The sequence below is a fragment of the Anastrepha obliqua genome, chromosome 2 (genome assembly GCF_027943255.1).
Source record: "Anastrepha obliqua isolate idAnaObli1 chromosome 2, idAnaObli1_1.0, whole genome shotgun sequence".
Classification (NCBI taxonomy): domain Eukaryota; kingdom Metazoa; phylum Arthropoda; class Insecta; order Diptera; family Tephritidae; genus Anastrepha; species Anastrepha obliqua.
Window position 1 is genome coordinate 29,075,006 of NC_072893.1, and position 56,146 is coordinate 29,131,151.

Genomic DNA, 56,146 nt, shown 5'->3' on the forward strand with positions numbered 1-56,146 from the left:
GCAGATTTGTGATCGCAACCCTAGGGGCCTCAGAGATCAAGAAAAAGTTAGCAGAGGAACACCTCAAGGCGGTGTGCTGTCTCCTCTCCTATGAGTGCTGGCACTAAACTCATTGCTAAAGAGCCTAGAGGAGAGAAGACAACACGTCGTAGCATATGCGGACGATGTTGCAATGGTAGTAAGGGGGAAATTCCCCAATACACTTAGAGAAGTCTTGCAAGATTTACTAAACATGGTTGAAAACTGGGCAAAAGCAAATGGGCTAAGAGTCAACCCCAATAAAACTGAACTCATCCTATTTTCCAGGAAGCATAAAATTCCAAATATAGCTCCTCCGACCCTAGGTGGAACGGCACTGTCATTTAGTGATGAGGCCCGCTACTTAGGTCTAATACTAGACCGAAAGCTAACTTGGAAGGCAAATGTCGAAGATAGAGTAAAAAGGGCGACAATAGCACTATACTCTTGTAAACAGCTAATAGGACTAAGTTGGGGTCTCTCCCCATCCATCGTATACTGGCTTTACACGGCAATTGTCAGACCAATCCTAACATACGGCATATTAGTATGGTGGCCAGCTTTAGACAAATTGTACATCAAAAGAACCATGGCACACGTACAAAGAATGGCCAGTCTTTGCATCTGCGGGGCCCTCAGAACCACACCCACAGATGCACTAAATATTATGCTTAACATTTTACCAATAGAGCAGTACGGTAAGCTAACAGCTGCCAAAGCAACTCTCAGACTAAGAGAAATCGGCCTACTCAGAACGAACCAAAGAGGACACTCCTCAATTTTAGAACAATTCCCCTGCATTCCCAGCACAACGGACTTCTGTAGGACCAAGGGCATCAATTCCGATAAATCCTTTGTCACAGTATTTCCTTCCAAAGAGGAATGGGATAACGGGCTCATTGTTAAGATAAATGACTTAAACATCTACACAGATGGCTCAAAACTGGACGACCAAGTAGGTGGAGGGGTCTACTCCGGCAAACTCGGAGTATGCCAATCATTTCACTTACCTGATCATTGCAGTGTATTTCAGGCGGAAGTCACTGCCATAAAAGAGGGACTTAAAGAAATAAAAACGAGAGTATTATCCGCAAATGAAGTCTTCATTTACTCGGACAGTCAAGCAGCAATAAAAGCGCTGGAATCAAAAACACACTTGTCAAAAACAGTTCTAGAATGTTTTAAACTACTAGATGACGTATCTAAGCGCTACAAGGTGCACCTTATCTGGGTACCAGGCCACAGGAACATCGCAGGAAACTGCAAGGTGGATGAACTTGCAAGAACCGGTACAAAGCTCGATCTCGAACCGGACAAGGCGCTGGTACCCATGCCCATAGCCACTTGTAAATTACTTATAGACAGGGAAACGATCAAAAAGGTAAATACAAGCTGGCAAAACCTCACAACATGCGAACTAAGCAGACAGACATGGCCGAACTGGAACAGCAGTCGATCGAAGATCTTGCTAAGATTCAACAGAGAATCTATATGATAGGTGTTTTAACTGGTCATTGCTTAATAGGCAGCCACGCTAGAAGGTTAGGACTCCCGTATTTCGATTTCTGTAGAAGCTGTCTTAATACAGAAGAAGAGGAAACAGTCAGACACCTTTTATGTGAGTGTGAAAGCCTAGCTATGAGAAGGCTGCGCACTCTCGATACAGCATTTCTAACAGATGTAGCGGACATAGCCCATCTAAAACTAACGAAGCTCTGCTCGTTTATTAAAGCAACCGGATGGTTTGAAGAGGAACACGTAGAGTAAGGATAAGCTCCAGTGGTATCACAATGGACCTGCGGAAGGTCTAAGTGTGTCTCACGACAACCACCCTACCTACCTACCTACCTACCTAGTCCAAAGTAGCACTTGTTGGCAAGAGATATTCTTCGTTGGATTTCAAGTGAGGAGGATGGTTCCATGTATAGAAGTTCACACAAGTGCGGAAATCCCTGATCGCCATTCACTTATGAGTGATTACGACGATTTTTCTACATATGAACCAAGCAGCTCATAACTTTCAGGCTTTGAAATTATTCACCAGATTATAATACAACAAATTCATTCTGTCAATATTTCTGTTTTGTATTATTACTTTTAGTTCCTGAGCTCTTAAAAAATACCCTTTATCATCAATTTCTTATCGCTTATAATATTCATAATAATTTTCTGTGGAAATCGATAGCAATGCACCGATATTTTCCTCTCTAACCGATTCTCTAAGATACCAATGAAGTATTCATTTATTTCCCATTACTAGAAAATTTATTTATGCACGAATGTCAGATGAGAGAAAGAAAAATATGAAAATGGAAAACAGAGGCAAAGTTAAAAAAATTTGTGCACAGATATTATAGAAATAAAGCTATCCAGTGTATATTCCTAAAACAGTAAATGCAAAAGGCATGCAAAGAATAATATGGATTTTTTATTCGCTCCTCTGCCTGAAACAAATTGTAAGATTTGTCAAGTGGGATATACATAAAATATAAACATACAAATGTGCACTTCTATTCACAGTTGAAATGAACACAGAAGAATTACGCTTGTGGCAACGGAATGCAATATTTGAGTGTGAGTGCGACAATTTCATTAACAGACGCATTGAAGCTGGACAAATGCACCAAGTGGCACCACCGCTATACGAACTATATGGAATTGATGCCGCGATACAGCACCATGGCTTGAGGCTGCCCAATATGTATGGTAATAGTGAGCAGAGTAGTAGCGGTGGCAATAACAATCGACATGGGGATGGAGGCAACCATACAGATGCTAATGCTAATATTGCGCCACCACTTCGTCAACGACGCAGACTAATGGCTACAAACGCTGAGGGGGATCGTGACAATATGCTTGACAGACTTAACCAAGAGGCTTTATTTTCAGCTTTTCGAACGAGAGGACTGAGTGCCATCCGAAATCCTTAATGCTGACGAAGGTTGTTGTTTTTTTTTTTGTTGGGCGACGGTTGGAGGTGTAGCAATGCCAGCATCAACGAATGTTAGCATATATAATATTAATCTTTTAGTGTTTAATTTTAATTAAGTGACTTCAATTGAATTCAATATGAAAAAAATGTATGAATTTCTTAGTAACTATCGCGAAATGTGTGAAACTTGACGGAAAATTTTGAATAAAAGCCATAAAAGAAATTGTGTGGTTTCCTAAAGTTTGCCAGCGAACTGAAACAATTTGCTTGAAGTTTGGATAAATAAAAAAAAAATACCAGTCTAACGGTTAGACGCGATAGAAGTGAAACCTTCCGTAAAACAAACTGAGAGAGAATGAGACGAAAGCAGCATTAGGGGCGGGATAATTATAGGTTCATTATAATATTGCTATAAAGTTCATATTTTATTTTCTTCATTTTATTATTATTCATCGTCAATGTTTTCAATTTCAACAAATGATACGAGTGGCTTATGATAGCTAAAATATGATACAAATGCTTTGGTTTCGATGTTGTCAACATATCTTTGAAATACCGCGTCAATTGTTGTTTTTGATCGTGTTGTCGATTCAGTGCGATTGTTACACATTTTTAAATTGAATGTTGTATTGAGAAAGTCAATTAAAGGAATTTACGTTAAAATCGCCACTTAAAATCATTGGAACTTTATCGTAATCTTTTTTTCTGTCGAAATTCACGACACTTTTCTGCATTATTTTTCGGCATAATTGCGGTAAATATTTAAAAAGGAAAATATTTACGAATATAAAAATACGGGCGCAATACAGCTCACGCGGTTGCTATTATGAGCGTCGTAACGCGTATAATACACAGACGTACTAACATACACGCAAACATTCGTAGGACGCTTGGTTTGAATTTTTTATACATATGTATGTATGCTATACTATGGCCTGGCCTATCTACGTACATACATATTTGTGTTCTGAACTTCCAGCAAAACAATGCTTATTAATATACACATATGCATCTACATACAACCGCACACACAGGCCACTCACTTTATTCCTGTAAATGAGTATGTCGTCCAAAGCTAAAATTCTATGCCTAGCGACTACAAGAACAAAATGCATTAATAGGCGCAGGCGTAGCGGCCATCATCCTAGTTGCCATAGCGCTGTACAGTCGCGGCGGCGCCGAACAGTTGCAACTATTGTACTGTGCAACAAAAATTATCATCAAAAAATTGATTTATAAATTCGAGCTCATAGTTCTAAGAGCAAGTACTTGCATTCATAAAACGAGCCGCCCATATGCTAATTTTCTCGACAATTCGAAAATAGTCAATATTGGAATATTTCGCGTAGAATTATTTGCCAATATTCAATTTTTGTCAAGTCGAGTGCCCGCGGCTCCGTAAATATGTTTGCACCCATATATGTATGTAAATATATGTTTCTAAATGCTCGACAACCGCAGCTGCCTGTTCAAGGTTACTGTACATTAGGCCGGGCCGATTTGTGGGAAGGCAAAAAAATCGCCCATTGCTCTGTGAAAATCATATTCTAGGGATCAGAATAAGAAATTTTGCCGAAGGAACCATACCTCTAAAACGATTTCTGATGTCGCCCAATATGGGTCGAACTTTTTAGTTTCTTTTCTATAACTCACATTCATTCATTTACATATGTTCTGACTAAATAAATTTCTTAAGAGAAAAAAATAGATAATATTATAAATAAATAAAAATAAAGAAAAAACATAGCCATTTAGCTGATTTTTTCATGTAAAGGCCAAAAATGGTGATATTTTGAAATTGGGGGACATCAGAATTCGTTTTAGAGGTATGGTTCCTTCGGCAAAGTTTCTTATTTTGATCCCTAGAATACGATTTTCATAGAGCAATGAGCGATTTTTAAATCGACCCGCCCTACTGTACATGCAATGCTGTGCCTATGAATGTGCGCTGTGCCTATGAATGCGCGCTGGATTTCTTGAGAAATTTTACCGTATGTTTTGTGGTGGCGAGGCACATATGTACATACACACAACATATATACATATATCCGCATATATACATACATATATAAATTCACAAATTTAAATTTGCTTATGCCATCCTTCTGTGTGCCTGGTAATGAAGCATTTTCTATACATACATATATATACGTATATCTTTTTTCTTCTTCTTTTTGGTGTCGCTTTTTCGTTTCATCGAGTCTCAAATCATTCCCAACGATTCTAAAGAAGTTTTCACTTCAAAAAAGAGATAATTTTATGTATTGCAACAGGTTCTACTTAACTAGTTTTGTTATTGACCAAAAAGACGGTGCTAGTTGTAACAAATACGTTAGGGTTATGTTACTGTAACCAAATCGCATCTATTTATGTAAGTTGATATCAGTAGAACAGTTGATTTGATTTTTTTATTTGCCTTTGCTTGGGGACTGTCAAAATGAGATATTTATTTACATTTTATTTGTTTACGGTTTCATTTTAAAATTATGACAATTATCTCGGCACATTTTTGTTAAAAATTAATTTTCAATAAACAGAAAAACAAAATATTTAAATATTGTAAGTATCTTTTGAAAGGGGAATAAATTCCTTTTCCTAGCCCGAGTGATTCCGTTGGTCCATCATGTGTAAAACGATGACGGAGGCAGCGCCCATCAGCAACATTGTGCTGTTCCCACGACAGTCGGTTCTACGTTACAGAAACGACCCGGTTTTATATCCAGTCAAGGACTGTCACTTCAGCAGCATTCCCACTATATGTGTTGGGAACTTCTATGCTGCCACTACAGCAACAGTAACTTTGTCAATAGCTCCCCGTCTTTCCATACAAATCCCTCGAATATTTCTGATGTAATGTTCCGGTTCTTCAGTCATTTTCCGAATAATCACGGTATGCACCATTGGTTACGTCATGCATTCAGATATTTGCATCCACTTGCATTTATAAAAAAATGCATTAAAGCAGCATCTCGTTTTTGTTTGATTTTTTCTTTGAAATCATCAACAATGCTCTAAAAATAAATTATTTCTGCCAAAGCTATCTCATCCGCCTTAGAAAAACGCAGCTTAAGGGGGAGGTAGGGTTTAGCGCTAAAAAAAAAAACACTTTTTTTGTGAATTTTTTACAGAAATATGGCTTAAGATACTTTAATAAAATCAGTTACATGTTATTGTACATCTTTTCAATAAGTTTTTAAAAAATATTAATAATAAAATATTGACAAATAAGCCCATGACAGAGTTTTTTTGGAGATATGTTTTTCGAGAGGTGCTCTACGGTGCCAATCGGCATTCGTCGTAGAATCATCTGAAACTAAAAAAATCGAATTTTTCAGTTAAAGTATGACGTAATGCTCCCCCCTACATTAATAACATTTTTTTTTTTCATTTTTGTAGTTTTGGTGGCAAAAAAACGTAAAACGCGCATTTTTGGCGAAAAATTTCACCATATTTGTAAGTGAAAAACAACCTTAAAAACAAAAAATAAAAAAAAAAACAGTGTAGGGGGGAGGTATTTTTGATTTAGAAAACGTGTGCCAAATTTGAAAAGAATCGGTTGAATAGTTTCGGAGTTGTGATTGGCACCGACTTTTAAGAAGTCGTTTCGGGAAAAACGCGTTTGAAAAAATGACTCTGAGAAATTATCGATGCTCCGCATTCGAGGTAGAGTGCCTACAAAGGCTATAACTTTGAGAGTTCTGCTCCGATCCACTTAAAATTTTGACACAACATTCTTGAAATGATTTACTATAAGATGGGTGAAGAAAAAAAATTTCGATTTTGTGACCCTACCCCCCCCTTAAGTATGATAGAACACAAGGTTGCGCCTTCCGAATTTACTGTATCATCAGGCCGCGTAAATAGACAAACAAAAGGAAGGGGAATTATTTGTTTGTGAAAAGGGAAGAGTAGGCGAAAACAATAGAAACTACCAAACACAAGACGTTCCCCCCGACAACAACAACAAAAGTCGGTTGTACATTTCCGGATCTAGCCGGATTTACTATATATCCAGCCAAGGACTGTCACTCTAGCAGCACTCTCCGCACATATTGTGGGAATGTTTTCCCTGCTACAACAACAACAACCAAGCGCAAGAAGTTACGCACATACACACACACACGGTTTTGTTCGGCGTCTTCCGTATAAAGAGGCAAAAAAATGCATTTGGAGACTTTACATTTATTTATGCTTTCACAATTTTTGTTGTGCCTTAAATTTATTACTATTTCTGTTCAGAATTCGTCCAGTCTGGCACCACCTTAAGATGTTCATCAGTTCGTCCAGTCTGGCACCACCTCAATTTATAGCATTATTGGTATTATTTCTTCGAATTCATCTATGCACAGTTAGCTTTAAACAGTTACTGAAAAATGAGACGCTCAATAAATTTATTACTTGTACAGCTTCGGAGTAATCAAGTCTTTATATTTTTTGCTTAAACATTTTGGTGCCTCCTGTGAGGACAAATAATTAAATTGTGAAATAGAACCGTTTAATTAAATTATTGTTCAGCTAATGGCAGAATTAAATTCGCGCGCTTCGGCAATAAAGGCCATTAAACGCATACACGATCGGGTGAGTGGATTCCAGCAGGGTGCATTTGATGAATTTCATCTTCAGCAAGAGTTGAAATCATTGTCAGCACATTATGCACGTTTCGTGACCAACCATGAGCTGCTGGTGGGCAATGCAGCAAACGCCGAGTTGGAGGCCCACGAGAAGTTATGGGAAGAGGTTGAAGGTATTTACAACAATGCATGTACCCACTTGAACCGTGCAATCATGGGTGCAAAACCGAGTCAGTCTGCTGTGATGTCTGTGCGAGAGTGTGAGGTTAAGTTAGAACCGCTTGCAATTCCAACGTTCGATGGAACTATGCAGAATTGGCTGGCGTTTAAGGACGTTTTTGAATTGCTTGTCCACAATACAGACTATCCTGAGGCCTACAAGTTAGGCAAGTTGCGGAGTAAGCGCAAGTGCTGTACCGCTCGTCGGGAGTGTATATTCTGGGGGATACGCTGATTTATGGAAGGCGCTTAAAGAACGTTTTGACAATAGAAGGCAACTGGCTGAGACTCATGTGTCACGCTTACTCAATATCAAGCCGACAACTGAGGACACACCAACTGCGTTACTGTTCATCGTCGACACGGTACATGAATCACTACGAGCTTTACATGTCATGGGTCTACCAGTGGCCGAATGGGATGCTGTGGTCGTACCGATAATAGTTTCGAAACTTCCGATAACTACACAGCGCGAATGGAACATGAGCTGTTCACCCACCGAAATTCCGAGCCTCGATGAGCTGCTTACGTTTTTGGGTCAGCGGGCTCATAGCCTCAGCACAACAGTTGTCACATGGAGCAATGGGGTTGAATTTACGTCCAAGAGTCATCATCGCGCTGGTGGTCCGTCAAGAGCTGTCAGATCACACGTCGTATCTGCAGAGGAGGGTAAATGCACATACTGCCAAGGTGCACATCGTATTATGAAATGCGCACGCTTTCTTGGATGAAATACGAAGACAGAATTACTGCTGCAAAGGCTACAAAGCTTTGTTTTAACTGCCTAAAGCAAGGTCATTCAGCAAGACAATGTCCGTCGGGGAACTGCCGTCACTGTGGTCGTAAGCACAACTCATTACTTTGCCGCGAATCATTATCTAAGAATCCATCAGAGTCAGTGTCAACGTGTCCGGAAGGAGCCGTCACTGCTATTGCATCCAGAAATTCGAATCTCTGACTAGAGCCTGCTGTGGTAGGTTGCCTTGCCAACGCGAGTTCAACAGTGTTATTGGCAACTGCGCGTGTATACGCATGCGGCAACTCTACCAATGGACGTCTGGCGCGGGTGCTCTGTGATCCCGGATCACAGGTCAGTTTTATAACAGATAAATTAACTAACTCTTTGTCTCTTCATAGGAGCAAATGCGAAGTTTCGGTGGAAGGAATCGGAGCTTACTCCTACGCACGTACACGTGGGCGTGTCACACTCACGTTAAAATCGCGCTATTCCAGTTTCAGTTTGGAAATCGTTGCACTTGTCACGCAGTCAATTACTAAGGTCATCCCAACAGTGCATATTGACATGACACGGTGGCAGCATTTGAATGGTCTAGAATTGGCCGATACGCAGTTCGGCATTCCTAGCAATATCGACATTCTTATTGGTGCGGATGTATGGGGAAAAGCAGTCGAAGGGGACATAAGACTCGGTGGCCTCAATGAGCCACACGCCCAGCGAACCCGCTTCGGCTGGGTTGTCTTCGGTCCAGTGCCAGCAGCGCAGCCAGCAACGCCGCCAACTCTTTCCTTCAGCACCCAGCAAGGCGAAGAGGACGCACGCTTGGAGGAGCTCGTAAGAAGCTTTTGGAAGTTAGAGGAAGTGCCTTCACAAGATTGTAACGGCGAAGATGAATGTGAGAAAATCTTTTTGACCACACACTCCCGCACAAGGGAAGGGCGCTACATGGTTCATATACCATTTCATCCTGACGCACCGGCTTTGGGCAACTCATACGCCCATGCTTTACGACAATTTCACCTTCTTGAACGACGACTAGCAGCGAATTGTGAGCTCAAGAAAAAATACATTGCCTTCATGCGCGAATACGCGGACCTCGGCCATATGGAACCCGTTAGTCACATTGGAGATGGGGGGGTCAACTACTACATCCCTCACCATGCGGTTCTGGAAAAGTTCCGCGTTGTGTTCAATGCTTCAGCGCGGACCACGAGCGGCCTCTCACTGAACGACGTCCAGTTGGTGGGAGCCACGATTCAAGAACCACTTGTGAATATCATCTTTCGTTTTTGGTGTTTTCGCGTAGCATTAACAGCAGACATCGAGAAAATGTTCCATCAAATTCTGATAACTCCCGAACATAGGGATTTCCAACGCATTATTTGGAGAGAATCACCAGACACTGACCTAGCAGTATACCGTTTAACTACAGTGACGTATGGGATGGCTTGTAGCCCGTACAACGCAGTTCGCGCACTCAATCAATGCAGTTGTGATAACTACAACGTAGTCGCAGATGGCCATCAGTCGATTGTTGCGTGCGATGCGATTCTGTCATCATTTTATGTAGATGATTTTCTCATCAGTTGTGACACTGAGGATAAAGCCTTCGAACTCGCTGTCAATGTGAGTGCGATTTTGTCGGCCGGACAGTTCCGTTTACGAAAATGGAGTTCTAATAGTGGTGAGGTTGTAAAGCGTTTAATTAGTAACAATTCCTCAATCGTAGAGTTAGCAAGTGAACCATCGACGGCAACTGTGCTTGGTTTAAGTTGGGACCCAACAACAGATGAGATCTTTTTCAAAGCGAATCTAAACCAGAACATCGGATGTCTCACAAAACGTCGGGTTTTAAGTGAGGTCGCCAAACTATTTGATCCTACTGGCATGCTTGCTCCAATTGTTATTGCCGGGAAGATATTTATTCAGAAGTTGTGGTCTGCTGGCTTAGAATGGGATGCACCACTCCCAGATGCACTTCAAAATACGTGGGTCTTATTTTACAGAGAACTTGACGTGATAAACCGTATCCGTGTACCACGATGGTTAGGTTTGGCTGAGGGTAAGACTACTATGCTACTTGGGTTTTGTGATGCAAGTCCACTTTCCTATGCGGCTGTCCTCTATACTAGGACAACAGACGGTGAAGGTCGGTCAACTGTATCATTGCTAACAGCTCGCACCAAAGTGGCGCCACTCAAGGGTGCAACGATTCCTCGCCTAGAACTTTGTGCGGCACATTTACTCGCATCCACACTTGACAGTGTGCGGACTGCTTTACGTCTAACGGACGCTTCTTATCATTTATGGTCCGACTCGCGAATCGTGTTATGTTGGTTACGTAAACCTCCAACTACCCTCAAGCCGTACATTTCCAATCGTGTTCGTCACATTCAAGAGCTGATATCACCAGATCGTTGGCATTATGTACGGTCTGCACAAAATCCGGCAGACTGTGCCAGTAGAGGTATCCGAGCATCAGAACTGGTTGAACATCAGTTGTGGTGGCAAGGGCCAAAATGGCTTATGGACAAACAGCTACCAATTTACTTTGGAATCGAATTAAAAGATGACGAGCTTGACATTGTACGTGGTGAACAGAGAGTGTCATCATTTGTAGCAACGACGGCCCACGCGAGCATTCTTACAACTCGACGTCTAGACGGCCAAATAATTCCATTAAGCGAACGCTTTAGTTCATTGCAAAAGCTTCTTCGTACCGTGGCAATCGTACTTCGGTGGCTACCAGTTCGCCGACATTTGCGAAGACTGATCGTCAATCCTACAGAAATGGACGATGCTCTTAACGTGCTAATCCGAAACGAGCAATATACCTTTGCGACTGATATGTCTCTGATTCGGAAGGGATCGGAAATATCCAGCTCCAGCAAACTAAGGTCATTGAACCCTTACATAGATTGTAACGACATATTGCGAGTCAGAGGTCGTATTGGTCACGCTGACCTTCCAGAAGATCGACGTTTTCCGATAATTTTACCGAAGCATGGGAGTTTGGTACACTTACTCATGCGACACGCACATGAAACCACGCTTCATGGTGGGGCGCAAATCACTCTTCAAACTCTTCGCGCACGGTACTGGATATTGAACGGAAGGCAAGCAGTCCGAAGCTTTGTGCAGACTTGTGTTATTTGCCGACGACATCGAGGCGTAACGTTATCTCAGCAGATGGCATCCTTACCCAGGCATCGCATTACTGCAGCACGGCCATTTATATCTTCAGGCGTCGACTATTGCGGGCCTTTTACAGTGCGCATCGGCACAAAAAGGTCGCGTACAACGATCAAAACATATCTAGCTGTTTTCGTTTGCATGGCGACCAAGGCCGTGCATATTGAAGTTGTTGATGATCTGTCATCACCTGCATTCTTAGCTGCATTTACGCGATTTACAAGTAGACGAGGTCCATGTCGAGATCTCTATAGTGACAACGGTACTACGTTCACAGGTGCTAACCGTTTGCTTAAAGAAGACTTGGCTGCTTGGCAGAACGACAACAACCAACAAAGTTTGGCGAATCTCGGTACTCATTGGCACTTTATCGCTCTCAGCGCTCCTCATCAAGGTGGTCTCTGGGAGGCTGCGGTAAAATCTGCCAAATATCATTTGGTGCGCCTCGTTGGAGCGCAGTCATTATGGTATAGCCAACTTCAGACTTTGGCGACACGTATTGAAGCATGCCTAAATTCTCGTCCGCTAACACCTATATACGATGATCCCAATGATAAGTTAGCTTTGACCCCTGCCGACTTTCTGGTTGGCGCTCCACTGGTTGCAGTCCCTGAAGCTGACATCAGAACAATTCCGTCCAACCGTATTAAGCACTGGCTCTGGCTGCGTCAGATACATCAACAATTTTGGCAACGATGGAGCGAGGAATATTTATCTACCCTTCAAACTCGAAACAAGTGGCAGACGAAATCAAGGGACGTAAAGATCGGAGACATAGTCATCGTAAGACATGAGAACTTACCACCAACATATTGGCGCTTAGGGCGCGTAACTGCGGTTCATCCGGGCAGCAATGGTTTAATACGTAATGTCACGCTTCAGACGGCGAACGGTATGATGACGCGTGCGGTACAGAAATTGTGCCGGCTTCTGGACGCAGAGCATTTTGAGGCCAGCGCCTCAACCGGGCAGGATGTTCAGAATTCGTCCAGTCTGGCCCCACCTTAAGATGTTCATCAGTTCGTCCAGTCTGGCACCACCTCAATTTATAGCATTATTGGTATTATTTCTTCGAATTCATCTATGCACAGTTAGCTTTAAACAGTTATTGAAAAATGAGACGCTCAATAAATTTATTACTTGTACAGCTTCGGAGTAATCAAGTCTTTATATTTTTTGCTTAAACAATTTCATTAGTTTGTTAAAATGATTTTGGGCAATAATTGAAATGAAATGAAATGTTTAATTTAAATCTTCAAATCATAATATAAAAAAGCCATTCACTGAATATTCACAAACAGTAATATCTAATAGTATTTGTTTTATATTATTACGCTTCATGACGTCAGCCAGTTGTTGAAATCGCGAAAAATAAATAGGCGGTTTTTTTAAGACGCCACCTTTAGTTTCTGTTCAATACGATTGGGATTTGAATTACGAATGAGACAGCGAATTACGTCTCGTTGGAACATAGCATTATGTGTTGGGAAAAATATCGATATTTCGATATACATATTTATATTTTGATATATATCGATATGTTTTACCAAATCTAGCGGCTTGAGTTGTTGTTTTCAATTTATAAATTTGTTTCTCTTCCATGTGGTTGGTCTAGTGACGTTTTCGTGTCCACGAAAAATAAAGTTTTATATATTTTCACTAAATTTTTGTATAATAATATTCTAGGAGCCGTAATGTGTTCATTAGAACATGAAGCTGCTGTTGTGGACGAAATGGTTTGCAATTGAACAATGAGAAATATTTGTGTGAACTCTTCACTGTTTTCATTTCGCCCTATAGGAGCAGTTGACAGCCCATTTGCGTACACAAATAGAAAATACCAAACGTGGCGAAGGATTTGAGTTTGAAGATGATGAAGAGTACGCAAAGTTAAAGATGGAGAATACTAAATTAAAGCATCGCCTAGCGATCTTGAACAAGGTGACTTAATCGTTTTTATTAATTCGTAAAATATTTTAATATTTCATCATCCAAGGCGATTGTTGCCGAAGAGAACTCTCAAGGGTCGCCTTCTGCAGTCGTGACTCAATATGCATCAGCTGCACTGCCAACCACTGATAGTGAAATGATTTCGATAACCGAACATATTACAGATTTATTTACAAAAGCCATCGCTGTAGCATTCCCACAACTTGCCGGCACTTCAGCTATAATATCACCAGTGAGTGCAACTACTCCTAAGTTTGGAGATTATCAGTGCAATAGTCCCATGTCACTAGCAAAAACGTTAAAGGCCTCTGGCATAAATAAATCGCCGAGGGACATAGCCAATGAAATAGTTAAACATGCTGCGCAATCTCCGCTTTTGGATAGAACCGAGATTGCGGGAGCTGGTTTCATCAATGTGTTTATCAAGAAGTATAATATTATATTATATGCTTTTCCAATTATATAAAATTAAATTGAGCATTTTTTTAAATGTAGAGATTATGCTGTTAGTGCAATTTCCAACTTGTTGCGGTATGGAGTTAAACCACCAGCCTGCCGAAAGCAACGAATACTCGTGGACTTCTCTTCACCGAATATAGCCAAACAGATGCACGTTGGTCATTTGCGTTCGACTATTATTGGTGAGTCTATTTGCCGTTTGCTGGAGTTTTTAGGACACGACGTTTTGCGCATCAATCACTTGGGTGACTGGGGTACACAGTTTGGCATGTTAATTGCACACTTGGAGGATCGTTTTCCCAATTTCGTAACCGAAAGTCCGCCTATTGGTGATTTACAAGCATTCTACAAAGAATCGAAGAAGAGGTAAACATAATGCGTCTTATTGGTATTCAATCACTATTATTCAATATCATCTATTTGACATATTGCGTTTGTTTTTCATTTCATTTTAAACAGTTTTTTATGAAAGTATAGTTCGCTCTACTACAAAAACCATGTAGTCAAATTTCTGCAAATTAAAAAAAAAAATTCACACGTTTTGATCAATATCTTTAGAAAAATTTCGATTTTCTCTATATAACGAATGCTCGACATTTTTTATATGAAAGAAAACACTCGGCAGCATCAGAAAAAAATTGCAAAAAATCAACTGCACTTTATTGTACTTCTATTTTGCACTATTTGGTATGCTACAAAACTGCGCACCCAAATTTTTTTTATTAATTAAAAAGTTTGAAATTTTTGTGAACTTTTTCGAATTTGTCTACTTTGATTTATATGATACTTGTTTTAGAATGAACTCTTAGAACCAACCAAGGCACATTTATTAAAGGTGGTGGCACTAGACCAACAACAATGTTTTGTACGGTTGATTGTCACGGCAAAGTATTGAAAAAGTAAAAAACAAAAAATTAATTCGCTTTGTTTTATTCTGTGCTGAAAGCCCGAGGGACACAGTGAAAGAAAAAAAAAACAAATCAGCTGCTTTACCAACACCACTTTTAATAGATTCGCCTTGGAACCAACTCTTATTTTACACGGTAGAACGTTCTTTAAAAAAAAGTACAAAAAAAAAAAATCGTGTAAAAAGTTATATGCGACACACTGTAAATTTGGGGATATGTTCCTCAATTTTGAAAAATCGTGCAAGATGAAAAATTCTAAGTAATTGAAAGCCATAAATATAATATAAACAAAAGGAATTCATTTTTATTACAAAAAAGATAAAAATAAGTGTACAGTGAAAATTCAATCCATAAGTACCAGTCATATACAAATTCTAATTGAAATTATGAATAAAAATCAATTTTGCTACAATTCTACTTGATAACAAGCGTGTACGTTTGTTATGGATTGAACCAAAAATGCTATCATCAGTAGATATGTCAGATAGTCCAGCTCAGCTGATGGGCTTTATTCAAGTTATTAACTGCTTCTGTTGGTTTTTTCGTTGCAAAAAAATCTGTTATTAGCGACTGTTTTTTGCTTTCTCGCGTTATCTATGCAAGGTGGTGCAAAATGAATCACCCTATCGGAAAACCTATAATATTTGCAATTGGCGTCGTACGTCAGTCATATTTGACACTTATGAACCTGACACAAGTAATGGAGCGCGTAATAGTCAAAGTTATTTTTTTTATTCATGAAAAAATGATAGAAAAACTAAGTTGGATTATTAATCTTGCGCCACATTGTAAATAATTATGGATTGAAATTTTAATGCACAGAGGGACTTAATTCTAAAATGTACTTATTGCATCGTTTTTGAAAGATCATATGTACAGTCTGTGTCAGAAGAAAAGAACCGGCTTTTTTCTTGTAACTTCAACGTATATTTCGTTCTGTTTTTTGCTGCGTAATAGTCCCACTCAAAGGCTACGACGCCAGTGCTAACTCAGGTTAGTGTCGTTTGAAACTTTCGGGTAAGCGCAACCAAACAGAAATGAGTGAGTAGTACGCGAAGCGTTTTGAGGCGGTATGTTTTTGCACGCATTCGAAAAGACGGCAATACTGCTGTTTCCGTGGCGCCGCAATTTAATGGCGGATTCTTATAGAACTCGACAAAAGAAAACGAAATGAAGGAGTAGAATTTTTTGATATCTCGCTTAGTTTTCGAGATATTAACCGAATATAAACCAAGGACAAAAACAATGATATTAAGCGTATCACAAGAAAAAAATAAAGTAATTAAAATTAAATTAATTAACACAGTATTTTTGCGTAGAACTCCTTTTGGCGTCGGCCTTCGGATGCGCTTCAAAAAAATTACCCTCATCAGTCCAACTCCGGCTACGCACTCCACAGTATTTTTGCGTAGAACTCCTTTCCATGTTAAAACCATTGCAAATGCAAAAATTGCCCAATATACATTATTCTAAATTCCAGCCTTTTTTTTATTCAATATCTCGAAAACTAAGCGAGATATCAAAAAATTTTACTCCTTCATTTCGTTTTCTTTTGTCGAGTTCTATAAGAATCTGCCATACATTGCGGCGCCACGGAAACAGCAGAATCCCCGAAAAGACCGAAATTATGTATCTTACGCCGCTGCTGTAAAAGTGATTAAAAAATCAAAAAAGTTTATTGTGATGTAGAATCAGCGGTATAAAATGTAAAAAAATGTTGATGACTTTTCCGAGTGCGGCTTGAAGCGAGTGACAACAAAAAAGCAGGATAAACTAATCTCCAAATTTTTAAGCGGGACCCTTCTTTGTGACTACGTCAAGCACGATCAGTTCTTGCTAAAAAGGGAATAGATGTGAGTATCAACACCATCGGGCGACGACTGACGGAGGCCACTGCTCTCAGAAAAACACATTGAGAAACAACAAAACAAGAAAATGGCGTCACAGTATTGGACTGGCCTTCCCAGTCCCCAGGCGCCAACCCCATTGAAAATGTGTGGGGAATTATGAAAGCGCATCTTGCCGGAGCCAGTCCACGATTTAAAGCAACTCGTGCGTCAAGTTCGCAAAATCTAGTTCTGTTTTTCGACGAGCGACGCAGAAAAGCTTCAAATCCTGCCGAGAAGATGTCGAGATATACTCCAACGATGGAGACTACACGGCTTATTAAGTAATTGCGACTCGTAGTTTTGTACACAATTTCATGTAAAAAAAATAATTAATTATATATCTTTTATACTTCATGAATAATCGCGGTTCCTTTTTTCTCTCTCACAGACTGTATGTATGTATGTATTTTTACTCAATCTTACACGAAACATTTTAATAAGTTTCTTTTAAGAATTATGTTTTGTTGAGAAAAACATTTTTTGTTTTGAGATTCGTACAAGAACGAAAATTTCGCGTAAAAAATGTATATAGTGAACCGTATTATTTCAAAATTGTGTAAAAAAAGACCGTGTAAAAAGAGAGTTGGGTGTAAAATAAAATATCGTTTATTTATTATTTTGACCAGTAGAAGTAAGGTTTTTAGTTGAACTTTTTTTTGTTAAATATGAAGTAGGTGAATATGCAATTTAACTTTTTGAACAAATGTAAACAGTACAAATTTCTATTTCCATTCACTTATTGTTAAACTAAATTTTACTAATTACCAATTTTTGTTTTTTACCAGATTCGATGAAGACGAAGTATTCAAGAAACGAGCTTATAATTGTGTTGTGCTATTACAAAACGGCGATCCGAATTCAATTAAAGCGTGGACACAAATTTGCGATGTTTCACGTGAAGAGTTCCAAAAAATCTATGACCGCTTAGATATAACACTTAAACCACTCGGTGAGTCTTTCTATCAGTCACGCATGAAAGAAGTTATAAAGTTGTTGGAATCCAAGAACCTACTCGAAGAAGATGATGGCCGCATAATCATGTGGCCAGGTGAACGATCATCAGGCATACCATTGACGATCGTCAAATCGGATGGAGGATTTACGTACGACACCTCGGACATGGCTGCAATCCGTTATCGTTTAGAAGAACAAAAAGCCGAATGGCTGATATACGTCGTAGACTCCGGTCAGAGTACACATTTGCAAAATATTTATCGTGCCGCAGAACGTGCCGGTATTTTCAATCCGAAAATACATCGAGCTGACCATGTTAATTTCGGTGTGGTGCTAGGAGAGGACGGCAAAAAATTCAAGACACGTTCCGGTGAGACAGTAAAGCTTTCCGATCTACTGGATGAGGGATTAAAACGAGCGCTGGATAAATTGCTCGAAAAGGAACGTGATAAAGTGCTTACACCAGAGGAATTGAAAGCAGCTCAGGAATCGGTCGCCTATGGTTGCATAAAGTATGCCGATTTAAGTCACAATCGTACAAGCGAGTATGTGTTCTCCTTCGACAAGATGTTGGAAGATCGCGGCAATACAGCCGTGTATCTACTCTATGCGTTTACGCGAATCTGTTCGATTTCTCGCAATTGTGGCGAGGACTTTTCCGATCTGGCTAAAGTGCTGGATAGTGGTGCTACTATCGAATTGGATCACGAGAAGGAATGGAAATTGGCGAAGACTCTATTGAAGTTCCCCGATGTGCTGATTAAAATTTCCAAGGATCTTCTCTTGCATACACTCTGTGAATTCTGCTATGAAATTTGTACTGTGTTCTCCGAATTCTATGACAGTTGCTATTGTATCGAGAAAAATAAAAGTGGCGAAATTGTTAAGGTCAACCATGGGCGCATCCTGTTGTGCGAAGCTACGGCCGCTGTGCTGAAGCAGTGCTTTTATATTTTGGGATTAAAGCCTGTTTCTAAGATTTAAAATTTGCGTTCATCACACTAGCGTAGCTATTAATCTAGTGATGTATTATTTTTTCACAGAAAATGACGTTTGATAAAATTAAACAATAATAAAGATGGAAGGCTATTGAATACGAATACATTTTTTTATCTTTTTAATTATTCATTTGTCACCTAACTGCATTTACAAAGTTGGTGCCGACTGCTTTTGTAAAATAACATCATTTAACATTAGTTCAAAACTAAACTTATAATTATAAATTTCTGTAAGATATTTAATTAATTAGTAGCCTATCAAAATATTACATGAAAAGTTTTAATTTGTCTTTGAAATTTTGCAGTGTTTTTTCTTCTGTTTTTGGGGGATTTTTATTTGATGCTAGTCACATTGTCATTTTCCCGTAGTTGTTGTGTTGTTGTCACAGCACAGCTGATTCATATTCATTTTTCGTATGGAAGGGTTTGCTGAGTTTAGTTTTTGCAATGGATAATGAAATTTCCTTTGAGGAGCTTGTGAAACGTGCCGACGAGAAAATAAAACTTGGTCATGAGTTAATTGAAGAATTGGAGGAATATGTCCAAATTGGCGGTGTACAAAAAATTCAGCGTAAAATCAGTCAGGAAGTCAAGTTCTTGAAGAAGGTAAAGAAGTGTTGTAAATAGTGGATTATATCAATATTTTTTCAATGCAAGCAAAACTTGATTGAAATGCAATCTAATATTTCCCAAGATTTTTGAGTTTTTAGTATCCAAAATCGATGTCGAGATTAATGAAGTGTTGCCATTGAAGGGACAATCGATAGCCGGATTTGAAACTTAGCCAATTCCGATGGCGCGTTCAAATGGCGAGCGTACGTTGTGTGCTTGCTGTAGGTGGAAGTTATGTATGTTGGCAGATTTTAATTTTTCCCGTGTGCAATTTATTTAATTTATCTTATGAGGCGACTGTTTTGATGGCAGCTTGGTTCTGTTACTGCGTTAGCGAACCCGCATACTGAAGCTCCGGGACACAAGCGAGTGCACACGGCGCAGTGGCAGAACATCATCACAAGCAAGCCCACCAAAACGCATCTATGGTCACATAACAGATAAAATATCATTTTAAAATCTGCCAACACACATAGTTTCCATCTACAGTCCTAAAAGGCCTAGGAATCCTTAAGCCTGGCAGCGCATGTGTATGTCGTGTGGTTGCTCAATACCCTACCTTGGCTTCGTAGATGTAAATAAAGCGGCTGTACAGGCCAAACAGGTTTTACGTATACTATACATATAGGACCCAATATTTTATATATAATATACGGGCAGCTTGCGTGGTGATGGGAATTACACTCCATCCCATCCAAGTGTTGACATCACCTTCACGCGGTACCTTCTGTGTGAGCAAACGAGGCGAGCACAGGCGGTATAACCTTCACACCCCACAAATAGTAAATGCTGTCCCTATCCAGTATAACTGGATACCAGTCTGGAGAACAAGCTGGCAGCCCCATGCACCAGCACCAGAGTCGGGTGCGGTAGGCCTATCACCTATTAACCAAAATTTTTTTTAGATTAATGAAACCTCAAAGTGGCCCTATGTTCAAAACCGGAGCTCTAGAAATTTGTGGTGATGATACATATATATGAACATATATATTATATATATAATTGGGGCTTACACGCCTTTTGCATTCTCCGCCTATTTGTGGTCTTGATGTCTTGCCACAAATGGAGGAATCTACAGTTTTAAGCCACCTCCCCGAACGGCAAATGGCATAAATACATGCGAAGGTTTGTCATTGCCTGTTGAGGGGCTACCGCTTTAGAAACAACTTTTTCTATCCTATCAAAATCGATCATTTTTTATACATATTTTTAAAGGTGATAAAATAATTATATTATTTTAAAGCTTTAACACAACTTTATTTAACCTTTCGAGAGTGCAAAAAAAATTGTTTTCATTTTTTCCCCAAAATGGCGGTTCAGGATCATTTCTTGTCGACTGCCTACGGCGCGATGTCCCAAACTGCTCTATTTATTACTCTTAATCTATCGATCTGAAACAAAAAAATGAAATTGGTTTTTTTTATAACATATTAACGGAAAGGATGAATCTATTAAATTAAAAAGCAAGTAGAAAATTAATTATAAAATAAGCCTTTGAAAAAAAGTCAGATTTTAGAGCTATTTTATTGACAATTTTAACCCTCAAAAAGTAATTTATCAACGCGAAATATCTGAAATTTTAGGTTTATCCTTCCGATAGTAAGGTGCAGAAAGCCCTCACCAAACTTCAAACAAGTCAGTCGATAACTGTTTGAGTTACAATACGAGCAGTTTTTAAAAATACAGTTTCGAAATAAATGAGTTTAAAGTTTGAGCTACAGGAGCGCGCGGACCGCTCTCTACATAGTTAATGGGCTATAGAAGCTATAATATTAGGAATTTCCGCATGAAAATTTCACAGTATATTCTTAAGATTCTATATTTTGAGATTATCGAAAAAAAAAATCAATTTTTTGAGGCTTCTACATGAGGCTCATCCCTTAATATAGATATGTATATTGAATATTTTCGAAGTTGCACACGAATTTGAAAAAAAACAAAATTATCCTATGGAAAGTGCTTTTCAAACCTTAAACGCGATTTTCTCAAAATGGTGTTTTCAAAGTCGGTGACCAACATTACTCGAAACTAAACCGTTTAGTCTCAAATTTCAATACGAGCTGCTTAAATATATTTTTTAGTAATTAATTTTGTCTTACCGATAAATATTTTTTTTTACAAACAATTTAAGGCCGAAATTTTGGTCAAAAATCCATTTTTTTTTTTGAGAAACCGCCATTTTTCAAAAAAATTTATTTTGCTTATTCCTTCGATTAATTACTAGATTTAACATTAATTTAACGAAATCGGTTTGGTTTTTTTTAATTTTAGAGGATCCAGTTCAGAGATATAGTAGTCACCACAAAACGACTTTTTTGAGAGAAGCTCCTGGAGATTAGCTGTAGCTCCTTTCCAAATAATTATTTTTACTAACACTAAGTCTTAAAATACAGTTAAAAGATAACATAATATGTGTACAAATTTTTTAATCAATAAATTTAAGTTTTCTCAGAAAAACTTCTGGAAAATTCACTTTTTTCGGTCTTCTAACTGTATATAACCCCTTAAACATCAGCCAAGGATGCGTGCTTAACATTATTTTTGTACAAATTTTAATATGTGTACAAATTTTTTAATCAATAAATTTAAGTTTTCTCAGAAAAACTTCTGGAAAATTCACTTTTTTCGGTCTTCTAACTGTATATAACCCCTTAAACATCAGCCAAGGATGCGTGCTTAACATTATTTTTGTTATTGCAATTTTTTATTTTGCCAGGTTATTAAGAATTCAACTCTCAAGCTAAATCACGTGCAATGCAGCAATCTAACGCACTACGCTTTCCTGGTGCAGATCGTGAAATTGCAGCGAGAGGTAGTGCACGTCGATTGTGGATTTCCAATTGAGGGACGTAATAACCCGTTGCGCGTGGACATTGTCTGTGAGAATGGATTGAAGTGGATCAAAGGCAAGTTCTAATTGGATTTCGCAATATCAATATAAAATAATATATTTAATTTCATCCCCACAGCAATTGCACGTAACTCTAAATCATTGACAGATGCGGCCAAAGGCGCGGCCAGTTATGGTGCGCGTAGCATATTAGACCAAGCGCAAGAGTTTGTAGAAGCCAGCGCGCAACATTTGTGCATGTTCAAGCCGCCAAAGGCATGTTTGCGAAATGGATTTTCACATCCCATTTACTCACCCATGCACTTCTTTTAGGTGGTTTTCTATTTCAGCCAAACCATTGACAATGCGCTGATTGAAGAACTGCAAGAGATAGGCATCGAAATAGCTTCGGTAGCCGAACCCTCGGACTGTGATCAGAGTGCAGACATTTTAAATGTGAGCACTCTTAATATAGACATCACTACGTTGTTAGCGTATATTAGCAATGTTTGCAATGGCAGCTGTAATTGGATATTTCGTGAGTCCATACTTACCGAACAGGCAGAAAAAGAACGCCAAGCGCCTTTAAAACCGATTTTGGATAGCCTATTTGAGGGTATGCATTTGCAGTCGAAATTGTACGTGTAGGTAATTTTTCAACAATTTTTTTTTTTTTTTTGTTTAAGGGAAACGTCTTATTTGCTGTCAAACAGCATACAATTCATTTGAGGAGATCATTTCGCTGCTGGCGGGTCCGCAGGAGCATCGACGTGCTACAGAGTTGATGGCACGTGTGGAAGTTCTACCAGATGTGGCAACTGTGCCAGATGAATTAGCTGTGATTAAGTTTAGCGGTAAAATCAATCAACGAAGCATGAAGATTTTCGCCTTCGGCACGCAAATGAAAGCGGTTACAGTGACTTCGAATAAGGCATTTATCCGTTCGGCTAAAATGCAGGTATTGAATTTGTGTGTTGTGTGTGGGGTATGATGTTTTCTAAAGTTTTCAAAAATGTGCTTTAGGGTATCAATGTTCCAGTATTCACACATCAAGCCAGAGCGTTGACTGAAGCTAAAGAAGCGTCAGGCACACCCATACATTGATCGGCAACTGTAGCGTGAAATGAAGAACAACTGATTTATTACACAAAAGTTGATCTTCATAATTAAAACTCTCAATTCTTTGGGTTAATAGCGAAATGTATTACTGTTAATTGAATGTTACAAGAATTCGCAAAGTAAGCTTAAATGTTATATATAAACGGTTGGTAGCGTATGGCAACGAATTGTCGGTAACGAAGTGGTTTTATACCATCAAATATTGGTTCTCAGAGCAACGCACTGCCACTTGTTAATTTTCCTCATTCTCGTAGAAGCTCTGCAATAGTGCAAAATAGCTCATGGATGAGCTCATTAACTACAAATAGAATATAAATATAATATATAGCTACTATTCATGCTTGTAGTAATTTCGAATACCCCTGAAAAGCTGTTTAAGGACAATGTTGAGAACTTCATGGCCGTTATGCAGGTTTGTCGTTGACTGCGCAAAATCATAAACTGTAGCTTCCCGCGAAAGATTGAATCAGTTGAATAGTAAACCGTTGGCAATGATTTCTTCGACTGTGGATTATTTCCGACATTATTTTCTACTCTGGTATCGGTAAATATAATATCACTCTCCCAGTTGCATGAATACAAATGGTTGGCCATCTCAAGTGACTGAGGAGTTAATTGTAAGAATTATTGTTTATACATACAAATATAGATAAAAATAATAAAAAAAACTAAGAATTTGTTAACAAATATTTAAATGAGAACGAATATGTTTTCAATTCTATCAATTTAGATTCATTATGTCACATCATTATATCACATCGTTATATCACATCGCCATATCACATCACATGGTCGCGTGCATAATGTGACATTATTCACTTCAATCAATGCTATTTCTATAATTCCATCGGACGCACGAAAAGTTGCCTACAGCAATATTGCCAGCAACATGTTTATGGTAAGTTCTTGCTGCGTTTTTTGCCACGAATTTTCTTGGGTGTTTGGCCGAGCTGATTTTGTTCCACAAATGGAGGGGCCTACAGTTTTACCCCGCCCGGAGATTTGTCATTGCCTGCGGAGGGGTGACCGAAATCAGAAAAAATCTTCCCTATCATTTGAAATTTTAAACAACAGTGGATTTCGAATCCGGGCACTGTCGTATGGTAGTCTACAAAACAAAGGAAAGTACAGAAAATCGCTCCGTTTGGCTAGAAAAAAGCTAAAAATCTGATTCGATAGACTTTATGCTGATTACAACGGTATTAAAATACGTATGTGGAAACTAGAAGACGAAGATATATAAAAGGCCAAAGAGCAATTCTAGACATTTTAAAACTATAGCATCTGAAAAACTACTTGACCCTTTACAACACTAAGTATACCATTAGAAAGGTAATTAAAATAAACCTACTTTTGTGTGAGACGATTTTCGTCGAAAATTTGCCCAATGAGCGTAATCTAAATATAATTTCTTTAAAAGTTTTATTCATTTACCTTTCATTTAAAATGCCATACGGCCACAAACGGTACGTATTCTTTATTTGTACCCAACTTATGGTGCTCACACTCACCAACGAAAACGTACGCCCGTATCAGCTGGCACGATTAAACTAATGAAAGCCACATGCATATGAATTCTCACCACTGTTCCGTTCCATAGTATCGTAGACGGTTCTTTCATCATGTCAGCTGATAGGGACGTACGGGCACACGTTTACGTTGGAACACCATTACATCCAAAACAAATGTAACGTTTAATTTTTGAAATGTTATTAGCAGGAAAGGGGTAAAGAAAAATATTTGTTTACATATATTCCACTTGGGCTAACTAACAGCTTTTCGAACATTGGATTTCCAAATGACTTGAAATAGGGTTATCGTACAAAGCTTTAAGAAAAATTTAAAAATTTACAAATATCTAATTATTTATTTTGCTCTTGCTAACTAAAAATTTTTGGAAGTTGAAGAGAAAACAGTCAGGAATACCACATTTATATTCGAACAAGAAAATATACAAGAAAAGAGGATTTTTCCTTTTTTTGAACAAGCCGAGATCGGTCTAAAACTAGGTCTGTTCATGAAGCAAATAGTTTGTAATAATTGTCGCAAATTATCACGTTTTGGTGTTTATGTACGCAAAAAACTTGCAAAGTAGGGTAAAGTGAGAGAGCAAAAGGACATTTCATTTTGAGTGGAAGTTGTAAGTTTTTACTGGATTTTACTTGTAAGAATTTGCAAGTGAAAAAAACAGCTGCTTCTAAAAAATATAAATCTAGCAACGTGCTTCTAAAATATATAAATCTATTCAAAGTAATAGCAGTAGTACAAAAACAAAATTTATTTATATTTACAAGTTGGCTCAAAATTAATCACCGTATCGGAAGATTTATCATTTTTTTAAATGACGTCGTACGTCAATCATATTTGACATTTGATCATTCCACCACTCAAAATTATAATTTCTTATTTAGTAAAAAAGTTACCAAAAAAATTGGAATGCGCCACCTTATATTTGGTTTTTGTCTTTGACTTTCAAATTGTCAAAGCAAGCTGAATATTTCTAAGGCGGTTGAGATAGCTTTAGCAGAAATAATTTATTGTTGATGTTTTGGTTGAATGCAAACAAAATAGCGCTTGTTTTCCGAAATGCTGGAAAAGGGAATTTTTTTGTAGGTACAGTTTTTTGTTGATACGGATACGATTTTTTTGTAAAGTGTTCTATATTTCATAATATTTTGCAAAAATGGCAAAACAGAGTATGCTGATATCTTTTATTTTGCTTATATCATTTTTGTTTTCTCAACATAAAGTTCAAAAAGTGTCCACTCATTTAATTGTAACGAAAAAACAAAAACATACAGAGAATTTACGCCGCAGCTTAAATAATACAGTTAAAAAAGAGCAACTATTTATTTCTAATTTTTAGAGTTTTATCTACTACTTTGTTGTAGTTTTATCTACAATTTTGTGTTCTGGACTAATTTCATTCCACTCTTCAAGTACCGCCTTTTGAAAATCAGATTTGTTATGGATGTCATATTTTCTTATATTTGTCTTATATTTTCGATGACGTTCAAATTCGACGATTGTGCAAGAGTTTCAACAATGGGGGGGTTTTTATGTACATATTAACTATAGGCCTCTTCTTTTCGCCAAGAGTTAGCAAGTGGCGAATAGATGAAGCATCTGGTAAAAATGAACATGCATTCGTAACGTGGGAATAGAGCTGCCTTAAGGGGTTATATACCTTGTGTTTTTCAAAAAAATCAAAATAAATTTTATTTCTTTATCGTAAAGTACAATCCCTTGAGAACATTTTCCAAAAATTTCATAGAGATCTGAGCAATAGATCGAAAGTTACAGCGTTTTAAATTGTGCGTCGTCACGTCCTGAGCGTACGGCCTCATGCGGCGCTTGAAACTTTAAACGCGATTATCTCAAAAACGTGTTTTTCCAAAAATGCTTTTGCGGTGGACGCGATTGCAAAAAAAGTATTCAACCGATTTTTATAATTTTTTTTTTAAATTGTTCGTAATTGATGTCGCCTCTTAGTGAACGATCAACTTTTTATGTATAAATTTTTATTTTGCAGATATGAATTTTTTAATGCCAATTTTAGGACTGTAGAAGTGGAGTTTTTTAAAAACATGTTCCTATTTTCACAAAAATCAAAATATTTAATATATTGATCGTTCACTAAGAAGATATAACCCTATACTAATGAAATCTTTTCGATTTTTTGATTTCAGTTGACTTGGTGGACTTGAATCGCGTCCACCGCAAGCCTCTTCCAAAAAAGGGTCTTGGGGGAAAACGCCATAACTCCGCCATTTTTAAATATTTTTACACAAACAAAGCCTTTTTTTTTTCTTTAAACATTGTAATATCCAATAATAAAAACTTTTATACAATAAAATTATTGCTACATATCTTTAAAAAAAACCCAACTTTCGCTAATTTCACCGGACCACAAGGTATATAACCCCTTAAATTACATATATTTATTCGACAGTCAGTTATGCCAGTCTAATGAGCTAAGTCATACTCGCTAGCGGCGAATCTTACTCGATAACTTTGTTGTTGCTTTCGCATGCAAATTTTTCGTCATGTTAATCGAGCATAGGGATAGCGAGCAGGGAAAATGGCGAATAGAAGAGACCTTATGTTTGTATTATTTTTGACTTGTGCTTGAAGTTGTTATCAGGATAAAAGCGAAAGTCATCTTTACTTTGTAATTTTCTAGCGCTTTGAATCAAATTTTCTTGCAGAAGTTTCAAATAAACAAATTTGTTTAATGCTACTTCGATAAAGTCAAATTTTCAACTCCTTTTTATGACATAAAAGCCCAAACCATAAGGTTGCCACCGCCTTGTTTCATAGTCGCTCGCGAATTTTGTGGTTTGAGCTCCGTTTTGGTCTCGCGCCATGTAAAAGGTCTGCACTCTGGTCCAAAGAAGTTTATTTTTACCTCGTCTGCAAAATGCTAGGGTTACAATTAGATGGTCACGCCCCAACTGCATTTCGCTTACTTATATTCTTTGCACTTACAAAAGGTATATTACAGGCTATTCTACCACTTAAATTTGCTTCCCTCAGTATTTGTTAAACAGTTTCTGGATGCCAAGTCGTACCTAAATAATTTTTGGCCATTTCAGTTAACTTTGGAGCGATTGTTGCCGGATTTTTCTTCAATTGGCGCACTAACCAATGACATTCTTTCCCTGTGAAAGTTTATTTGGGCCCTGTCGTCCTTTATTTACCGCACGATTTCCATGCATAAAGCATTCAATTAGGTGAACGAACTTGAATGTGCAATTTCAGCTTTTACGGTGCGACATTTCTTTTTTGAAATGCTGCAAAACTAAATCATGAAGTGAGTACTTTTCTATCGAAATACGGGGTCTCTCTCTCTCTCTCTCTCTTGGCTTCATAGTCTGTGGTGGTCAATAGCTTCATCAACAATCCTCCTCCCATTGAGTGTCTTTTTTGCCTTATTTCTCCAATTACGAACGTTCGTCGCTTTTAAGTCTGCTTCGATGTCATCAAGCCAACTCTTTCTTAGTCGGCCTCTCTTCCTCCAATTGAACGCAAAGTAAACACCCTTCTTTGGATTCTTTCGTTGGGCATTCTGATATGGCCAATCCATCTAATCCGCTGCGCTTTAATAAAACGTATTACATTTTCACCACAACTAAGGTTTTCAATTTAGTTGTTGTAACGGATGCGATACGTGCCGTTTTCAAGTTGTAGGGACCGTAGATTTTACTCCTTATGGTTCTTTCAAATCGCAATAGCTGGTTTATATCATTAACTTTCCGTGTCCACATTTCAGCACCGTAAGTAAGAAAGTTTTATACATCTTGATTTTCTGCATTCGTGATAAAACCTTTGATCTGAACAATTTTATATTTGCATGGTACGTCTTTTTAGCAGATTCATTTCTTTCATCTATTGAAATTGATGTGTCTTTACTCGCTGATATTTAGAACGAATCCTAAGTATTTGAATTCATCTATGGCTAGATTGTTGGCATCCATATTACGTGCTGAGCGAAGCATAAATTTATTTTTTTCGGCATTGACATTCAGTCCTTTAATTTTTGCTTTTATTTCTAGCAGCTTGAATATGCGAATTAGTTTGTTTTTTGCCATGATGAGAACGTCGTCAGTATAAGCACATATTTTAAAATCTTTTTCAAATATTGTCCCGGGTTGAAAATCAGAGCAGACAATACATCTCCTTGTTTAACACCAGACAGGACCTGGAAGGGTTCAGACATTTCGCCTTGTACTACCACCTTGTTAGTAGTATACTTCGAAGTACGGGGTCCCACCGTTAAAAAAAGATTTATTTTATTGGTTTATATCAAACTCATTCTACAAATTCTCGCTTACTAAAAATATAATTTCGTTTATTGAAACTTGCGCCGGGAATAGTGGTACTTTTTTTAACTGTGTCATTTAAGCTGCGGCGTGAATTTTGTGTTCTGTTGTTTTGCATTGCAATGAAATTAGTGGATTTTTGTATTTTATGCTGAGAAATGAAACAAAACAAAATAAATAAAATATCTGCATACTATGTTTTTCCATTTTCGCAAAATATTATGAAATGTAGAACGCTTAACAAAAAAAAAAAATGTATCTGTACCAAATAAGATGTGAGTGACCGTTTATCAGTGTCTGCATAGTATATCCAGCCTGTGCTATGTTGAGGAGTTAGGGGTAGTCAGAATTTTCAAAAAATTGTTTTTTTTTGTATTTTCTTAAAGTTAAAGTGAATCCGACAAATATAGGGTTTTCCAATAACAGGTGTTACAGGTGAATGGAATGCGCTATCGAGAGATGATTAACGATTTTTTATGGCCGGAATTGGATGGTATTGATCTGGACAACGTTTATTTTCAACAAGGCGACGCTACGTGCCACACAAGCAACGAAACCATTCATCTTTTACGGGAAAAGTTTCCGGGCCGTGTTATCTCTCAAAGAGGTGATCACAATTGGCCACCGAGATCTTATGATTTAACACCTTGCGACTCTTTTCTTTGGGGCCACGTGAAAGAGAAGGTCTACGCCAACAGCCCAGGGTCGATTCAAGGCCTCAAAGACGGAATTCGTGAGGCTATCGAGGACATAGGGCAGTCACTTTGCAATTCGGTTATGGAAAATTTCGTGAAAAGGATATTGTCCTGTAAGCGTGGTCGTGGTGGTCATTTGTATGAAATAAACATCCGATCATTTATAATATATTAAAAAATAGCATTTTTCTTTGAATATCAAAATAACACCTCTTATTAAAAAACGCGGCCGCCGTGGCCGAATGGGTTGGTGCATGACTACCATTCGGAATTCAGAGAGAGAACGTCGGTTCGAATCTCGGTGAAAGATCAAAAAATTAAGAAACAGTTTTTTCTAATAGCGGTCGCCCCTCGGCAGGCAATGGCAAACCTCCGAGTGCATTTCTGCCATGAAAAAGCTCCTCATAAAAATATCTGCCGTTCGGAGTCGGCTTGAAACTGTAGGTCCCTTTGTGGAACAACATCAAGACGCACACCAAAAATAGGAGGAGGAGCTCGGCCAAACACCCAAAAAGGGTGTACGCGCCAATTATATATATATATATATATTAAAAAATCCTTTACTTTTCGAGTTATTCAGCAATTAACAAAGGGCACTCGGGCGGTCCGGAGCAGATAGCAAAACTTTAAATGCGTTTTTCTCAAAACTATGTTTTTTGAACTGGTGATCACTATAACTTAAAAACAGCTTGGTAGATTTCAATAAAATTTATACTGCTTTTGAAGAACATAAAAAACTCTTGCCTGATCGAGGGATCAAAAGATTGAAGGACAATTAATTGTCGGGTTTTTTCTCGAAAACCTGAAAAATAATTTCTGAGGCTGCCATATTGTTAATTTTGAAAAGAAAAAGCTTCGATCAGTCACAATATTATCTAAGAATAAAACTAATTTCTTTTGTCCGATTGATTTTAGTTGAATCTCCAAGGACTTGTGATGATCACCGCAAGTGACTTCTGGAGAAAAGGGATCCACACAAACAGCGATAATTTTTACAATTATTATTTTTTTTTTTTTTTGGAATTTTTAAAAGTCAAGTTGAAACCGAATGTATTAATGCTATGTTTTTATTTTTGTAAAATAAAGCAATTGACTAGCAAAAGAAAATTTATGAAAATCATAATTTTTTCGGGCCTCTGACTACCCCTAACCACTTAAGGCTTTTCAGAATCTGTTTTTTTTTTTGGTTTTTTGGTTTTTTGAGAGGGCTACCAGGTTTGTTTTTGTTTTTTGAAAATAAAACTCTTAAACAACTTAGGAAAATCTTCAACTCCAATTTGTAAAAATGTGAAATATGTTTTTTAAGCTTAGCTTGGATTTGGAATACAAACGTTTTGAATTATTTTATCGCCATTCCAGCAAAGCACAAAGAGTTGAGAGAGGGACGAGAAGATGTATACCAAAAATTTGATGTAGTCTCCTATAAACATGTTTTTCATCTGCAATTAGATTTTTTAAGTACAAATTTTTGAAGGAAATCTTTTGTTTTTCTTTTGTTAGTAAGGAAATGTTAATTAAATTTTATTTTTTTGTTTGATCATCACACCAATGTGCACTTACCGCCACTAACTGAAAGCCCACCATGCAAATTAGAAGGGACGAAATCAAAAAATTCACCAGCAAAATCGGACTGAAGAACTCTTCCAAGAGATTGACGAAACTGAAAGATTAAAGAAACAAAAAACTCCCACTCTTGTATACACTCTTCTCACACTCAGTGGCTGCTCTAGTTGCTCACTCGAATAAAATGCTATGCTTGGCCGCAATTCTGTCCAGCCGTCGGACGCATTCACGCTGATAATCAGCCACTGTACCGCGACCAGCTCGAACCGCTGCATACGAATCGGGTATAATATTGTCTATGCGATTGTGTAGAATGCGAAATTGGCCACAAGTATAGGTGACGAAGAAGCCGAATAAGGAGTCCTCGGCGAAGAGCGTAGTCACCACGCAAACACCAGCCCAAGCTGTGAACAAATAGGTGAGCGCATAACGCCAGCCATGATTGGCGTCGTAGGGGAACAACATTTTGTAAGGAAATGGTTTGGCAACGGAGTCCAAGTCATGCGGATGATTCACGCTTAGCATATAGAGCTCGACCAATGGCATAACGCAGTACATTGTGATGAGGCAGGATTGCAGAACTGAAATCACTTGATATACGCGCATATTGCGGGCACAACCGCGCTCAATGGATACTTGCGAAGATCTGTGAATTGCCAATGAATATTTAGAAATAATAAGAAAAAGTAAGAAAAATTCAAAGTAAATATTTAATAATAGAAATTTAATTATTTTCTTCTTTAATTTTTTTTTTTTTTTTTTTTTTGCTGAATTTTTTGAAACTATGCACAAACTTAGTAATCCAGATATGCTGCACGAATTGCGCAATCAATTGATGAAACTCCTTTTGGCGCAGTCGTAAGTGCAGTAAGCGTACAAAATTCAACACGCCCATAAACGTAGTGCAGCCGTTCTCGGTGGTCACCGTTATATTGCCGAAAGTCGTCACAAGAAATGCACTCTGGAATCCGATAGTTATGCCAACCATGGCCACGACGTACCAGGCCCAAGTGCTGTATAGAAAACTGAAATATTTTTCCAATGCACTGGACATTTTGCGCTTTAACGGCCACGATCCATTTAATTTCAACCAAATGCACTGTAAAGGGAATTTAAAGTGCACCGGATCTTTTAACGGCTTCGGATTGAAAAGCATTCCCGAAAAATTCTGAATTTCTCGAATGAACTCTGTTTTTTTAGTCGTTTAGTAACCCAGATGAACGCTGAAAACTGGCATTTTGTTGGTGTTGAGCGGTATTTATAAAATCTGTTGGAATACATTTTAGCGTTTAATTTTGTGTAGGCGTGAAACTGCATTAGAATTTCCCTTTTATCGTTCGCGCGATTTGACACATAAACAGAATTTTTAATTTGTTGATTTCGTCAAATTAATCGTTTGGTTGAAATTCAATGGATAGGCTGGCAGAAATTTTGGGTTTTCAACCATTAATTATATGGATGTACGTAAGTATGTATATATGCATGTGTGTACGAGCTACCGTGTCCAAAAAAATATTTGACGGAATGGGGAGGCAGCACGCCTCCTGTGCCGGTTAAAAAGTGCTTTTAACGACAAATGGCACATATCCTGAATTACCAAACAAATAATGGCATCAGAATTGCAGTAAAATTGAATTAAAATTATTTAAAGGTATGAATAAAGTAATCACCGTAAATAAGAAGCCATGATACTTATTTTAGTCCGGGAGCCAGGGGTCATTTTGACCTCATCATTTCATGCCGACTGATTCTAATACTGAAGGCAGACGCCATCCAATGGATGACGAAACTAACCGTCAGCTGGTCCAGTAGCGGTGAGTACGTGCGTGGGATGCTGCGAAACGTGTAAAAAAAATTTTTAACAACTCATTTAATACTGGCTGAAATTTAGTTTGTGCATTGTTGACATTTAGTAGAATAAAAAAAAAATAGTCAGCTGCGCCGTAGAGGGGGAAAAATACGTAAGCTGTACGCAATGATACATTCTTGCTTCGGCTGACGGTCTTTCCACCGCTAAAAATTTCAATTGGCATAAGTAGTATTACTTTTTAATTTATTTTACAAGTTCGCCTGTTCAGCTGACGTGGTTTCCACCCTCTACCGCGCAGCTGACTAATTTTTTTTAAATCTACTAAATGTCAACAATACATGAAACAAATTTCAGCCGGTATAAAATGAGTTGGTAGTAATTTTTTTTTCGACATTTTTCATTAAAAAAATTTAATTTAAATATAATTAAAGTGTGACATTTATGACGTAAAACTCATACTTTTTTTAAAATGCCGTAAATTGCAAAAATTTTCGAAATTCAAAAAATCCGGGTCGACAGACTATAACTACAACTTTATTTTACAAGAATTTTTTTCTATCAACATTTGAAGGATAAATGATACAGACCGTGAAGCAACTTTTTTTCATTGTACTTTGGGTCACGTGATTATTTACATACTAATTTATGTAAAGAAAAATTTAAATAAATTTGTTTATAAAGTTTAAGTACTAATAAACAATGTATAAACCTATTTTATATTTATTTCTATTGTTACCCCTTCTAAAAACAGTTTTTCTTTTAGCCCATTTTTTGCCCTGCTGGACGTTTGCAAGTTATGGAAATCTTTCTTTTGACCTTTATGCGCCCCATTGCTTGTTTGTTTGTATACTGCAGCTGTCAGGTTCACAAGTGTTGATGATTGACGTATGACACCTTTTGCAAAAATTCCAAATTTCCGGTAAAATAAATAAATAATTGGTGTGTACACTTCTGTTAGGTGTTTGGCCGAGCCTCTCCTCCTATTTGTGCCGGCGTCTTGATGTTGTTCCACAAATGGCGGGACCTACAGTTTTCAGCCGACGCCGAACGGCAAATGGTTTTCCGAAAGGGTACATTTTTTTGCTGGAATGTTGTGCACTCGGAATTCAATTCAAATGGTTCTACGGCAAATAAAGAATATTAATTGGAAGTAATGCGACATTTGAGACGGAATATGCGTAGGAAAAGGTCCAATTTCTGGAAAGAAAACTCATGGATCTTGCTCCATGATAACGCACCGCCCCACAAGGCTCATATTGTGAACATTTTTTTGGCCAAAAACTCGACAAATACTATCGAACAACAACCGTATTCACCGGACTTAGTCGGCTGTGACTTTTTCCTTTTCCCAAAACTTAAATTGCCACTCCGCGTACGCCGCTTTGAGTCGATAGAGGTCATTAAAAAGAATTCGTTGAAGGAGCTGAAGAAGAACTCTTCAAACGCGTTTAAAAGGTGCTTTGATGACTGGACTAATCGTTGGCATACAAGTATGTGTATTGTTTCGAATGGAGCCTATTTTGAAGGCGACAAAATAAAACAATTATTATTTTCGTTTAATTGAACAATTCCCGGTACTTTTTTGACAAAATGTACTTAAAATAGCACAGTTAACAAAACAAAAAACTAACCAAAAATGAACGGTATTTTAAAGTCATTTGAAACTTGTTCTTTGTTCTATGCATTAAAATTCGATGGGCTATAAAACAGCATACACAGAAAAATTCAAAAAATTCTTCACCTTGCTTTGCAAAAAGCTTTGATGAAATTTTGAACAATTTTTGTATCTTTCCAAGAGGGCGGGATTGGAAGGAGCGGAGAGCCTGCACGGACATAGGTACTTCTGTTTTCAGCGACGGATCCAAGATGGAATCTGCAGTGTGAGCGTTTTTTAGCGTGCAAAATGCTTCGTTGGGAGGGAGACATAAGTATCTTTTCTGATAGTCCAGCTGCGATGAAGGTCCTGTCGTCGCCATGTTGCAGTTCTCTTCTGGTCAACTCCTGTAAGGGGGAAATCAAACGTCTCGAACGTGTGCTGGAAACATTTTTCTTATTTAGGTTCTAGGGCATATGCACATATAGGCATATGAATATATAGCTTGCAGGGGAGTGGTCGACAGAACCGATTTCTGTTGTCCACATCCCAGATATCGGTGTCTCCTTGACCGAAGGAGACCCCCCGCTATTCAATTCCCAAACTCATAGCGGTAGTCACCGGTCACTGGGTGATCGGAGCACATGCGGCGAAGCTTGGACTTACGTACAACTCCCACTGCAGAAGCTGTGAGGATTCTGCTGAGATATATACTGTTGAACACTTTTTTTCAAATGCTCGGATGCTGAGTTCCTTAGAGTGCTTTTTGGGGATAGCCTGAGGCAGTTCTCCAGCCTAAATCCCTTTTCTCTCCTCCACTACGACAACAGCACCGGATGGCTTCTTCCTTTAAGTTTTGTAAGCTTTCGCAGGTAGTGGTCTACATTATGGTATCAAAACGGCTCTCGATATTTTTATCGAAAAGTTTGGTATTTTTTAGCATAAACTTACATTTAATGTTTTCACTTACGAGCTTTATTGGTTCTTTTTTCAATGAGTTGAGAAATTCGTTTTGCCCAAAAGATGGAATTAATTCGTGAAAATTTTCGTGTCATGATTTATTACAATTTTCAACGTGGATTATTGAGACAGGAGTGCATTGACCAACTTACTTCGACTTCTGACATTGAAGCACTACTTTTAGCCCCTGTGAAACGCTGGTACAACTCGCTCTCGCGTGGCCGTCGATCTTTGCACGATGAATTTCGTGTAGGCCATCCGAAAACCATCGATGCTGTGCGTCAGTTGATAACGCAAGATTGTCATTTGACATATCGCGCGATAGATGCATCCTTGCGCATTAGTGGGATCAGCATGCATTCAATATTGCATTAACATTTGGTTGCTAAGAAGCTTTGTTCTCGTTGGATACCGCATAATTTGGCAACTGTCCAAAAAAGCGCCTGTGTCGATTGGTGTAAAGAAATGTCGAAGAAAGTCAGCTGCGATAATTCATAGCAGGTCTATGACATCGTAAGAGGTGACGAATCTTGGACCTATGCATATGAGCCGGGAACAAAACGGAACAAAACAACCAGCGACAGTATGGGTGTTCCAAAACGAACTTAATCAAAAGTTGTCGCGAAAGAAGCACCTTAATGCACGGGCGTCTAGCCCGTAGAAAAACCTAAAACTGTTAATTCTGAATGGCGAATTAATATTTGTCTTCCAGAAGTTTTCGGAGAATTAAAGAAAAACAAACCACTAAAGGTGACTTCACCAAGACAATGCGAGCTGTTGTTGTTGTTGTTGTAACAGCATAAACATTCCCCATACTTACGGGGAATGCTGCTGGAGTGACAGTCCTTGGCCGGATATAAATCTGGGTCGTTTCGGTAACGTAGAACCGACTATCGTGGAAACGCGAGCTCCCACGCATGGGCTCACACAAGAGAGTTTTTGAGCACTCAAAAGATTGAATTCCAGCCCTGATTTGGCACCTAATGATTTCTTTTTGTTCTCGAATATTAAAAATGAAATGCGAGGCCAATGTGTTTCGACGTCTGAAGAAGCTGTTGAAGCCTTTAAACAACTCGTTTTGGAGGTATCCACTTCTGAGTGGTAACAGGACTTTTTTAATGGCAAAATAGAAATGTTACTCGGCCAAGGATTCCCTGCATATACCGGCTACCTGGTATTCACAAATTTATTGGACTTTACCGTCACGCGCGGATTGCTAGAAGAAGTGCTCATAAGGCGGTACTGTCTTCTAAAATTACTCAGATCGGCTATGATGTGAAACTCGCCGTCTCACTGCGTGGAGTATGCGTCAGCTTTATAGTGGATGAGGTGGCCTCATCCTCAGTACTTTCTCTTTAGCTATAGGTCTATCTATATACTCATAATTGTTCAGTAGTTGTAGTTGTGCTTTGTCCTGGATCTCGTAAGTGTAGTAAAAGAGATGTCTCCTGACTTGCCTGAGAGTTGGCGCAGTCCACGGCAAGTGCCTATGTTTACTGTGGCTCAGTCCACGGCAAGTGTAGTTTATGTGGTAGCAACCCAGCAGGAATTGCTTGATGAGCATCTTACTATTATCCTTAACTGGGACCATAGTAGACTCGCTGTAGAGATGTTTTATGGGAGCCATCAGTAGGGATCCGGTAATTGTCCTGATAGCAAGTTAGGAGCTTTCTTCACTGACTGGTAACCAAATTGGCGCTGCATAATTCAGAAGCAGCCACCAATTGCTTCAAATGTTGCCAGCAATATTTTCTTGCCCTTGCTACTGGCAGCGTTTTGGACTTTAGTGGCATTTGCTTTTATATGCGCCGAGAAGGAGAGCAAACTATCGAAGGTGACCCCTAATGTTGTTGTTGTTGTAGCAGCATAAACATTCCCCATATTTACATACGGTGAATGCTGCTGGAGTGACAGTCCTTGGCCGGATATAAATCCGGGTCGTTTCGGTAACGAAGAACCGACTGTCGTGGAAACGTAATAGTTTGGGATTGTTTAGGTCGGTATTGGTGTGTCGCCGAGTGTCACCCTTAGCTGTAGTTTGGTCTTTTTCGTGCAGGTGGTAATGGGATCGCCGGGAGTGATGTTAATCTGGTGAGCTCCGAAGAACCTTAGAGGATCCAATTCTGATGCTGAACGGAGGTACTGACTGGAGCATTATGCGAAATAGAAGACGTAGAGGCTGAGTGCGCCTGATGATGAGTCTTAATACCTATGCAAGTCTTAAGATGGCACCATCGTTGCACTGGTTACATCTAACTGAAGTTGAGTTCGGGTGGCAAGCGCAACAGAAATAAACTTGGCATCGAGTATTTGGTTCAAAGGCAGTCCTTCGTAGTGTTATAAGCAGACCAGTGACGTTAGACGAGGGGTTAGATTTAACGCACTAGACAAGACTGGGATCCATTCCGATACGTAGAACCGGACACCATGGGAATGCAATGAAATTGCCTATACATACCTGTGATTGCCATGTCCATGACTCTGTGTTTCAATTCAATGTTGACCTACTTCAAGCCATTTATGGTATATTAGCTAGGCATTTTTTGTAAACAACCTAATTTGATTAAACAAAGATATTGATTTTTACTCAAACGATAGATTCAGTGAATTCAGAAAAACATGTGAAAAAATTTGAAACAAGTTTGAAATGAAATATCTTAAAGATATGTATATAAATCTAATATAATTTCAATCAAAGGATAGTTTTTTCAGCTTTGTTCTGCACTTCGATTCTGAAAAATTTGCTCCGAATAGAAATCAATATGTCATTCCGATCGAATATTTCAAAAGGTGTATTGTACCATTTTGGGTTTTTAAATTCAAATCGGAATGCAGAACTGGCCTGACACGGCTTACAGGCCATTACATCAATCATAAAAAAAAATAGGCTTATTGCATCAAAATCGTTACATGCAATTTGTGACAAAGCAGAAAGAATTTCCACCAATGCATAAACAATTTTCTTCACCATGCAACTACCGCCGTCGTTCGCCTTTTACAGTTTTGCGTTTTTCTTTCTTTTCCTCACGCTGTTGCCTTTGTCGCTCCCTATCCTCTTTATCCTTTTGTTTCTTTGCTGCGCTCTCCAAACGCGCCATTTCTCGTTTTTCTTTTTGCAATGCCATTACATCCTGCACATTGGTATTACGTTCAATTATATTTGACGAGCTGGCCGCAACAGCAGTTGCATTCGTTCTTTCAGACTCCTCCTCCGAGTCGTAGGCATCATCGTCATTAACTTCTGTCTAATGAGGGGGATATATATTGTTAGCTATTTATCATAAAGTTAAGCATTCGATATTTATGACTACCTGCGAGTATTGCGCCAAAATTTGCTCTCGTATTCGTCGTTCTTCCTCAGTGTATTCGCGTTCCTTTACGATCGTTTGAATCTTTTGTGCCTCTAACAATTTGGCCAACTGCTCATTCACATCAATGTGTACAGACTTCTTTACCTCCTCCTTCGGATGCGTTGCATCCCATTTTTCAAATATTACACTTAAAAGAGTATCGAGATCATCGGGCTACAGGGTTTAAAAGAAAATACAGAAGATGAGCTTTACGCGCAGTTCAATTAAACTAACTTCAAGCTGTGCTTATGCGACATACAATAATTTCGCTAAGTATATCATTGAGCGCTTCACGCTTTTCTTCCAGTGTTTCTTGTCCGTCAAGTATACCTATAATATAGGTACCAAACACGTCTGGATCGGTATTGAGCTCCTTAAGTTGGCCATGCAGCCACGTTGTGAATTCATCGGCACACTGCTTATTTTTCGGCATTTCGTCTCTTCTCTCTCGGTAAATGAAATAAGGAACGCTTCAGCAGTACGTCTTTTAAATATTTTTTAAATTTATTGTTAACAGTTCAGTTGCCGTAATCGTAAAATCCGAAATTTTAGCTATTTTTGGTACTGTCGTGATTCCCCACCACCATTGTTCAGGTATTTCAAAGCAGTAAGATATCTCACAGCTGACTGTCAAATTTTTTTACGCTTAATTTTAAAAACAGAGTGGCACTCTTGTAACACAGAGTGCCGCTCATTCGGCATTCAAGAAAAATGTATTACAACTTCACATAAGCAAATATTTGGGCTATTCACAACGATGTCTTACATGACGTTTTGTGGTATTCGGTAAAGTTTACATGTGAAAATAATAATAATAATAAAAAAGTCATGCTAAGAATTTTCATACAGTTAAAAACTATTTTGATGGTGGTGGTTTCAAGTCCTCTAAGCAATTACTTAGCTCTTAAGGGGTTAGGGTTGTCACATGCCCGAAAAAACGATTATTTGTAATCATTTTTTTTGCAAAAATAAAACACATAGTATTAACGCACCATATTTCGACTTGGCTTTAGCAAAATTTCAAAAAAAAAAAAACAGAATCGAAGTTTTTGAAAAAGAAAATCCTTCGATCAGGCTCGAGTTTTTTATGTTTTTCAAAAGCAGTATAAATTTTATTGAAATCTAGCAAGCAGTTTTTAAGTTACAGTGATGACCACTAAACGGACTACTGAATTTTGGAACTATGGTACCATCACCTCTATTAAATAATGTTACTTTTGACAATGTGATTAAAATATACAATTATATGAAATGTATTAATATATCAGACCATATTAGTCTAAGATCCGACCGCGTGATTTATGCGTTCATATGTTTGATTAATAAAATATAATTTTTATCGATATTTATAACTAAACCAATGCAGATCCGCAAAGGTGGTCATCCAAATTTGGCCGTATATAATTTTAATTAAAATGTAATTAATTATTTATTTTTGAACAATTACGTTCACTTGTAATTGTTAAAAAATATATTTCATTAGAAAGAAATATACCTGAGTTACTGAAAAAGTTCGAGGTGCCATCCTTCACTTGGCCGCAACCTAATGTCAGCCAGGTGTAAACAGGTATAATTTCGTTAAATATGTATATACGTTCATAATGTATTATCATCTTATACATATCAAATTGAAGATGAATTTTTTCTCTACATGATGAGATACAGGTGCCTACGCAAAAATGCCCGCAAATAGTGATTGCCAACGATTAAAGATAAATAAAAGCGAGAGAAACTTAAGATGAACACCGTTTGTCGAATAAAGATAGAGCATGCATGCCAGCTGCTTATCGTTTTCATGCTACTGCGCATGCGTCTATAGACAGCGTGCTCAACTAAATGCCGTACTGAATATTGCAATCATATGTTTTTGAGCGTCATATGCGCCAGGTTGTTTTTTTTTAAGTCCAAAATTATAAAACTTTGTTAACATTAATATTGATATATTTCATTCTTAACGTTATTAAGCCGTAAGAATAAAATGAAGAAGTGTTTTTTGTTGTGTAATGAAAAGCAAGAAGTGCGTAACTTTAGTGATGTATCATTTAAAAAGTGTTTTTTAATGATACTGTTTCGACGTCACAAAAATTTCATGTATCATGACCTAAAACTAAATGTGAAATTAACTAATAAATTTGGTTATCACATAAACTGTTTAAAAAAAGTTATTATTGTAAAAAGTAAATACAAGGAGGAATTTGAAGAATTTTGCAAAACCCAAAATGTAAGTACAATTTTTAATCAAACAGGAAAAATGAATGATTTTATAGCTACTAAATACAAATATTATTGCGTAGAGGGTATAGATTTAATAGTACGATATTTTTAATCGAATGAAACTTGTATAATAAAGGATGATTTTTTAAGAGCTATAGGAAAGTTTTTCAAAAAAAAACACATGTAAAATTCAGAAAAATGCATGAAATTTTTATTTAAATTTAATTTAATTTAATGTTTGAAGATTATTTCATACAAATGTTGACCGCGACTGCGCTTCAAATGGTCCATCCGCTTAGTCCAATTTCGGCATACTCTTTCCAATGTTTCGGCCGGTATATCACATATAAATGCTTTAATGTTGTCTTCCAATGCGTCAATTGAAGCAGGTTTGTCTGAATAGACATGAGTTTTAACATAGCCCCACAAAAAATAATTTAAAGGCGTTATATCGCACGATCTGGGTGGCCAATTGACAGGTGCCGAACGTGAAATAAAATGTTCACCGAACTCGCCTCTCAACAAGTCCATTGTTACGCGTGCTGTGTGGCATGTGGCACCGTCTTGCTGAAACCACATGTCATGCAAGTCAAGCTCTTACATTTTGGGCAAAAAAAGTTGGATATCATTTCACGGTAGCGCTCACCATTCACAGTTACGTTACGATTCGCAGCATCTTTGAAGAAGTACGATCCAATGATACCTCCAGCCCATAAACCGCACCGAACTATGACCTTTTCTGGATACATTGGTAGCTCTTGCAATTCTTCTGGCTGATCTTCACTCCAAAATCGACAATTCTGCTTATTTACGTACCCATTGATCCAAAAATGAGCTTCGTCGCTGAACACAATTTTTCGATAAAAAAGTGGATCTTAAACTTTCTTAACAGAACACGCATTTTTATAATAAAATTCAATGATTTGCAAGCGTTTTTCGTTTGTAAGACGATTCATGGTTAAATTATAGACCAAACTGAAGATGTTTGACAGTTAAACAAAACACGAAACATGCGTCAGCTGTTAAAACCAACTGTTTAAAAAGATAATAGCTAAAAAATGACTCTTCAGTAGACTATCTTTTAATGTTTAATAAATCTTAATCTAATATATAAAAAGAAGTTACATTTCCTTGGTAATCTTATAACTCAAGAACCGCCAAACCGATTAACACAAACATTTTAGAGTTCTTTTCTATCTTTGAGGAGGTGGTTTGTGTGAAGTTTGATTGAAATCGGTGCAGCCGTTCCTGAGTTATGACATTTTATGTGAGTAATAGTTTCCTCTCATACGAAATGCCTGTATGGGAAAAACAACAACAAATACACAGCCGCTTATGAGCGTTTCTGTTGTACTGTTGTGGTTGTAAGTGTATTATGTTAATATTAATTTTGGACGAAAATATTATATAATAAAAACTGGAGCATTCAAGGAACTGGAAAAACATTTTTAACTTTATTTATTTTATTATAGCATAATTTATTTAGCGTAAAAAATTGAAATGGAAATTAAAGGATCAAAGTTTAATTACAAGTTTTTATCGGCTCTTTCACCTTACCTGTATATAGGTGACCACCACAATCAAATTTTAAAAAAGTACAGAAAAGGCTATTGTGACATCTTTAGAAAGTATCTTGAATGAAAAAAATCAACTAATTCAACTGTTTAAACATTTTACGAGTTCTGTAAAGAAAACTTAATATGAAAAATTTCTTGCGATATAAAAAAACATTTTATGTATGGTGGTGCGAAGCCCACTGGGAAATGCTAGTAATGTATAAAATAATGTTTAATACAGCGATATATACAAAAATTTTCAATTACGTAGTTTTTCATTGAATATTAAAATTGAAAATTATTCCACAGATACCTATTTTTCCACGAACTCAGGTTGGCAAACCTTTAAAGAATTAACTCAGGTAGCCAGACCTTCTTATATTAAAAAGCACAATACTAGAACAGAACAATCGTTTACTCTCCCCACTACAATCTGGCTTCAAACAAAGTCACAGTTGCTCGACTGCAATGGTTAAAAATACTGGACGAGATTAGAATTAGTTTTGACAACGGAGACTTGACTCTACTTTGTTTACTTGACTTTTCTAAAGCATTTGATTCAGTGAATCACAAATTGTTATGTTTGAAGCTTAAACACTATTTCGGGACTTCAAAGACAGTGCGGTGAAGCTCATGGCCAGCTACCTTAGTGACAGAACGCAGAAGTTCAAGACCAGTAAATCAACATCTCAGTCTAGATACGTACACACTGGTGTTCCGCAAAGGTCTATCCTTGGTCCAATTTTATTCAGTCTTTTTGTCAATGATATTTTTAACGTTTGTCAGTATGTGAATTTCCATGCGTATGCTGATGATATACAATTGTACAGGTACTTGTCCAGTCGTATTGGTCTCGTTGCAGATTTATGTTTCAAAATAAACAGCGATATCTCTGCTATTTCTGTATGGGCTAATGAAAACTCTTTATGTCTGAACGCGTCAAAGTCATATGTCTTACCTATATGTAATAGTGTTGTGCATGTTAACAATATCCCTAAATTGTGGATAGGTACAAGTTCCCTTACCTTTATGGATAAGGTAAAAAATTTAGGGTTTATTCTGAACACAAAACTTACCTGTGCTGACCATATAAATAGGGTTGTGTGGAATATTTATGCTACATTGTGTAAGCTGGGAGTCCCTACAACATTCACGCCAGAGAAAACGAGGCGCAAATTAGTTCTCCAGCTAATTATGCCTCTCATTACCTACAGCAAACTCGACTCCATAACTTAATGTGGCATTTAATAACGCCACGCGGTATGTATATGGGATTGGCAGATATGAGCATATCTCTGCCTGGCGATCAAGGTCACTGGGCTGTTGCCTTAATAGTTATTTGTCTGCTAGAAATTGCATATTTTTGTGCAAACTTACATTATTCAAGTCTCCTCCCTAGCTGACAAAGAAGTTGATACCAGTAAGGTCTCGCAGACACAACAAATTCATCGTTACAAAAATTTAATTACCTAGCATCATCTAGATTATTTTTCATTAACGCTGTTAAAGTGTGGAACTCATTACCCGACACTGTGAAGCCTGGACTTAACAGATTTAACTTCAGGGCAAAAGTCTATAATTACTTTTAAAAGTGTTTGATTGCATTAAATTAGGGCATTAAATTTCTCTGTACATTCTCTAATTACTACTTTTGTTTTTTTTTTTTCTAAGTCCTTCTTTTCTTTTCCTACTGCTTCTTTTCTTCTTATTTTTATAGTTAGTTTAAATATATTGGAATGATTTGTAAATGAACTGGTGTAAAATTTAGATTAAGAAACTTGTATGTTAAAAATATTCCAGTTGTTTATACAAGGGCGGGTCAATAAGTCCGTGACTTTTTGTATTTCTGACCTCTTTACTGAAAAAGGAATACTGCTCCTGTCAACAGGCATCTGTCAGTTGACTCCTGGCAAAATTTGAACGTTAGTTTGTGTTTTACAGCTACCTTTATCAGACTACCCAGTAATTTGAGGAGAAACTGGAAAAAACTGAGTTTCGTGTGCTTAATAAGCCGATTCACCCTTAGAAACCCACTGTTTCGACGTTTGTTTGGTCTCTGGTGTGTGGTGACGGTTACAAAAGGGCGCAACAACTCCTCCATATTGCGATTAAACAACGCCAAACCTTCCTGTGAAGTTGTTATACGATTGCGTTTGTGGTCTCCTCAAATAACTGTGTAGTCTGAGAAAGGTAGCTGTAAAACACAAACTAACTGACGCAGCACGTTCAAATTTTGACAGGAGTCAACTGACAGATGCCTGTTGACAGGAGCAGTATTTCTTTTTCAGTGAAGAGGTCAGAAATACAAAAAGTCACGGACTTATTGATCCGCCCTCGTAATATTGTGGAAGTACTATTAAAAGACCTTAGTCTTACTATGTACTATTTATATAAATAAATAAATAAATAAATAAAATACTATCTATCAAGTATCGTTTAGGTTTGTTTTTGGTACTCCAGTATGAACATTTTACATAATTTTGAACGGACAGTAATAATAAAATGTATGTTTCAAATTCGGGCAAACAAATTTTTTCTGTACTTTTTTGTTATTGAAAATCAGTAAACAAATAAAAATATTTCACTTGATTAATATAGAATATTTCTATCACTTTTACTATCATTGTGATCTCAAATTTTGCTTTGATAAATAATATTGAAGTATTACGGTCTTTGTGTTAATAAAATAATTGAAGAAGTAATATAATATTTACATAGTTGTATAGCGTTTTTCAATAGGTGCGCTTCAACTTTTTTCCGATAGGGAGGGCGAACGACGCAATATTTTTTATTTTTCGCTTGACATTTGTAAACTTCATTAGCATACATTTCATCATTGAACGCTACACACTTGAGCAACGATTGCAAATCGTGCAAATTTTTTTATGAAAATAATCGTTCTGTTGCTGCTACTTTAAGACTACTTTTTTCCAAAAAATCATCTTCAGTGATGCAGCTCACTTTTGGCTCAATGGCTTTGTCAACAAGCAAAATATGCGTTACTGGGCAGAAAGCGATCCACACGTGATTCATGAGGCACCGTTGCATCCCGAAAAAATCACTGTTTGGTGCGGTTTACATGCCGGCGGCGTAATTGGCCCATATTTTTTCATTGACGAGAACGATCGCCACGTTACTGTGAATGGAAATCGATACCGCGACATGATAAACGATTATTTTTGGCCGCAATTGAATGGTATGGACTTAGACGACATGTGGTTTCAACAGGACGGGGCCACAAGCCACACAGCACACGCTACAATTGATTTGTTGAAGAGTAAGTTCGATGAGCGCATTATTTCCAGAAATGGACCGGTCGAATGGCCGCCGCGCTCGTGTGATTTGACGCCTCTAAACTATTTTCTTTGGGGTTATGTGAAGTCATTGGTCTACAGTAACAAGCCGGCGACGATTTGTGAGCTCAGAGCCAATATTGAACGCGAAATTGCTGGAATTTCGGCCGATTTATGCAAAAGAGTGGTCGAAAATTGGTTTCAACGATTGGACTTCGTAAAACGTGCACGAGGTGGTCATGCAAAAGAAATCGAATTTTATACTTAAATGTATATGTTCAAACTCGATAATAAAAAAAAAATTAGTTAAAAAAGTCAAACCGTTTGTGTTTTATTCAAAAAAGTTCACAAGTTGAAGCGCTCTTACTGAAAAACGCTTTACATCTAATAACAAATGTACCTGTATATTATTATTTTATATTAATGTGTATTTAAAAGTTTCGAGCTGTCGCTATTGTCTATGGGATAGCTGTTTTTCAATTTTTATCGATGAAAAGAATACTTACTTACTTAGGTGGTCATAACACACCGTTACCGAGTTACGGCCGACCTCACTAACTCTCTCCAGGCGCCTCTGCTTCGCGCGCGGCTTCTCCAATTCTGTACACCAAGCGAGCATAGGGTTTCCTCCATCTGATCTTTCCACCGGAGCAATGGTCTTCCGCTGCGTCGGCTCCCTTGGACTTCGCCCTCGAATACCTTCTTTGCTGGAGCTTCTTCATCCATACGCACGGCATACCCTAGCCAACGCAGGCGTTGGATGGCGATGCGTTGAACTACGTCAATGTCGGCGTAGAGCGCATACAGCTCGTGGTTCATTCTTGAACGGTAGTCTTCGCCAACGCGCACAGAACCGAAGATCTTACGAAGAACTTTTCTCTCGAACATCCCAAGAGCGGCTGCATCGCTTTGTGACACAACCCATGCCTCTGCGCCATAAAGCAACACGGGTATGATGAGCGTCTTGTAAAGTGTCAGTTTGGTCATGCGAGAGAGGGCTCGACTACTCAATTGCTTACTTAGCCCATAGTAACACCTATTAGCAAGAGTGATTCTCCGTTTGATCTCCAGGCTGATATCGCTGTTGCTGTTAACGGCGGTGCCAAGATAAATAAATTCTGGCACAACATCGAAGGTATAGTTGTCCGCAATGACGTGCGTTCCTACACGCCGTGTGTTCCGCGTTGTAGACAACATATACTTCGTTTTACCCTCGTTCACCGCCAGACCCACTCGTGATGATTCCGATTTCGATAGTAGAAAACGCAGCGGTGACATCTCGCTTACAGCGGCCGATAATGTCAATGTCATCGGCGTATGCAAGGAGCTGGACACATTTGTAGAAAATAGTGCCATTACGATGAACACCTGCTTTTCGGAGCACCCATTCCATCACGAAGTTGAAGCGGTTGCATGACAGTGGATCGCCTTGTCGGAAACCTCGAACGGTACTGAATGGCTCGGAGAGGTTATTTCCTACCTTGTCGGATCTGGTTGTGTTGCTCAACGTCATTCTGCAAAGCCGTATGAGCTTCGCAGGCATACCGAACTCAGACATGGTGGCGTACAGGCAATCCCTTATCGGGCTATCGAACGCAGCTTTGTAGTCGATAAAGAGATGATGGGTGTCGACTTGCTTTTCGATGAAAAAATATTCGAAGTAATTAACTATTAGCCAGATAACTGAAAAGTTTTTATTGTTCATTTTTTGTAAATGATCAATCGTAAACAATTTTATTTTAACGAAGTTTTTTTTTCAATTCATAGGTACCAAATCTCTCATCGCAATGTTGTGAGCCGAGTACATCTGTTGCGAATCAGCAACCGAGTGCATCAGTCTCTGACCAAGCGACCAGTAGTATATCTGCTCCGAACGAACAGCCAAGTACGACATCTGAATCAACATCCAGAAATAAAAAATTAGCTTGTGTTTTTTGCGGCCACGTTGAGAAGAAAGTTGGTAAGCGAAGACTTTATGTTACGATTCCACAAAAAGAGGCAACTGTAACCGAAATCAAGGAAATGGCTGAGTCATCGCAAAATTCGTCATTAATTAAAAATTTAGAGGATCTTCCGACTGTAGCTTACCATTCCAACTGTTTTACAGCTTTGAAGACAACTTTGCAACGTCAAAATAAAAAGAAGCCAGAGCCAAGATATTGGCATGCGAATAGGCAATTGCACCAGTCAGCATTTGCTGTTATTTCAGATGTTATCACCATGGAAATAATTGAAAAAAATCGAGTCATGTTCCTTTGTGATTTATTTTCTCAATACAAAGCTTTGCTATTAGAATTTGGTGAGAATAAAGTAAAAGCCGAAGACTTTTACGATTACCGCGCTGAAAATTTAGAAAATAAAATAATCAATTCCTTTGGCGATCGACTGATCATAGAGCCATCTTCTGCAGCACACAGAAAAAAAATTGTCTATCAATTTAACATTGATACCTCTCAATTGGCTGGTGAAATTGCTAATTTAGATGAGAAGCAGCAAAATCGCCATAGGCACCTTGCTTATGAATTACGAAATAGCATCAAATCTGTTCAAAATAAGCAGCTACCACCAGATCTTAGCGTGGACGACGTTATTCCTGGAGAGTGCACCATTCCAGAAGATTTGCTTAACTTTGTTTGTGACTTGGTTCAAGGGCCGGATATTCGTCGAAAAAATTCAAACGAAGATTTAGTTAAAATTAAGTCAGTGTGCAGTGACCTTATTTATATAGTTTCTAAAGGTCGAGTAAAACCATCTAATTAGCATGCCTACATGAGGAAGCTGATACCAGGATTATTTTTCACATCAGTAAAATTCATGACGGTGCAAACATTTTGGTAAAAGCAACTGACACTGACATCTTAATAAAATTATTAGGAAATATACATAAATTTGCCAACTTACAAATTTGGTGGGAAACAATACTTCAAAAAAAAAAAAAAAAAAATCAATCAAGATTAAGCTTGCATTAACTGCACAAAATTATCAGTGGAATTAGGTTCGACCTTATGTCTTGCGCTACCAGCATTTCACGCGTTTACTGGTTGCGACTACACAGCAGCATTTTTCAACAAAGGGAAAGTCCACCCTTTCAAGATATTTTGCAAGCACCAGAACATTCAAGAGACATTTGTATCATTAAGCAATCCGGCGGATATTCTTGATGATAACAAAATGAAAGTAACAGCTGACGCATGTTTCGTGTTTTGTTTCACTGTCAAACATCTTCAGTTTGGTCTATAATTTAACCATGAATCGTCTTACAAACGAACAACGCTTGCAAATCATTGAATTTTATTATAAAAATGGGTGCTCTGTTAAGAAAGTTTAAGATCCACTTTTTTATCGAAAAATTGTGTTCAGCGACGAAGCTCATTGACGAAGAATTGTCGATTTTGGAGTGAAGATCAGCCAGAAGAATTGCAAGAGCTTCAAATGTATCCAGAAAAGGTCACAGTTTGGTGCGGTTTATGGGCTGGAGGTATCATTGGATCGTACTTCTTCAAAGATGCTGCGAATCGTAACGTAACTGTGAATGGTGAGCGCTACCGTGAAATGATATCCAACTTTTTTTTGCCCAAAATGCAAGAGCTTGACTTGCATGACATGTGGTTTCAGCAAGACGGTGCCACATGCCACACAGCACGCGTAACAATGGACTTGTTGAGAGGCGAGTTCGGTGAACATTTTATTTCACGTTCGGCACCTGTCAATTGGCCACCCAGATCGTGCGATATAACGCCTTTAGATTATTTTTTGTGGGGCTATGTTAAAGCTCATGTCTATTCAGACAGGCCAGCTTCAATTAACGCATTGGAAGACAACATTAAAGCATTTATATGTGAGATACCCGCCGAAACATTGGAAAGAGTATGCCACAATTGGATTAAGTGGATGGATCATTTGAAGCGCAGTCGCGGTCAACATTTGCATGAAATAATCTTCAAACATTAAATTATATGGACTGTACTATCGATTTAAATAAAAATTTTATGCATTTTTCTGAATTCTACGTGTGGTTTTTTGAAAAACTTTCCTATAGCTCTTAAAAAATCACATTAGTTCAGGAGTTTACAACTGTAATGTAGGGGATAAAAAAATTGTCAAAATGTAAACGCTGCAAGACTTTTAATGTTTAATAAAATGTATGCCATGGCTACAATTAATGACAAATTTATGAAAAAACTTAAAGGTTTCAATTCAAGCACTATTCCACCTTGCTTGAAATCCTTGCAACAAAAATTTTTGCGAACAATCTTCGTTAATTCAATGTGGCAAAATGTCACTAATCCAGATTGCATCAGATTTAAGCCTTAAAGTAATGGTTGGAATTTAGATGAGACTTTAAAACCAACATGGCCCATAAGAGATTCAATGCCACAGAAAGTAGAAGATGTTATTTGTGATTTAATTGAACAATCTTCAGAAGATACAGACGATAAAGAGTATGACATTTCAACATATGAGAGTGACAGTTCCGATGATTCAAGTACGTGAATGAAATTTTTTTTTGTTTCAAATACTCCGATATGTTTAGATGATTATTTATCTGTAAAATATTTTTTATCATTTTTGTAATTTTTATCACTTTTTTTAATAAAAAATTGTTTGTATTTTTTTTTTTATCATTTTATGTAATAAAAAAAAAAATTGTATTATAAAATCAAATATAAATAATTCACTATTTGTTGTCACGCTCCCTAACAAATGAAAAAATGGTCTGTGCATTTTTCTTTTAAAATATATAATCAACAAATACTTACAACGTCATAAGAAAATACTAATGGAATGGTTGCATTTTTCAAAAGAAAATTTTAATTTTATTTGTTTGATAGATATTTTGTAATAGAGGGAAACTGTTGGGCTGATGAGCTGGCTAGACAGGGAACTTTGGAGACGGTTTCGTCGCGTAATAAGAGAATTGGGGTTCCCCTGAGAAGCTGTGGTCTGCTCCTGGAAAGATGGGCCTCGAGTCAACTCAGCGAGCGCTGGGCTACTGCGCAAACGTGCAAGGTCGCGAGATCCTTCTGGCCACGGGTAGATCGGGGACGCTCAAGAGAACTCCTAAGGCTAACAAAACCCCAGCTCTCAAATTTGGTGGGCATCCTTACAGGACACTGTCCGTTAGGTGTTCACGCCGTAAGACTTGGGATTGCCTCAAGTCCGTTCTGCAGAAACTGTCTGGAGGACGAGGTGGAATCATCTCAACACCTTCTTCTCAGCTGCCCTGCTCTCGCCTGGCAAAGACTTAGATATCTGGGCTCTTACTTTTTCGCTACGCCTGCGGATATAGCCGGTGTAGATGTCATAAAGTTGATGAAGTTCATTAGTAGCTTGTTACGGCCAACTACGAACGCAAATCAGCCCCCGTCGGCGCCGTTGTAAAATGTATGGTCATCATCGTATCAAATCCCAAAGCTCCTTCTTCCTTCCCATCTCCTTTCCCCTCTCCCATGTATGGCACCACAACGGACGAATTACATTTGTCTAAGTGAGCTCTTTAGCTAGGACAGCCATTTAACCTAACCTAACCTAGATATTTTGTATAGATATAGAGAAGGAGGTAAATGGAATTGCAATGGAATTGATCAAGTTGCATTTACACAAACGTGAAATTTATCAAATTCATGAAAGATATGTTCAATTTCGATTGTGCATCAGACGTTAATAAGTCAACAACACAAAGAGGCACCATCATCGATTTGACTTTTTCAAGACTCATTACACTCGAAACACTCCCTTTCATTTCCTACTTTTCCTATCATCGTCCTATTCTCAACAAATAAATGGTTCATTACCATGCACACGGGAAGAAGGCATATGCAAATACAAGTATGTGAATTTAAATACATACGTATGCGCATATACATACATACATATATATGCTCACTCAAGTAGGAGAGAACCAGATGTCGAACGTTGCCGAACGCGGAGGCCGATTGTGCCTCTTTGTCGTTCGTCCCGTGCTCTCGCTTGCAGTTCAAGCAAGATAACAACGATTGAGCAAGATAACGCCACATATTTTGGTGCGTGCAGCCGGCAACATCGAATTATAAGACGTTATCACGTCAAAAATTAATTCCAGCGAACTATGCAAATATTTATAAAAAGTGAACCGCTCAGTTTCACGAGGTTGTAATTTCGAATAATTAAAAAAAAGATTATGCAAATCGGTCAAATAGTTTTTGATAAATATGGTAATGATCACCGCGACGGTAATTTTCAAAAAACACGACTTCGAGATAATCGCGTCTACAGTTTTGCGTGCACTTTTCGTTCCAAGAAAGGTCGCGCGCTTCCACGGTCTGTAACTTTCGTTCTAATGCTCCGATCTTTATGATTTTTTGAATTTATATTTTTAAGATGATGTACTTTTAGAATATGCCATAAAAAAAATTTCGATTTTTTAGTCCGACACAAGGTATAGGGTTTTTTAATAGGTGCGCTTCAACTTTTTTCCGATAGGGAGGGCGAACGACGCAATATTTTTTATTTTTCGCTTGTCATTTGTAAACTTCATTAGGATACATTTCATCATGGAACGCTACACACTTGAGCAACGATTGCAAATCGTGCAAATTTTTTATGAAAATAATCGTTCTGTTGCTGCTACTTTAAGAGCATTACGGCCATTTTACTTAAAAGCCGTCCCGTTTTGGGGTTATGTGAAGTCATTGGTCTACAGTAACAAGCCGGCGACGATTTGTGAGCTCAGAGCCAATATTGAGCGCGAAATTGCTGTAATTTCGGCCGATTTATGCAAAAGAGTGGTCGAAAATTGGGTTCAACGATTAGACTTTGTAAAACGTGCACGCGGTGGCCATGCAAAAGAAATCGAATTTCATACTTAAATGTATATGTTCAAACTCGATAATAAAAAAAAAATTACTTAAAACTATAACCCCTTAAACGGGATGGCCGTGTGTTTTATTCCTTGGACACTCTACTGCGCTAATAAATTGAAACACCAAATATATTTTTGCATTTAGGTTTGAGTTTATTCTATGCTTATGATCACGTTTATTGTTTCCTCATTAGATTTAATCGTATTTATTATATTAAGTGACATTTACATTGTTTGTACGCTTAACAATTACACATTCTTGCTTGCTTTTTGGTTTTTGTGGTTTTTGTGGTTTTTGTTTAATTATTATTATTATAATTTTCTGTGTTGTTTAATACTTTAATGCTTAATCATTTTATTGAAGGGAAGAAAAACCTACATTAAACCTTATTTTTTTATTTCCTTGCACTTTTCATAAATTTTTTCCCCAAATCATGCGTATTGAAAAAAAGAAATAATACAACATAATTTTATCCTATAGAAGTATTTTTATTATCATCATAGTTGCTTTCATTAAATTATACCGTAAATATTTACTTATTTACTCATATTTTATGTATATGTGTATATTACCTACTATTCTCACGCTTAGGTGCCCGCTCGTGTGGTATAGCACCAACTGCTTCCGATTAGAATACTTGAACACTCTAGTAAACATCTACATAAACCTTGTATGCATTTTTTTGTTTTTGTAATCTTTTTAATATTTTCGATTCATACAAATCAAAAAATTAAATTCGCAATACATTTAACAACTCGGTAAAAACCATTACTTAGTATATTTAAATATTTAATTTTTTTAATATCATTTTCACTATGATAATACACTTATAAGCATAAGAATTTCACAATTTGTAATAAATTTATCATAAATACATATATCTGTTTATATTTAGTTGAACTCTTAAGATAAATAATAAATACTTGAATGCTAAGCAATTGAAAAAGAAAATTTCATATAAAAAACAACAATTCCACTTTAAGTAACAAAACAAAAAATAAAAAATAAAAATTAACTTACTTTGAAAATAAACCAACAAATAGCGAAGAAACAAAGTCACATAAGGGTGATTGCAATAATTTTTAGTGGCACACTTATCCTTGATGCGTTTAGGACCTTCGCAAACAGCTCGAGTTCTCCAACATTGATATACTCTGCGATCAAATATATTAGAAAGGTGACTTTCCAACATAGATTCGTAGTAAGGCTGATAGACTACCAGGTTTGCTATTTAGCTATGGTGAAAAAAAATTGTGAGTGTAACTCGGGATGCCACATCACTTGTGAGATTCTGCAGCTGAATTCTGTACGATCATTTCAATTTATTCACACACTCGGCTAAGCAGTCGTTGCTCAGATAACAACGAAGTGCTGTCATTGGTTGATGTTTTCGTATATCACTAACACAATCTCAGTATTTTTCCTAAACAAATCGCTTTGTGACACAAGTGACGTCAGCCTATCAGCTAATTCTGCCAAATTCGTTCAGAGTAGTGGGACATTTTCAGATCGTCTAATTGATCTGAAATTTTCATCAGCTATTCCACGCATCAGTAGTTCTGGCAGGTGCTACTGTCGTTTCTTTTCAGCCCTAACTTTCCATACTACAGTCGGATTTCCACCCGAAAAACATACCTATTTCTCAAAAGTCCGCCATTTTGTTATTTTTCAAAAAGAAATTCCCAATTATAGCATTATAAAAGGTGGTTCAATTTTAAGGGCCGATGTTGAATGTGAACCACACCTAAACGTCAACGACGCCGTTGGACTTCTTTCTTTGGGGTTATTTGAAAAAAAAGGTGTACGTCAATAAGCCAGCAACAATTCAAGAGCTAAAGGATTAGATAATTCGGCACATTAACGGCATAGAACCTCAATTATGCCTCAGCGTCATCGAAAATTTGGACCATCGGATGGAGGTGTGCCGCCGAGGCCGCGGCGGTCATTTGACCGATATTTTGTTCCATACGTAATTGAGCCATACCAATATTATCATAATAAAGAGAAATGACAATAATTTCTCAAAAAAATTCTATTTTATTCAAAATCAACACCGGCCCTTGAAATTTAACCACCCTTTAGAATAATAATCAGTCTCAGTTTTTCGTTTCAGATGTCCTGAAGAGCCAAAACGATGTTGACAAGCCGCCTATATTTTTTTAAGACGCTTACTTCGGGGCCAAACTACTACAAAAATATATGTAAAAAAATAGTTTTTTGTATAGTATTTGATGTCAATAATAACATACTATAAAATCAAAACGATCGAATTTTATTTTCTTTAAAAAAAAGTCTTAAAAAATATCTATAAAAAATGAGTATTTGACCAGACTACTACCAGACTACTACCTTAACGGTCTGCTACGTGGTACACCTTCAAAAATCTTTTCACCATGGATTCGTACACGTTGAGGCCCTTTTTACGCGCTATGCGCGTTATTCAGAAAGCTGCATAAAAAAGTTCTTGACTTTCAAACAAAAATAGGTATGCCTTCCAGCATCGTAAAAATCACTCTTTTAAAAAATTATGTGATTTTATTTTGAGTAACTACATTTTTCAATTATTTCTGCTGGTCACGACAATCAGACATGAAACACCCACGTTTGTAATCGACGTTTTGTTCGCCTCTCCAGAAAGTTTTTATCCGAAAGCAAATGAAATGGTTTGAAAAATCGCAGAAATTCAAAACCGAATAAAAATGACCTAAGTGTATATAAAAGGTCTTTCAAAAGAAGCCTATACTTTTTTTACGCCATCTTTGATATTTGTCAAGTAGACAGATGCTCAATTATAGACGATAGAATAACGCAAGGCGCATCTATAGAAGGTGGTGTGATTAGCGTAGTTGATTTCCTCTTCTTCCAATCACCTTTAATTTGGAAATGTCAGTAAAACGAAATTACGGAAAGTTGTTCTTGTGTTTTGAATGCGCGACAAATTACTTTTATCTATTTGTCATTCATGCCATTCTTCTATTTTCTTTCCCTTGACAGTTCTAATTTAAGAAATGTTGTTGTTCCTCGACTGCCACCATCTTGAATAGATACGCCTAGGAG

At 37.6% G+C, this 56,146-nt stretch overlaps 7 protein-coding genes across 7 annotated transcripts; 5 read left to right on the forward strand and 2 right to left on the reverse strand.

Moving 5' to 3' along the window:
* Positions 1-2,288: 2,288 nt before the first annotated feature.
* LOC129237870 (uncharacterized) lies at positions 2,289-3,173 on the forward strand. Its single transcript, XM_054872836.1, has 2 exons — positions 2,289-2,474; positions 2,539-3,173. The coding sequence occupies exons 1-2, from the start codon at positions 2,438-2,440 to the stop codon at positions 2,946-2,948; spliced, it is 447 nt and encodes a 148-aa protein (XP_054728811.1). The 5' UTR covers positions 2,289-2,437; the 3' UTR covers positions 2,949-3,173.
* A 2,412-nt stretch (positions 3,174-5,585) lies between these two features.
* LOC129238071 (uncharacterized) lies at positions 5,586-12,679 on the forward strand. Its single transcript, XM_054873110.1, has 4 exons — positions 5,586-5,744; positions 7,466-7,919; positions 7,996-8,409; positions 8,703-12,679. The coding sequence occupies exons 1-4, from the start codon at positions 5,586-5,588 to the stop codon at positions 12,677-12,679; spliced, it is 5,004 nt and encodes a 1,667-aa protein (XP_054729085.1).
* Positions 12,680-13,252: 573 nt separating this feature from the next.
* Positions 13,253-18,931, forward strand: LOC129237754 (probable arginine--tRNA ligase, cytoplasmic). Its single transcript, XM_054872681.1, has 5 exons — positions 13,253-13,407; positions 13,472-13,612; positions 13,668-14,050; positions 14,117-14,446; positions 17,663-18,931. Exons 1-5 carry the CDS (start codon positions 13,366-13,368, stop codon positions 18,813-18,815), a joined length of 2,049 nt encoding a protein of 682 aa, XP_054728656.1. The 5' UTR covers positions 13,253-13,365; the 3' UTR covers positions 18,816-18,931.
* Positions 18,932-19,227: 296 nt separating this feature from the next.
* LOC129237755 (UPF0415 protein C7orf25 homolog) lies at positions 19,228-24,091 on the forward strand. The gene is made up of 6 exons (XM_054872682.1): positions 19,228-19,435; positions 22,158-22,347; positions 22,411-22,547; positions 22,605-22,887; positions 22,958-23,229; positions 23,295-24,091. Exons 1-6 carry the CDS (start codon positions 19,277-19,279, stop codon positions 23,373-23,375), a joined length of 1,122 nt encoding a protein of 373 aa, XP_054728657.1. The 5' UTR covers positions 19,228-19,276; the 3' UTR covers positions 23,376-24,091.
* On the reverse strand, positions 23,599-32,937 carry LOC129237756 (odorant receptor 13a). The gene is made up of 6 exons (XM_054872683.1): positions 32,265-32,937; positions 31,646-32,116; positions 31,468-31,567; positions 31,239-31,346; positions 23,751-23,993; positions 23,599-23,688 (listed from the first exon to the last, which is right to left on the reverse strand). Exons 1-6 carry the CDS (start codon positions 32,624-32,626, stop codon positions 23,623-23,625), a joined length of 1,350 nt encoding a protein of 449 aa, XP_054728658.1. The 5' UTR covers positions 32,627-32,937; the 3' UTR covers positions 23,599-23,622.
* Positions 32,938-38,410: 5,473 nt separating this feature from the next.
* LOC129237757 (coiled-coil domain-containing protein 43) lies at positions 38,411-39,812 on the reverse strand. The gene is made up of 3 exons (XM_054872684.1): positions 39,444-39,812; positions 39,146-39,358; positions 38,411-39,079 (listed from the first exon to the last, which is right to left on the reverse strand). Exons 1-3 carry the CDS (start codon positions 39,615-39,617, stop codon positions 38,810-38,812), a joined length of 657 nt encoding a protein of 218 aa, XP_054728659.1. The 5' UTR covers positions 39,618-39,812; the 3' UTR covers positions 38,411-38,809.
* A 1,374-nt stretch (positions 39,813-41,186) lies between these two features.
* On the forward strand, positions 41,187-49,104 carry LOC129237758 (uncharacterized). The gene is made up of 2 exons (XM_054872685.1): positions 41,187-41,405; positions 48,015-49,104. Exons 1-2 carry the CDS (start codon positions 41,244-41,246, stop codon positions 49,005-49,007), a joined length of 1,155 nt encoding a protein of 384 aa, XP_054728660.1. The 5' UTR covers positions 41,187-41,243; the 3' UTR covers positions 49,008-49,104.
* Positions 49,105-56,146: the final 7,042 nt, after the last annotated feature.

Coding starts and splice junctions, on each gene's coding strand:
- LOC129237870 (XM_054872836.1), top strand. CDS start 2,438: ATGGATTTTTTATTCGCTCCTCTGCCTGAAACAAATT. Junction 2,475..2,538: donor TCCTCTGCCTGAAACAAATT/GTAAGATTTGTC, acceptor TTCTATTCACAG/TTGAAATGAACACAGAAGAA.
- LOC129238071 (XM_054873110.1), top strand. CDS start 5,586: ATGACGGAGGCAGCGCCCATCAGCAACATTGTGCTGTTCCCACGACAG. Junction 7,920..7,995: donor CAAGTTAGGCAAGTTGCGGA/GTAAGCGCAAGT, acceptor AGGCGCTTAAAG/AACGTTTTGACAATAGAAGG. Junction 8,410..8,702: donor CGTCGTATCTGCAGAGGAGG/GTAAATGCACAT, acceptor ATCTCTGACTAG/AGCCTGCTGTGGTAGGTTGC.
- LOC129237754 (XM_054872681.1), top strand. CDS start 13,366: ATGTGTTCATTAGAACATGAAGCTGCTGTTGTGGACGAAATG. Junction 13,408..13,471: donor CTGCTGTTGTGGACGAAATG/GTTTGCAATTGA, acceptor TTCGCCCTATAG/GAGCAGTTGACAGCCCATTT. Junction 13,613..13,667: donor GCCTAGCGATCTTGAACAAG/GTGACTTAATCG, acceptor TCATCATCCAAG/GCGATTGTTGCCGAAGAGAA.
- LOC129237755 (XM_054872682.1), top strand. CDS start 19,277: ATGGATAATGAAATTTCCTTTGAGGAGCTTGTGAAACGTGCCGACGAG. Junction 19,436..22,157: donor AAGTCAAGTTCTTGAAGAAG/GTAAAGAAGTGT, acceptor TTATTTTGCCAG/GTTATTAAGAATTCAACTCT. Junction 23,230..23,294: donor TCCGTTCGGCTAAAATGCAG/GTATTGAATTTG, acceptor AATGTGCTTTAG/GGTATCAATGTTCCAGTATT.
- LOC129237756 (XM_054872683.1), bottom strand. CDS start 32,626: ATGCTTTTCAATCCGAAGCCGTTAAAAGATCCGGTGCACTTTAAATTC. Junction 32,117..32,264: donor CAGCATATCTGGATTACTAA/GTTTGTGCATAG, acceptor GGCAATTCACAG/ATCTTCGCAAGTATCCATTG. Junction 23,689..23,750: donor CCTTAAACAGCTTTTCAGGG/GTATTCGAAATT, acceptor TTCTATTTGTAG/TTAATGAGCTCATCCATGAG.
- LOC129237757 (XM_054872684.1), bottom strand. CDS start 39,617: ATGCCGAAAAATAAGCAGTGTGCCGATGAATTCACAACGTGGCTGCAT. Junction 39,359..39,443: donor ATATACTTAGCGAAATTATT/GTATGTCGCATA, acceptor TAAACCCTGTAG/CCCGATGATCTCGATACTCT. Junction 39,080..39,145: donor TTTTGGCGCAATACTCGCAG/GTAGTCATAAAT, acceptor CCCCCTCATTAG/ACAGAAGTTAATGACGATGA.
- LOC129237758 (XM_054872685.1), top strand. CDS start 41,244: ATGATACTGTTTCGACGTCACAAAAATTTCATGTATCATGACCTAAAA. Junction 41,406..48,014: donor AATTTTGCAAAACCCAAAAT/GTAAGTACAATT, acceptor TTCAATTCATAG/GTACCAAATCTCTCATCGCA.